The sequence below is a fragment of the Staurois parvus genome, unplaced genomic scaffold (genome assembly GCF_062004578.1).
Source record: "Staurois parvus isolate SC_StPar_1 unplaced genomic scaffold, SC_StPar_1.0 ptg000594l, whole genome shotgun sequence".
Classification (NCBI taxonomy): Eukaryota; Metazoa; Chordata; class Amphibia; order Anura; family Ranidae; genus Staurois; species Staurois parvus.
Genome location: NW_028318390.1, coordinates 478325 through 550413, shown reverse-complemented (window position 1 = coordinate 550413; position 72089 = coordinate 478325). Strand labels below are relative to the sequence as shown.

Here is a 72089-nt window from a genome sequence, read left to right as displayed (position 1 = left end):
GACAGAGTTTACACTCAATAAGATATATAGGTCATATAGATCACAGAGGACCATATATCTAATGTCCTGTAACAGTCCACTCACCACCTGTGCTGTGGGTATTAGGAATGAAAGAGATGTCCTTCATGGGTACTGCCATACACGGCCACAGAGGCCTAGGAACCACCGCTGACATCCGCCGATATACCGCGGGTTCCAGCCCCTTCTTGGCGCTTGTGCTGCTCACACTTGCCTCATGGCATGTGAAGATGGCTTCCTCCTTATGGGTCAGCGTGCGTTCCACCTAATGCGCATGACCATTAGGAACAATTGCAGGTTAGCTTTTTTGCATAAGTGGGTGGATCTTTACCCACTATAAATAGGAAATTGAAATGCAGTTGTTTCATTGGTCCTGACGAAGCTGAGTGAGATACGCCCATCGGCGAAACGCGTTGACGTCATACGTCAGATACGTCACTTCCGGTCATGCGCATTAGGTGGAACGCACGCTGACCCATAAGGAGGAAGCCATCTTCACATGCCATGAGGCAAGTGTGAGCAGCACAAGCGCCAAGAAGGGGCTGGAACCCGCGGTATATCGGCGGATGTCAGCGGTGGTTCCTAGGCCTCTGTGGCCGTGTATGACAGTACCCATGAAGGACATCTCTTTCATTCCTAATACCCACAGCACAGGTGGTGAGTGGACTGTTACAGGACATTAGATATATGGTCCTCTGTGATCTATATGACCTATATATCTTATTGAGTGTAAACTCTGTCAGTGACTTCCCACATATTATTTGTCTCACTACAGGATGGGGACATCATGGTGCTTTGTATAGGATACAGGATATACCACATATATCTCAACAGGCAGAAGATCTTTTGGGATATGTCCTGTTTTTCCTACGAAAGGTGGTGTGTAGTCCACATATAGTGGTGAAGATACCATTTCAAGCAGAGTGCTGCTTTTTGCATCTTTTCTTCCACCCTGGGAACAAATGGGGCATATTTTCATTCAAGAGCTCTAGGATACAGCTGTTTATATTACAGATGAATGGGCCCCAACCACTTGTGCCGGCACAGGAATGTATTGCATCATATATTTGACATTTATGTCTCCCTCCATACAGGCCTGAGGCTTGTTGTTCTCCTTTTGACGCATATAGTGCTTGCTGCATTGCATACATGTGATATTTATATCCATAGTACAATTTTTGGATTCCCTGATTGGGATTCACCATAAGGGTATTGTTCTATTTATTATATTCAATATTATGGTATGCCTATGGTATAATTTTTGGATACACCTCCTTTGGGAAGTGTTTACCTATGTGTCTGTGCTACAGGGACATTAGACTCCTGCAGTCATTTTTTCTGTTGCACATGCATTTAGACCGGTCTTGGTGTCATTTTATATGGTTTTAGGTCTGTGTGTATTGTCTCATACTGAGGTGACGGTAAACCATGGCGAACGCCCATATGTCATATTTATATATGTGTAATAAAGCATAATTTTTGGAAATTTTTCTGAGTGTCACGTTCTGTTCATAATGTAGCCGCTTTTTCTGTGAATTTCTTTTCACAAATCCCCTTTTTTTGAACTTATTCAGCTGGATGGCCCTACTGTCATACACCTCTACAGGAAACCTTCTAAGGTGGGTGTTGAGGTGATGCAACCGATGGTAAATAAGTTACAGGAATTGAGACTCCTATCAGAAGTTCACAATAATGTTAAAAATTATTGTAGGCCCAAAATATCTATCAGACAGCATATGGTCTCATCTTTTACCATCTTAACTGTATCACCAGGTTGAAGATCTCAAGCCAATGTCAGTCAGTGAACCTCCTATGTCTAGGAAAGACTGCCAAAGTTGAATTTGTTTTTGAAACCAGATCTGGTTCATGCTTCTTTGAAAGGCAGGAATTTCCAGGGCAGAAGGTATTAGCAACAGAATGTGCAAGTGCTGAAAAAGGGCACTGCATGAAGCATGATTATGTCTCTCATTTAGCCATTTGGACTGTTGGTGGTAGGCTGAAGAAAACTGTAGGGAAACATCCTTGGACTTGCAGAAACTACTACATGATGATACATAATAGAACTGAGGATACCACGGGGTTTGCAAATCTCCCACATGAATTGGAACAGAAGTAGTATAAAATGTGCCATTTTAGAGAAAATATTTATTACCACCCAGACCATGAAATTGCCCTCACTGGGAGGCAAATTAGTAATAAAGTCCATGGCAGTATGGCACCAGGGTTCCTCAGGTACGGAGAGTGGAAGGTCCTGCGGGAGCTTCAGTGTGAGATTTAGGATGGGCACACATGGATTGAAATTCATCTAGTTCAGCAGGAACCAGATGAAATTTGATCTGTGTGTAGTTCTCTCTTAAACAGAATCAGATTGTTAGACTAGCTTCTGTTAAATCGTCCTGCTGGAAAACCACCATTCAAACAGCTGCTGCAGTGTTGAATAGTGTATTCTGACAGGGGAGGAGTCCCCACTGTTGGAATACAATAGTGCAGTGGAGGTGATCCCTGCAGCCACAACAATTGTGTGAATTGTGAAATCTGTGAGTTTTTTTCATTCAGCCCACTGGTTGAATGAGAAAAAAGTAGAGTATACTCAGCTGTAGTCTGGTCACAAATTTAACATGGTTTCACACACTCTTCCGCATCCTTACAGAGGCTTGGCCACCAATACTGACGAGAAAGAAAAACAAATGTTCTGCGGACCCTCAGGGTGGCGAAAACTTAAGAGTCATGGACCCAAAGGAGTAGCTTAGTATGTAGGTCTGTGGGCATAAAGGTTTTACCCAGAGGGGTGGCAGGGATCTTGAAGGGTAGTCAGAGCCAGAACTCAAGTAGGAAGGATGATATATTCTGGCTCTGCGGATATTTCAGAATCCTGGGATTTGAAGAATGGGAAGGGGCACCCACTCAAGAATTATTTGCTCAACTAATGACAAAATCAAATTCCGAGAAAACTAGGACCAGTGAGCCTGTATTGGATTCAATCTTTGAGCCGTCTGAAGGGAAAATGTTTTTGAAACAGTAACAAGGGTACCCAGGTCTACTTGGGGATTGAAAAAGAACTGCACCAACAACACATACTGCAGAGGCCTTTACCTCAATGGAAAATGGCTGTGACAAGTCTGACCTCAAGTGAGTATAGCCAGAGAGAAAAGCTCATTTTAGGGTGTGAAAGACTATAGCTGCTTCAGAATTCCATTTCTTGGGAATGACATTCTTCCTGGTCAGAGCTTTAATAGGGGTGACCAGCACAGAGTAATTCCTAATGAACTGTCCATAATAAATCATGAAACCAAAGAAGCGCTGGGTAGTCTTAGGGCTGCTGGGTAAAGGTCAGGTAGAGATGGCAGCTACCTTTTCTGGAACCATAGAGAGTGTGTTCTTAGAGATAACATAGCCCAAGAAGGGTAACATATTCATAGTGGATATCTCTGGTGTTTGACGGCATTTTCCACTCATCACCTTCCATTACATGAAATAGATTGTAGGAGCCACATAAGACCAGCTCAGTAAATACCTGTGCTGGTAAAAAAAAATTTTGATAATAAGTGGCAAGAGATGGTGGTCTTTCACCATGATGGCTTTCAGGGCACAATAGTCTATGCTGTGGCAAAGAGAATGGTCTTTTTTTCTTAATGATTAAAATAAACTCTGCAACAGCTGGACAAGACAGTTTACTAATAAACTCCTACTAGGGAGGGAGTGGTCATCCATGCAAGTTTCTTTACAAGGTAAACCGAGACAAATTTGACTGCGGTATCAGAATCAATTAAAACTTCTACCGTGGTCATGGAAATAGGTACGTGCAAATGCATTGAAATTAAAGGGCCCAAACATGAGAAGAAAGGCTGGTTGGAGTGTGTTCTCCTCTACAAACACTAGCCAGAGAGGTTTCTCGGGCCCTGTATTGTGCCTCAAGAAACATAATTTTTTTTTTTCTGCAGTGAGTCCCTGAGACAGGTGTCTAGTTCTTGCCTCTAGGGAAAGTAATGAGTGGCCCAATTGCATATGCTCCATGCAGAGAGGCAGTGTCAGGAATGGACTTGCCAATAGTGGTGGGACTCACCTGCCTTGTGGGCTGCAGTACCAGGGCTGGCCAGCGGGTGCTCTCAACAACCAGAGGTTCACTTTGGCAATTAGCCATCACCTGGGGCTGATTGCAGGTGTATTTAAGGGATGGCCAGACCTGCAGTCTGTGCCTTGGTGTGTGTTTTTCCATCGGCCCCTGTATCTTGTAACCTGCATTCCTGTTTCTGCCTGACTTGTTGCCGACCCTGCCTGATCCTGACCTCTGCTGACTTCTCCTGTTTGATCCCTGGCTTGTGACCCTGACCATTCTCTGCCTGACCCCCTGTACCTACCTGTCCGTTAGTTGCTGTACCCGGCTCGTGACCTGACTACTCTCCGCCTGCTCCTCCTGTACCTACCTGCCCGATAGTTATCGACCCGGCCTGCCTGACTACGTTGTGCTCTATATGTGTATGTACCTGTGTATCTATACCAGTTTAGGTTGGGGTTTGTTTCACCTTGTTGTATGTATTTGTGTTAGCTTGGGGTTTGGTGCACTGCGTTTTATATTTGTATTGTTAGTCCTAATAAATTGTCTTATTTATACCATATCTGAAGCCTGCGTTTCCCTGTGTCAGTACACACACCTCTGGTCATACCCAGAGCCCTGACAGGCAGGATGGAAGCCATAGGTGGTTCTAAGGGTAGCTGCAATTTTGGAGCCAAATGGAGCATGTAGTGTTTGGAGAGTTTGTGTTACAGGCCCACATTCTTTGAAGCAGACATCAAACTGGATGAGACAATTTACCCTTAATTTGCTCGTCTTGGCCTTGCCAGGAAGTTGCTATGAGCTTCATTGTTCCAGAATAACTTCAATTTTGGTTTGAACAGAAGTTTGACCTGAACCCATGATGTTTGCAGCCCAGGGGGAACAGACTAACAAATTGTCCATATTTGGCCAGTTTTCCCACCCACTCAAACCTTCAGGTGATATAGCTGTAAGTTTGTCATTTAGTGCTGAGTTACATCATTGATGAAACATAGTCATGGCCATATTTGGTCAATGATGTCTCCTGGGATGCCTGCTGCTTTGTTTACATTCAAGCAATGCTGGAAATGTGTCATTTCCAGGTTTAAGCACTCAAAAAGCAGATATCTCCGACTCAAGAGCAGAGGGAAACATGGTGGTGAAGGCAGACCAGATGCTGGCAGGAGTGCATTGGGTAATTGAAGAAAGATACAGACTGGGGTACACAAGTGTAGCGCTTACTCCCGAAGGTACCGCTGAGTATTGGGTCCCAATATATCCTGCACAGCCAAGCAACACACATCTTCGGATTTCCACTTAGAGTCAGTAACCACTCCAATAGCTTGTTTTTGTTGTTTTCGTTAGGGGATAAACAACTTGGGTAGGGTTGGGGATATATGGCATGCCCAACTTGAGTTGCAGCAATCACTCTGAGAACAAATTTCCTGATTATGTACAAAAAGGTAAATCCTGAACTTTCTACTCTAGCTGGAGTGCCATAGTCTCTTAATAAATCAATATTCATTCACCTCATCTCCTCTAAGTGAACCCCAGTGAACCCTCCTCCTAGTGACCCCAGCTAGGAAATGCCCATCAACCTGGCTGTCCTTGGAAGAGTACAATGGAGAAAGATTTTCTAAAACAGGCATGCAGCACTGTCCCAGGGAGAACTGGTTAAGTATTCCACCCAGCAGCCTTCTCTCCTATTGGCCCCAGCTGTGTAGATGTACTCACACTGTCCTTGTATCCTGTAGCTCTGGGTAAACTGCGTTCAGGCTTCTCACTGAGCCTGTTTCTGTCCTCACTTGCAGGCTGTTTTTCCCAGTGGATGGCAAGGCAGTGGAGCTCCCCCTGTAAGCTTCCTTCCCTTTCCTTTCCTGCAGCCTCCAGCTTGGAGGCAGACCCCGCCCCCTTGCTGGGGTTCTCTCTGAGGCTACACAGCAGCAGCTTCAGTAATCCATCTTCTACCTGACTGCAGATCCCTGCTGAGATGACTCCTTATACCTAGAGGCAGTCTATCAAACTTCCAGGGCCTCCAGTCTGGGATTGGTCAGACTACCATGAATATGCAGAGCTACTGTAGGTCTCCACCCCTCCGCCCACTTGCTTCTAGAAGTTTCCATGGTCCTCCAGAATCAGGTGGAGGTGATAGAGGCCCAACCTGCTGAGTCATCCAGCTTAACCTGGTCTGACCTGGACTTGACCCCCACTCAGACATGCTCACTCTAACTGTTGAGTGAAATTTAATTTACCTAATTCTCTAGCGCCACTAGAGGGTCCTACACAAAGGATCACAGGAGCCGGCTCAGGGTCAGAGGTACAATGTACAGACTGGAGTACACAGAGATCACAAAGGCTTCAAACAGGCTGGAATAACTTATGATACTGGGGTACCACTGTAAGTGGCCAGATTGGCTGCCTACAGAGGTGCAGGAACCTCTATTCCCCCATCTCCTCTCTGATGAATGAAGTCAGAAGCAACAAGGATTTTGTTAGTTCCTGTTTCAGGGATGTCTTTCCTTGGCCATTACACCCAGGCAAGCAGCTGATTACACAAATATCTTTTGTTCAGCTGCCTTGGAGGGCAGAGGATGCATCAGGAGACTAATAGATTCCTGATGTCTCCATAAAGAGTACTGTCTCTGCCCAAGGCTATCAAAAGGGGTCTTGTTTACCCCTTGTGATAACAATAAAGTTTAAGTGGTTGTACAGTAAAGGCTGAATGGTTTTTACCTTCATACATTCTATGCATGAAGGTAAATAAAACCTTCTGTGTGCAGCAGTGCTCCCACCCCCTTCAATACTAACCTGAACCTCATCGAGATCCAGCGATGTGAATGACAGCCTCAGCTGTTCTGAGTCCCTGCCTCCTCACTGGCTGAGACAGCCAGTGGGATCCATTGGCTCCCACTGCTGTAAATCACAGCCAGTCAGCCAATGAGGAGAGGGGGAGGGGCCAAGCCACAGCTCTGTGTGTGAATGGACACATGGAGTAGCGAGTACCCCAATAGCAAGCTTCTTGCTGTGGGGGCACCTAACAGACAGGAGGAGCCCGGAAAGCCTGCAGGGGACCCAAGAAGAGAAGGATCCAGGCTGCTCTGTGCAAAACCACTGCACACAACTGGAACGTATAGCATGTTTGTTATTTTTTTAAAAATTAACCTTTAGAATCGCTTTAAGTCAAAAGAACAATTTTAAATAAAAAGGGTAAAAAAACCTTAAAATGAAATAAATAATAATTATAACAATTTTAAATCACCCCGTTCCCCCCATGCTCATGCGCAAATACAAACACACATGTAGGTATAGTGTACATCTGTAAATGGTGACTGAACCACACATGTGAGGTATTGCCGCAAGTGTTGGAGTAAGAGCAATAGTTCTAGCACCATATAGTAGCTCACATTAAACTCTACACTAATAACCTGTAAACTCTTTTAAAGCATTGCCTATGCTTGCGCAAATTTAAATCTTGTTTGGTATCTACTTATTTGATACATCATCTTTTATACATTTTACAAAAAAAGGGTATTATATTGTGATTATGTGCACTAAAATTCAAGTGTTTTTTTCCTTTATCAAACACAAAATTTGTGTTTGATAAATGATTGTGCAAATATCATATATAATATTTGGGGTTTTCTAAACAATTTTATAGAAAAAAACATGCTGATTTTAAATGCATTTGAAAAATGTCAAAATTGCCCCTGGCAACAAGAGGTTAATATTAAATCTATGTTTATTTCATCTGGTCTAAATTTACTGCAACTCACATATAAATAACAAACTTGGTGTTACAATCAAAATGCTTATTAATAAGTCAGATTCCTATAGCTGATGACACATTTCTTAAAGGATAAAACATTTTTTTTCCCTTCCCCCCAACCTCTCTCTTTCTCTCTCTTTTTAACCTCCTTTTTTCACACCTGTTATTTACTTGTATCACTTAGGTGTCCGTTTATGACACAGAGAATAGCTGCGATTCAACAGATCTCAGCTATTCTCTGGTCATTCACAGTTTATGACACTCAGGAGATCATGTCAGCCCTTCTCTGGAGATTTGTGTTCTCCCTCCAGATTCTCCAGCCCAGAGCTGGAGAATCAGAGGGACCGAAAACTAAGCAGAGATAATTTACCTCTGCTTAGTAAACTGATCTTTTACTGTAATCTCTTGAGATTATAGTAAAATGAGCCGTTTTCCAGAGTTTGTAGACCATTCTCCAACGTTTGGAGACCGTTCTCCCTTCGTTCGAAGAACTGCTTCATAAACTGCATTCACAGGAGAACTGTGTTCTCCGAGAATGCCGGAGAACTGAGCAGCGATCTATTACCGCTGGTCCATAAACGGACACCTTAGTCTCTACCAGCCAAATAGAGCATTCACCTGCACACAGTTATGCCTAACTTCAACCATAGCATATACTCTAGATATGAATATGTAAACAATGAACATCACAATATCCAACGCATTCCCCACCCCTATCTTCACGCTACTTCACCATTAAAAAGTTGACGAGAGTCAAGACGAGATAACACTCACCAACACTACTTCACCCATTTGCCTCTTGTTATCCACCATTTTGCATTGTATGATTGATGTAATTTCTTACACCACTTCGTCTTGTACGACTGTTTACAATTTGCCCCGTCTGCGAAACGGGAAGCAACATGTTATGTCGATGTTTTGACTGTGATCTATGGCTGTACATGCTCTAAATGCTTTTTTTGTCTTCTCTTATAACAATAAAGTATTTTTGGAACAAAAAAAAGGATAAAACAAACAGCTACAATTAGATCTTCAGCTTTTGTTACTACCTTTTACAATGTTTTTAATGTGTTTTCTATCTCTGTTCACAAAGATCAGAAGTCACGCTGGCATACATAATTCCACAGCTGAACCAAAAAAAATAAGGAGCTCTCCAAGAGAATCCAACATCTCCTCCATGCTAAAACACACTGGTCAGTGCTTGCAGCCAATAGCTGAGAGCGCTGATCGAATGCCAATCACCTGCTGGTTTTCCAGCAAGCTTGCTCAGCAGAAGTCAGCCTGAAAGATCGGTATCTGTCAAACAAGGTCCCATCCAAATGGACCAAATGTCGGCCTGTATCTACTGTGCAGACAATTTTGGCCAGTACTTAGCCAGTATGTACAGGGCTTTAACTTGCAGGGTTCTGCTGTTACCTGTTATCCCACAAGACCTGTGTTCAAGATTCCTAGTGTATGCCTGTGTGCAAAATCATAACTTGGGCCCTTCTGCTAGAGATAAAGTGCGCACAGCAGCAAAAATTGGATGTGGTTTTCTGCAGCTTTCAGTGGCTTTAGGTAGTACCTGCTGGTTACATAGTAAAGTAAACATGACCAGCAGCTCTGCTGTTAATTGCCTTGTGTGGCTGATTGGCTCCACCCGCCACCTTCCCGACTGGTTTGCCACACCCCCACAACTTTTTGCACTGGAAAAATGTGGAAAATTTACTATCAGTGTATTTTTTTACTAACAACCTGAAATTTGACAGGAACTTATATTAACTATTTCTATTATCTAACTAAGAGAATTGAAATTTAAAAAATATAAACAATATGTAAAAATTAAAGAAGTATATATAATATGGTGCTAAAAAACCCTCCCCCTTAAAACCCAATGCACTGCTACTGTTATAACTCTAGTATACAATATATAAAAAAAAAACTATATGAAAAAAACCTAGGTAATACTCTGTGTACTATAAGACACCTCCCTCCTTTGGAGGGGTAAAAAATCCAATATTATCAAATAAATATATACTTTCCCTCTTTTCAATAAACCATATATCATAAATAGTGTTAACCTCCTTGGCGGTATTCCCGAGTGTAGCTCGGGGTAACATTTCAGTACCAAGAGCGGTAACCCCGAGCTACATTCGGGAATACCATGCGGCACTGCTCCGGCATTTGTTCTTCACTTACCTTACCCTGCGCTCCCACGATGTGTCCCCTGCAGCGTCCCCGGCCATCTCCTCCGGCCGATGCCGGCATCCGGCTTCTGTGTCCTGTCCCTGTGACGTCGGGACATACGGGCGCCACCGGCGGCGGGAAATTTAAAAATTTTAAAAAATGTCATTTTTTTTTTTTTACATTTTACATAGTAAAACCTTGCTGTCTCAACCCATTTCACATACATATTGTCCCTAGTGCTTTGTCCTGCGCCCCGCCTGCATTTTGTCTGTTCTTTCTGCCTGGAAACTGAGAAACGTCCATGGCGTCCAAAAAGCGTCCCTTTAGGTCAAAAGCGGTTTAGATCAGCTAGAGAACAGCGATAGTAAATCAGAACCACTTGCAGAATTGAGTGATAATGATTTGTGGGGAAATTCTTCATCAGACACTGAAAACGATTTTGCGACTTTGCTCAGCAATGTGCGAACTTATTATGGCGCTATATTTCAAATTTCAGTGTTTTTGGTTTGATTACATTATTGAATTAAATGTATTATTATTATATTATTATTTTTTATGATTATTTATTAAATTATAATTTATGATTTTGTGTTTCAAATTTTATCCTACCCGGGATGTTTACTAGACTCTTGTTCAGACAGATTTCAGTGAGTTATTCCTAAATATTACAGCCTACAATAAAAAAACTATATATTTCCATGCAAAATAATGGTACCGCTTTCAGCACCGAAAATCTGAAATAATCATACCGCCAGGGAGGTTAAATACAGAAATATACAAAATATATAACTATCCCCTTGTGCAAATTATACAGTGGGGATCGTAAGTTTGGGCACCCCAGCTAAAAATTTTTTATTAATGTGCATAAAGAAGCCAAGGAAAGGTGGAAAAATCTCCAAAAGGCATCAAATTACAGATTAGACATTCTTATAATATGTCAACAAAAGTTAGATTTTATTTCCATCATTTACACTTTCAAAATAACAGAAAACAAAAAAATGGCGTCTGCAAAAGTGTGGGCACCCTGCAGAGTTAATATCTTGTACTGCCCCCTTTGGCAAGTATCACAGCTTGTAAACACTTTTTGTAGCCAGCCAAGAGTCTTTCAATTCTTGTTTGAGGTATCTTTGCCCATTCTTCCTTACAAAAGTCTTCCAGTTCTTTGAGATTTCTGGGCTGTCTGTCACGCACTGCTCTTTTAAGGTCTATCCATAGATTTTCAATTATGTTGAGGTCAGGAGATTGTGAAGGCCATGGCAAAACCTTCAGTTTACGCCTCTTGATGTAATCCCCCATGGATTTCGAGGTATGTTTAGGATCATTATCCATTTCTAGAAGCCATTCTCTCTTTAACTTCAGGTTTTTCACAGATGGCATCAAGTTACCATCCAAAATTTGCTGAAATTTTATTGAATCCATTTTTCCTTCTAGTCCTGAGATGTTCCCTGTGCCACTGGCTGCAATACAACCCCAAAGCATGATTGATCCAACCCCATGCTTAACAGTTGGACAGAGGTTCTTTTCATTAAATTCTGTGCCCCTTCTTCTCCAAACGTACCTTTGCTCATTCCGGCCAAAAAGTTCAATTTTAACCTCATCGGTCCACAGAACTTGTTTCCAGAATGCATCAGGCTTGTCTATATGTTCATTTGCAAAGTTCAAATGATGATTTTTGTGGTGAGGACGTAGAAGAGGTTTTCTTCTGATGACTCTTCCATGAAGACCATATTTGTACAAGTATCTCTTTATAGTGGAATAGTGTACCACAACTCCAGTGTCTGCCAGATCTTTCTGGAGGGATCGTGCAGTCAAAGGTGGGTTTTGAATTGTTTTTCTCACAATCCTGTGAGCTGTTCTGTCTGATATTTTTCTTGGTCTTCCAGATCTTGCTTTAACTTCCACTGTTCTTGATGACTGCCATTTCTTAATTACATTCCGAACAGAGGATATTTACATCCGAAAACGCTTTGCTATCTTCTTATAGCCTTCTCTAGCTTTGTGAGCGTCAACTATTTTCAGTTTCAGTTTTCTAGACAACTGCTTAGAAGAACCCATGGTGCTGATTGTTGGGGCAAGGTCAGATGAGTCTGGGCATTTAAAACTTTTGAGATTGACATCACCTGGTCTTCCCAGACGATGATTGAGAACAATCCATGACACTGGAAGGTCTCAGCTTGGCAAAGGGGGCAGTGCATGCTATAAATTCTGCAGGGTGCCCAAACTTTTGCAGACGCCATTTTTTTGTTTTCTGTTATTTTGAAAGTGTAAATGATGGAAATAAAATCTAACTTTTGTTGACATATTATAAGAATGTCTAATCTGTAATTTGATGCCTTTTGGAGATTTTTCCATCTTTCCTTGGCTTCTTTATGCACATTAATACAAATTTTTAGCTGGGGTGCCCAAACTTTCGATCCCCACTGTACATATAGTGCAATTCCAATCTGCAGGTCCTTGCTAAAAGTGCTTAAAAAGTGCAGTCCACATAAAGTGCTCTTCAATCAGGGGCAGACTGACCATTTGGAAACTCGGGCCCCATGAGATGTCCCTGGTACCTTTTTCATAGGCTTTTTTGAGTTTGGGCAAGGACACAGGGGCCCCATGATCCTCTATTGCCCGGGGGCCCCATGAGTTGTAAGTCCGCCCCTGTCTTCAACCAATACAAATGGTGCTGTGTTCTTCCATGTGACACTCAAGCTCCCCCTTTTAGGTCCGCACTCACCAGAGTCCAAGGAGCCCCTCTTACAGGTGGGTCATATGCACGTTATGCAGTATCCACTACATTCCTTAAACCATCTGCGTCATCTCTTAAGATTGTTTCCTGGGCTCTCATATCTCCTTCCACCTCCACTCCACCAGCATTCCCAAGGAAACTAAAAAGCAGAACTCCAATAGTGTAATACTGTTTAATAAAACTTCCACAAATTCACAGAAATGCACTTACATTAAAAGCAGCCAATATCAATTCATTTTGTGGTTTCAGGATGCTCCTGCATTCCACGGGCCAGAAGTAAGCACCTGGAAGTGACACAAAAAGTTCCGCCCAACTAGTTTCATTGACATGATGTCATCAAGAGCAGTGCCACCTTGCTCCACTTGCCGCATTATATACCCTCCCACACATCCAAGCTTTCTTAACCCTTCCCACACTACTGGTGCCTCACTTTAATCAGCTCATGATAACAACATGTATCCTCCACTATACTGTAAATAGTACTAATAGTATAAACTATTAGTACTATTTATAGTGGAGCATACATGTTATCAAACCCTTAGACCTTACTATATGTTAATAAATCTGACGGTATATGAATAAAATTAAAATATTGTAAATAAAATTAAAATTACAACCTATGTATTCTGTAGATGCTCCGGACATGGATTCTGAGGACTGGGAGGACATCTGGGAATATCCTATGCAACAATTGGTATCTGAAAGCGATAGGTTGATTCAATTAAAAATACTACATAGAATCTATATTACTCCACAGAAGTTGCATAGAATCTACCCTACCCTCCCAGCCTCATGCTGGCTTTGCTCAAAAGACTTGACAAGCTTCATACACGTCTTCTGGGAATATCCAAGGGCCCAGTCCTTTTGGAATGATGTAGCAGAGTGTATTCTTAAATGTACACAGATATCTGTACCACTGACGGTTGACGCATTCATTTTGGGTCTTCTCCATTTATTAGCCATGTCCAGAGCGATGAGAACATTGATAGGCTTATGATTATTCTACACTCGCAAAGCCATATTGCTCAAGTGGAAGGCTCCAAGAGCTCCCACACTTGACTGGTCAATTCCGGCATCCCATTGTACAAATATGAGAGAAGGAGAGAAGCGCCTCTAAGTGCAATATGTCTCTTTATTAAAGTATATATGTGTAGGAACACTCACATAGGTAAGGTAATTGTAAGCATAAAAACCGTGGTTAACAGTAAAGCGGTATCCAGGGTGAAGAGCGGTATCCAGGGTGAAAAGCGGTATCCAGGGTGAAGAGCCGTCATCTATTGCGGTATGGAGAGGTCAGCTTGCCGCTGGAGCAGCGTGGTGGCTGGAGGGGAACAGCGGTGAGGCCGGCGTGCATGTCCTCCCTCAGAGCCAGGTGGAACACACGCTGGAACGCAGCGGCGGTGTGGCGGTGATGAAGTCACTGCAACGCGTTTCGGAGCATGCGCTGGCCATGGAAGGCGAAAGTGTGCTCCTTTTTCAAGCAGGGGGAGGTGGAGGTGCAAGGATGAATTTATAAGGAGCAAGGGGCCAATTAAACAATTAACCAATGGAGAGAACACATCAATAAAAGAAAAGAAGTAATTTGCCACTGTCACAAGGTAAAAAGGTGGAAAAATCACGGGTATACAGAAGTGTCAGAAGGGAAAAGAAAATACAAAAGGGAAAAAAAGAACACAGAATGTGTAAGAATGAAAAAAGGTAAATAAAAATAACAATAAAAAAATGGAAAATGGAAAATTAGAAATGTGGAAAAATATGTTGGTAAAAATAAAAAAAAGGATGCAAATCGAAAAATAAAAAATAAAAAATTGAAAAATTAAAATTTTAAAAATGATAAAAAAATTATAAAAAATTGGATGTAAAAATAAAAATAATAAAATAAGGATGCAAATCAAAAAATAAAAAATTGAAAAATTAAAATTTTAGGAATTATAAAAAAATTAAAAAATTGGATGATGGATGTAAAAATAAAAATAATAAAAATAATAATAAAAGTAATTTAAAAAAAAAATATATATATATATATATATATATATATATATATATATATATATAAAATATAATAATTAAAAATAATGGAGAGTAGTGTGAGATATGGGGATCACCTTGCAACATTAGCACATCAAATAGGTAACAGTGGTGAACAGATGATACATACAGTGGTATGGCAGCGTAGTTGCAACAGGTGAGATGTGGTTTGGCCCTAGTGGGGCTTCATAATAGTAGTATCATAGTATGAAGGATAATAATGAACAGATTGATGGTGACAAACATATTGGTAATAATAATGATATTATGGTACATGCAAATGATAAATACAAAATATAAAAATTAATAATATATATGTGTATATATATATATATATATATACACACATGTACAGTACATACATATACACACATATACATAAACAATAAATAATTAATTAGAAATACGAGAAGAATAATATTAATATAAAATAATAATAAAAATTATATCAAATTGATATAAAAATAAAATTTAAAAAAAATTAAAAATAAAATAAAGATAATAAAAAATAACAATATTGCGTTATGAGAAAAAAAATTATATAATAATCATAGGAAAAAATGAAGAAAAAAAAAATGAATCAGTGTAGGTCTAGGAATCAAATGGTGATTGACTATGGATTAGAAAATGGTGGTGTTTATATTATAGTGTACATAGATGACATCATCATCATTTGGGATGGCCCTATGACACACATAGACCAGTTCGTAACCCATTGCAATTCCAATCCCTTTGGTCTATCCTTCACCTCCACTCACCATAAACACACTCTTGTATTCCTTGATCTCGAACTATACCACGACAATCTCAAAATACAAACAAAGAATCACTTCAAACCCATATCTGGCAACTCATACCTCCACTTCAACAGCTGTCACCATCCTAATTGGATCCGAAATATACCCAAAGGACAATTCTGTCGTCTCAGACAAAACTGCACCACAGACTCAGATTACAACCTCCAGAGTAACATTCTAATAAAGAAATTCCAAGACAAAGGTTACCCACACAAGCTGGTAGATGATGCCCACTCCTTCTACCGAGAGGGCAGACCCCCAACACACAACAGTACAGATCCTTCCAACCAGGTCAGATTTATAACTAAATTCGACAAAATGGAGTCCATCATCAACAGACATTGGCCGATACTTCTACAGGACCCTCATTTACTAGACATTTTAGACAAAAAACCCAAATACACTTACCGCAGAGCCACCAACCTTAAAAAGAGGATGCCCCTAGCAAATACAACCCACCAACCAACACATCCAACACACTTTGCCTCATACCCATTGTCGGCATGTACAGATGCAATAAAGCTCTATGTAAAACTTGTCAATTTGTTAAACATGGCCAAAAACCATCACCACAAAAGGAAAAACCTACACATTCAAAGAATTTTATAACTGCTCCACTGATCATGTTATCTATTGTTTATTCTGTCCCTGTGGCCTCCTATATGTGGGGTGCACCATCAGACCCCTCCGCGCCAGATTTGGCAAGCACAGACATCTCATTGAAGATGGTAAAGACAAACACAGCGTCCCCCCGCCACTTTCTGGATTATCACCATAAATCCACTGACGGCCTACAAGTCTGGATTTTAGAATCTATCCCCAAGAATATTTCAGAGTCTGAACGCTTCAATAAATTCTGTTCACAAGAAACCTATTGGATATTTATATTGGGCACATTGTCCCCAGGTGGACTCAACGAGGAATTAGACATTAACACTATAATATAAACACCACAATTTTCTAATCCATAGTCAATCACCATTTGATTCCTGGACCTGCACTGATTCATTTTTTTTTCTTCATTTTTTCATATGATTATTATATAATTTTTTTTCTCATAACTCAATATTTTTATTTTTTTATTATCTTTATTTTATTTTTTATTTTAATTTTATTTTTTATCAATTTGATATCATTTTTATTATTTTTTATTAATATTCTTCTTCTCTTATTTCTAATTAATTATTTATTTTTTTATGTATATGTATGTACATGTATATATATATACACATATATATTATTCATTTTTATATTTTTTTGTATTCATCATTTGCATATACCTAAATATCATTATTATTACCAATATGTTTGTCACCATCAATCTTCATACTACGATACTACTATTATGAAGCCACTCTAAGGCCAAACCACATCTCACCTGTTGCAACTACGCTGCCATACCACTGTATGTTTCATCTGTTCACCACTGTTACCTATTTGATGTGCTAATGTTGCAAGGTGATCCCCGTATCCCACACTACTCTCCTTTATTTTAAATTATTATATTTTATAATTTTTTTATACTTTTATTTACTTTTATTTTTATTTTTACATCCATCATCCAATTTTTAAAATCTTTTATAATTTCTAAAATTTTAATTTTTAAATTTTTTATTTTTCGATTTGCATCCTTATTTTATTTTTTATTTTTACATCCATCATCCAATTTTTATAATTTTTTTATCATTTTTAAAATTTAAATTTTTTAATTTTTTATTTTTCGATTTGCATCCTTATTTTATTTTTACCAACATATTTTTCCACATTTCTAATTTTCCATTTTTTTATTGTTATTTTTATTTACCTTTTTTCATTCTTACACATTTTTCGGTTACATTCTGTATTTTTTTTCCCTTTTGTATTCCCTTTTGTATTTTCTTTTTTTCTTGTATTTTCTTTTAAAATCCATTATAAATGCCACTTCCCCATTTGTACTAGAACCTCTGAACCTCTGTTTTTTTCCTTCAATAAAATATCTCTACTCATATTCTTAACCATCCTGGTAAGTTTATTCAAGTTTATTCAATTGTTCGCATTGTACCCTTTTTCTTTGTACCTCTCCACTAATACATTCGCTTGTTCTTCATAATCCTTGGACTGGCAATTCCTGCAGATCCTCATTAATTGTCCCTTTGGGATATTACCAGTCCATTTAGGATGGTGACAGCTGGAGGTGGATATGTACCCATTTCTGTCTGTCTGCTTCAAGAATGTTTCAGTGCATAACTTTCCATTTAATTTAAAAATGACCAAATCTAATTACTTGATTCTATCCACACTCCATTCTCCTGAGAAGGATACTGTATACTATACTTGTTATTGTTAATATCAGAGAAAAAAATCCCTAATGGCTGTTCTGTCCCATCCCATAAAATAATAATAGCATCAATAAACCTCTTATAAAATTTCATTTGGGGTCTATCTTTACCGTAAATCTCTTCCTCCTCCCATTTGCTCATACAAAGGTTAGAAACACTGGGAGCATACTTTGCCTCCATGGCTACTCCCTTTGGTTTTGAGGTAATATTCTTTGTGATACCAAAAATAATTGCTTTCCATTGCCATTTGTAATCCTTCCAAAATATATTCCATTTGTTCCTGTTTTAAATCAGATTGATTACATAGTGCCCATTTGACTGACTCCAAGCCATCCATCTGTACGATTTTCATGTACAAAGAGTTCACATCAATAGTAACTAATAGACAATTCTCTATGTCTTTTTGCTGTTGTAATTTTAATTACAATTTTATTTTAATTTTATTCATATACTGTCAGATTTATTAACATATAACAAGGTCTAAGGGTTTGATCCTCCACTATAAATAGTACTAATAATGCAGTGGATATTGCATAACGCGAATATGACCCACCTGTAAGAGGGGGTCCGGGGTCACGGTGAGTGCGGACCTAAAAGGGGGGAGCACGAGTGTCACATGGAAGAACACAGCACCATTTGTATTGGTTGAAGGGCACTCGATGTGGACTGCACTTTTTACGCACTTTCAGCAAGGACCTGCAGATTGGAATTGCACTTAGTTATATATTTTGTATATTTCCGTATTTGACACTATTTATGATATATGGTTTATTTAAAAGAGGGAAGGTGTATATTTGTTTGACAATTTTGGAATGTGTACCTTTCCAAAGGAGGGAGGTGTCTTATAGTACACAGATAACCCAGGTTTTTTCATATTTTTTTTTATATATTGTATACCAGAGTTATAACAGCACTAGTAGAGGTTTTGGGCTGCTACTTTTTAATTTTGGGTATTTGTCCATAAGCACGGACATTGCATTTGTAATATGTAAAAATTGACAATGCCAATAAAACCCTATCCATGCTGGAGCTTTGAAAAAGCCCCTCTGAACACTGACAACTTTTGGCAGGAAAATGCGGCTGAAAAAACCCCACAATTTTAGCCATGTTCAAACACTTTTAAGCATGTTGGCATTTACAAGCATTTTTTCCAGAATACAACCCTCTGCTCATTTTTCATTCCCAAATCTCCACAATACATTGTCAAATAATTATTACTTATGGGTGTCATTTTGTGAAAGCAGAGAGAGCACTGTGTTTAGCAGGGAGCCTTCTATCTTATCTGGCTTCTTTCATTATGGGTCCAGGCATCAACATACTCCTGCTTTCTCTGTTTCAGAGGGCGAGAAGACAGAGAGAACTGGATGAGAAGAACAGATGTGTTACTGAACTCATCCTTTAATGTCACAGCGTTTATCATGGGGATGTTTCGCTAACATGTACGTAGAGCTATGGAATATTCCCAACAAATTCTTCAATTTCACAAGAATGTCTGTTGGCACATCAGTGATCTTCTGGAGAGGCTTTGAACCCCTAATACGCATAGACACCCTGAGAAGAATGGGTGTCATCTGAGGAACATCTCAGGAATGTGATTATGCAAAAGTCCTAGTGTTTGTGTGAATATATTTGTTTCAATAATTTTTTATAATCTTTTTCTGCTATTCAATTGTTTATATTTTTTGTTTTTTTTTTTAATTTTTTTAGTAATATGTCTCCCTTTTTTCAAATGGTAATTTTTTTCTATTCTAGGTTTCTGGCAACAGGACAAACCTTTGCATCCCTACACCATTATTTCCTTATGGGTGTGAGAACGCTGGCAAAAGTGATGCAAGAAACCTGCTTGGCACTGTGTGAGGGGTTACATAATGTCAATGTGCCTCAACCAGTGACAAATATCAAATAATGTCCATATAATGTATAAATATCTTCTCAATCACCGTGCCTTTAACTGACAGTGGAAAGTTTATTCTTCTTTAATCCCAGCAAAGTAATCCACCACGAGTAGTAAAATATTCACTCACCAGGCATTTTTGGCCATAAAAAGCCTGCCAAGCTTTAGAAATAAAACCAAAGGTGGAGAGGAGATGGATCCAATATCACCATAAACTCCAATGCAAATTCTCTTTCATAAATGACAGAAGCCATAATCCCAATAAAATAACAGATTCATAGTGTAGTAGATTTATTGATTAAAACGAATTACATAAAAAAAGATGTATGCACTCACATGTAATGGTGCCTTAAAGGCACCAACATAAACATAAACACAGAGTCGGCCTGCACTCAACTGACCCAGATGTGACACCAAGGGTAACCCAGAAGTAATGGCAGTGGCTATAAATAAACTACAAATAAACAAAACTCATTGCATCACCAGCGTTTTTCAGCGACAGCTACGAAGCAAGAGCCAGCGTTGGGTGGACCTTTTTTTTTATGCGGGTCGGTGGAACGGCGTTCATCATGATTGAGGATGAATCTACAATTTTTTTTATAGGACTTGTCAAAAACTGGCTCTTTATTTGCACTACTCTTTTTTTGTGAATGAATAGGGGTGCTATGTACCCCATTGTTGGAATTTAAGAGTTGTGAAAAAACTCTATTAGTATTCCTGTACTTGTAGATGGTTGTGGGAAGAAATCCTCTTCAAAGCCAGTTAGGAAAAAGCAGTGTGACTTTATTTGATCACACACCAAAAGATACAATGTCAATATAAATGTAGCAAATTCAAAAAGATATGTAGCTTAAAATAAAATAAAAATAAAGAATATTAGTTGCTTGTTCCTTGGATATAAGAAGAAAGATGTAGTTCTTTTGTGTAGCTTAGAAAGGAGCTTGGCCTAGACATGTGCTCTTAAGAAATGGCCATGTGCTTTCCTTTGTTCAAGCATGCCATGTGCTCCTTCTTTATGTAAGAGTGTGTGAAAGAATGTGTCTGTGTGTGTGTGAGTGTCCTTTGTAAGAAGTGAGCAAGTGACTCTGTTCCTTGAATGGGCTTACATACTTAAAATGCACAAGGAACTAAGTCCTTCCATTATCCTTTGTTTCAAATTTGCGGGCTCCTTAACCACTCCCCTAGTCACCTCCCAGTGTAGCAACACATGTGTTTCTTGTTCAATCAACTAAGCCAATTAACATGACTGAAAGGAACACTCTAGAAGGGAACTCTGAAGTTCTTATGTTACATATAGCTGTCTGAATACATGATTTATGAATACAATTTAAACTCTCAGACTCATTATATGAAATCATAATAAGATATACATTATATAGCTATTCTTAAAGAACACATAGACTCGGCTTTTCCTAATTATGTAACCCAGACACAAATAATTCACATCTGTTACTACTCAATTTCAAAACCTCGCATTCACATCCAATTAAGAGGGTATATTCTCTGTCAGGCATATTTCAGAACTTACTAGAGACCAAATTAAAATTTAGATATTAAAAATTAATATTACATTCCCCTCTGAAATATGAAAATTCATATTTTAATTTATATCTCGCATACTCCATTTATATCTCATTCACACAGGTTTTGATTTAGTAATTTCAAATGTATCATTATTTGTAACTGAGTCAGCAAAACCAGAAAGTATTTTTCTCTTAAGTATATTTTGTAATAAATCATCTCCTTTCCTAATTTCGCTTCTAATTCGCTTATAGAAACTTCTCATTCTACACAAACATAATTGAAATATAATACATAATATTAAAAAAAATAATTATTACAGGATGTAATAAAATATTTCCTGCTGCAGATGCAACTGAAGTTTTTCCCCACATTGATACAGTACGTTTAAATTTTGACCACCAAGAGTGACCTGAAAATTCAGACCATTCATGTTCTATTTCTTGCAAATTCCCTTGTTCATGTTTATATAATATTTCTGCCTTTTGGAGTTCATCTGATAAAGCTATCAGTAAACCTTCATCTTTTTGAAAAACATTTGCCCAATCTCCCCAAGGGAATTCATCCACCTGAGATATATTGTACTGTATGGGAAGAGCACTTATATTTTTCATAAGCATGTTTGTCAAATTCATTCTCATCCCATTAACACTTATTGCTAAAATATCTCCTTCTATACAGAACAAACCTCGACTTAAGTTTTCTGTATGTGTACAAGAAGAGAAGAAAGATTTAACCCTTTCTAAATTAGACATAACTTGGAAACAAACTTTCTTTTTATCTACAATTGAAATGAACTCAGAAGTGGTTTTAACCTTTTCTATCCTTGCTGAACATAGAGTATGTTTATGGTAACAAGAATGAAATATACCTTTGTCTTGATTAGGTAGACAAATAACTTTAGACTGAAATTGTAAACATGAAGACAGCGCTAATTGTTCTAACTCGAAATTATCATTAAATGCAAAATCTGTGTATTGCAGTTGATAATATATAAATTACATTCAAAGTTACTAGTTTTGTTATTGATAATATAAGATCCTTGCATTTTAACAAATTCTGATTTAGACTCTATTTTAGCTCTTACTTCAATATCATTACTATGAACGAAATACAATTCCATACAACAAGTTCTTCCATAACCTATGCACACATATCCTAACAAGTCTTCAGCTGTATTAATGTCACTGTCCTTAGGAAAAAATCTTTTATTCCTGATAAGTGTAAAGTCTTTCTTATGTAGGGCTTCAGTCTTGTTAACTTCTGCATTGCTGGAAATGTTTATGATGTAGATTACCAATAATGTCATTGTCACTAGGGAAAAGATCAATCCTGTTATGATAAGTCTTTCCATTCTACTGCTTTGATTTTCCTTATGTTCTTTTGTTGTAATTTTTACTTATTTCTGGAATCTGCGATTCTTTGTGTTTTCCAGATTTTTTAAATCCATTTCTGCAAAAGAAATGCAGTATCATTATCTCGGTATAAACAATTTACATTGGTCAGTGTGCACCCACATTTTTTGTTGTCTACGAGCATTTTTCACTGAATTTAAAGGTCTTTGAACTTGTACCATTACTCCTTGAACATCCAAAATATCAAATGGACCTTCCCAATTGCTTTGCCATGGTCCAGTTTTCCTGAAAGTTTTTATCATTACTTGTCCTCCTTTTTCGAACTTAGAAGAATGTGGAGGAACCATTTTTTGCATGCGAGTAGCTGCATGTGGTACAATAGTGTTCAGATTGTCTTGCAACATCTGTAACCACTAGCGGCATTTTTCTTCCTGTCATTAACTCAAAAGGAGAATACTGTGTTGCAGAAGATGTTGTACTTCTGACACTCATCAGAACCAATGGTACAACATCAACCCAAGTATTTCCTCTGTCCAATAACATTTTTGCAATTCTTGATTTGACAGTCCTATTCATTCTTTCCACAATACCTGCAGATTGTGGATGATATGGCACATGAAATCTCTGTTGTATACCTAAGATTTTACACATTGCCTGCATGATTTTACCTGTGACATGGGTTTCTCTGTCACTGCTGAGGTTTGTTGGTATACCCCAGACTGGAAAAACATGATTAATTAGCATTTTAGCAGTTGTTAATGCATCATCTTTGCGAACAGGCAAAATTTCAATCCATTTTGAGAAAACATCAACTACAACTAAAGCATATCTGTACCCATTTTTACCTGTAGGCAACGGTCCTATATAATCTAGTTGTAATGTGGACCATGGTCTGCTGGAGGAGTTCTTTGTAATGGAGGTTTTTGACCCTTTGGTCAAGGATTCACTTGAGCACAGATTAGACAAGATTGAACTACACTGTCTACTGTTTCGTCCATTTTGTCCCAGTAAAATTTTTCCTTGAGAATTTCAAGCAATCTTTGTTTACCTATGTGACCTAGGCTTTCATGATTGTATTTTGTAAATTCTACCTGTAGATGCTGCGGTATAACAGGACGCAGAAACCCGTTTAAGTCATGACACAATATTCCGTATTCACATACAAAGGGAAATTTTGGGTCAACCTGAGAAGCAGAAAGAGATGGATCCCTTTTCTATTCTTCTGCAAAGGAGGGAATCTGTGTGTCTGTCTTCCTAACAACATTAACTGGGACTGGTTCAGACTGAATCACTAGTTCTCCGTGTAAAGCTGCTTCTTTTGCTAAGAGATCAGCTGTTCTATTGCCTACACTAATCTCATCATTGTCCTTCCTATGAGATGGAATTTTAACAATTGCATAGGCAAAAGGATTTTCCTCTGCTAGTTCAAAAATTGATTCAAGTGTCTCTTTGTGCACTAGGACTGTATTGGATGCATCTACAAAACCTCTACGTTTCCAAATTGGTAGATAATCTGTCAGGGAACGTACAACATATGAACTGTCACTGTAGATCACTAAGGGACTTCTGTCCTCTTCCTTGTCTAATGTCATCACAGTTTTTACTGCTTCAAGTTCTGCCCTTTGAGCTGAAAAATGTCCTGGCAATTTGTGCTGTATGGAATAATTACGCTCTGGATACCAAATTGAATATCCACTGTAATAATTACCAGACATACAGTATCTCGAACCATCAACAAATACAGGTTCATCAATTTTCTCTGCCTCTCTACGAAAAAGAGGAGAGGAAGTCTCTTGGACTTCACATAAACATTCATGTTCTAACCCGTTGTATTCCATCAACTGAGGTAGGACATACTTGGCATTATGTTCAACCTGTATTTGCTTAGGTGATAGAGCTAGCAACCATTGAGAAAATCTTTGGTTGGAAACTCCAGGAACATTTTTTTTAAAAAGGAACTTCAATGTGCTATGTGGAGTTTGTAGAATAATTTTGTTGAGTCCTACAATATGCTCTGTTGCTTTTACTGCATAATGTACTCCCACAAGTTGTCTGACACAATCCTCAAAACCTCTCTCTTCTGGGGAAAGAAGACGTGAGAAATATCCAAGACTTCTCCAGACTCCTCCCTGTTTCTGAATCAAGACAACTGAGATTGCAGTTTCTGAAGCATGCACCTGCAAAGCAATTGGTGCTTGCCTATCCACAGTAGCCAAAGCTGGAGCTGTTTGTAAATCATTTTTCAACATTTCAAAAGCCTTTTGCTGAATTTCTATCCAGGGACCAAATACATTTTCCTCATTGTACTTCAACAAATCATACAGTGGTTTGGCTTTTTCTGCAAATGATTCGATAAAATCTCTAGAAAAATTTACCAAACCCAGAAACTGTCTCAGTGCTTTGAATGTTGTTGGTACAGGAAGTGACGCAATAGACTCAATTTGTTCCTGTAAAGGCTGTCTCTTTCCTGGACCAATCAGAACTCCAAGAAATGTTACTTAATTTTTCATGAGCTGAACTTTGCGTGTATTCAGCTTGAGACCTTCATCTTGCAGAAGTGTAAACAATTCTGCCAAGAGGATCCTGTGTTCAATCTCTGAATCCGTCATAAGCCAGATATTATCTACATATTGTATTAAACAATCTGGTCTAGAGAATTTAGACAAAACTTTTGCTAATGTCTGATGAAATATATACTTAGAAGAATGATATCCTTTTGGAAGACGTTTGAGACAATATTGCACATTTCTGTGGACAAATGACAATTTGTATTGGCAGCTCTCAGCCAATTTAATACTAAAAAATCCATTTGCAATGTCAAGTACAGAGAACACTTTCGCATTGGCATTTATTTGTGACATGATGTCTGGAGTTTCTGCCACAATGGGTGTACAACTTGGAGTGTATTTGTTTATTCTTAGATCTATCAATAATCTGTATGCACTAGGGTCATCACGCTTTGCCACTACCCACAAGGGATTATTTGTAACTGAATTACCTTTCCTGATGATACCCTGTTCCAAAAGTTCTTTTATGATTCCTGATACAGGTTCATCAGATTCTGGCAGCAACTTGTATTGTTTTAATGGGGGATGGTCTTTGCCTTGTATATTCACGTCAACATCTTTAAACAGTCCTGCTTTATTTTTACCTTGACTCCAAAGTGTTTTGTGTAATTGTACTAACTGTTTCAATTCCAAATTATCTCCTGTATCTGGCCATTTATAGTCAGCATCAATTGCTTCTGTCAAACAGATGCTGCCGACTTCACAATAATCTGCTGGGTCAATTATCATAGGCTTACGATTAACAGGGCCTTGCCAAACAATGCCATTGGCTAAATCAAGTATCCACCCTCTCTGAGACAAAACATCAGCACCAATAATGTTCACTGATCCTTGACAAAACCAAAAGTCTATTTCCGTTTGCAAACATCCTGGAATTTCAAAAGACACATTTTTACATTTTTTAGCTTGAACATCACCTTTCCCATCGAACCCTACAACTGTACAAACTGCTGCATTTGATTGAATAGGTCATTTCAAACCTGTGACGCTAATCTGAGCTCCGGTATCTAAAAGACATTTTGATTTCTGGCCGTTAATTTTGGCTTTTACATAGGGACGCCCACCCTTGTCTAAGAAAATTGGAGCTACATAATCCAGACAATGAGGCTCAACCTCCCTTTCCTTCACCAGTCATGGTGAAGATAATAGTGGCTGTCTTGAAGTATTGGATGAATGTGAGTTGTTCACATTTCCTCCATTACCAACTGACATTTCACTGAGCTCTCTTATCAGAGGAGCATAGGGTGAAGATGACTTAACTTCCTGTAAACGAGGTGGAGCAGACGGTTCAGGAGAAATAAGTCCATTTTCTTTTCCCAAATTTCTCATCTGAATGTCTTTCAAAAATTTCCTACACTGCCACTTAAAATGCCCTGGTTTTGTACAATAGTAGCAATTGAGTGGTCTTTGAGTCCCTTGTCTTGCTCTGTCATTCCTGCGGGGGGCAGCATTTCCTGTCTTGAATTTATTCTGATTTTCATATTTAGGATAACTATTCTGAATTAAGGCAATCTTTGGTCTTACATTACTTTGCTTTAATTGCCTTCTTACTTTGTCTATAACATAAGCTGCATCATCCAAATTATCCTTCCCATTAGCAATCAACAAAGATGCTGGATCAAGATACTTAAATTTTTTTACAAAATCCTTGATCATAGCAGGGGTCTCTTCTTGTAAATTAAATATCATCCTGTATGCTTTAGAAAATCGAATTCTAAAATCAAAAGGATGATCATTAATAGTAGCTCTTAAGAAGTCTAAAATTTCCAAACTAGGTGTCTCCTCTCCAGTAGTGAATAACAGTAACTGCCGCAATTGGTCAGTTGCATTGCTATGAATTTCCATATCATCTTCATCAATATATGGAGTTTTGATTAACCTGCGAGCCATAAAACTTTGGATCCATAATCCAAAAATACGATTTCTTTGCTCATCAGTTAATTGGAACCTATCGCAAAAATTCTCAAAAACATCTGAATTATGGAAAGAAATTTCTTTCATATCATATGCTGGTATATCCTTCAATATTTTCATTAACTGATCCTGAATCTGTAATTTAAGCTTGGACGCCCTAGCAAATAATTTTTGTCTCTGTACATTTGCCTCACTGCTTTCCTCATGTGCACCTCTGGGTGAATCTGGAATATATATGGCTTGAGCATTATCTGATTGCTTTTTTATAGACACCACAGCTATTTGCGTATTTCTTAATATTGCAATATTTTGAGATTCAATTTCTTGCTCAAGATGTTCAATATAGTTACAAAAAGTTTCACAGTTTGTACAATTGGATGCAATAGTATCATGCACTTTTGTACTCTAAGACATTTTCACCCTCTGTCTTATTAACAACACAAACCACATTTTTCTCTGGCAATTCAAACACCATAGAATTGAAAACTCTAACTAGCTTCATAATATTACGCAATTTTCTTTTCATCTTATTAAACAAAAATCTAGATCTATCAATATCAACATTAGCCTGCATACATTGCTCATACATAGATTTCCACAAACCAGTATCAGAAGCATGGCTAGCTAAACCTTGAAATTCCAACTTACTTTCATTAGCTAATGAATCAATAAATTCCATTTTTGCTACTCACCGAATTTAGCAAGTTTTCTCTTTTGTCCTGGCTTAGGAACTCGTCTTACCTCCACTTGGATACTCAGATCTCCACAACCAACGTTTTTTCCGTTCTAGGTTCTGCAATCTTTCCGAAGCTTAATCAATCAATAAATAGTTCATCTCAATCCCACCTGAATAAGTGAGGATAAAGGCAAAAAACTTGGAAAAAATTGAAAATGGCTGGCACTCGCCAATAATATTGGAATTTAAGAGTTGTGAAAAAACTCTATTAGTATTCCTGTACTTGTAGATGGTTGTGGGAAGAAATCCTTTTCAAAGCCAGTTAGGAAAAAGTAGTGTGACTTTATTTGATCACACACCAAAAGATACAAAGTCAATATAAATGTAGCAAATTCAAATACAAAAAGATATGTAGCTTAAAATAAAATAAAAATAAAGAATATTCGTTGCTTGTTCCTTGGATATAAGAAGAAAGATGTAGTTCCTTTGTGTAGTTTAGAAAGGAGCTTGGCCTAGACATGTGCTCTTAAGAAAAGGCCATGTGCTTTCCTTTGTTCAAGCATGCCATGTGCTCCTTCTTTATATAAGAGTGTGTGAAAGAATGTGTCTGTGTGTGTGTGAGTGTCCTTTGTAAGAAGTGAGCAAGTGACCCTGTTCCTTGAATGGGCTTACATACTTAAAATGCACAAGGAACTAAGTCCTGCCATTATCCTTTGTTTCAAATTCGCGGGCTCCTTAACCACTCCCCTAGTCACCTCCCAGTGTAGCAACACGTGTTTCTTGTTCAATCAACTAAGCCAATTAACGACTGAAAGGAACACTCTAGAAGGGAACTCTGAAGTTCTTATGTTACATATAGCTGTCTGAATACATGATTTATGAATACAATTTAAACTCTCAGACTCATTATATGAAATCATAATAAGATATACATTACATAGCTATTCTTAAAGAAAACATAGACTCGGCTTTTCCTAATTATGTAACCTAGACACAAATAATTCACATCTGTTAATACTCAATTTCAAAACGTCGCATTCACATCCAATTAAGAGGCCATTTGAGAACTTACTAGAGACCAAATTAAAATTTAGATATTAAAAATTAATATTACACCCATACTCATTCACATAGGGGACCAGGATCTAGGGGTCTCCTTGTTAAAGGGGACTTTCAGATTCTAAAAACTCCCCACCCGCAGACCTCTACTCAGTGGTGGCCCAGGGAAAGAGGCCCTTGTCCCCATCAACATGGGAACAAAGTGCTTTTGGAGGGAGTCTCATGTTGAGGGTATATGCCTGGTATGGTGCAGGGGGGGGCACTCACTCATCCCCTCCTTTCCTGGCCTTCCAGGCTGTATACTCGGATAAGCATCTGGTATGGGGTTTTGGGGTTGGACACCATGCCATTTTTTTTTTAAATTTGGCTTGGGGTTTCCCTTAAAATATGTACCAGATTCAAAGTTAAAAAAAAAAGTTTAATGCCGGTATTCTTTTGTTTACATTCAGCTGTCAGCTGATGAGTCATCGATAGTTAAGGCCACAGTGGCTGCCAGCTCCTTAACTACTTGCCCTCCTGAGGATTTACCCCCCTTCCTGACTAGGCCTCTTTTTGCTACTCGGCGCTGCACTAATTCAACTGATAATTGCGCAGTCATGCAATGCTGCACCCAAACGAAATTTACATCCTTTTTTTCACACAAATAGAGCTTTCTTTCGGTGGTATTTGATCACCTGTGCGCTTTTTACTTGTCACTGATTGCTATGTGTGAAAGTTATAGCGTCTACAAACTATGGTATAGATACAGCAATTTACGCCATTTTTTGCTATACAGCTGTCAGGAAAGAACTCATGGCTGCTGGTGCTGATGGGCTGCAGTACCAGTTCTTGCCAGCGGATGCTTTTCAGCAGCCAGGATCTCACCTCCTGCAATCAAGCCATCACCTGAGGCTGATTGCAGGAGGTGTATTTAAGCAGCAATCATGCCTGTAACCAGTGCCTTGGTGTTTTGTTCCCATGTGCCTGTGATAACCTGGTTTCCTGAACCTGCTCTCTGCTCCTGTGATCTGCTCTGTGTCCTGTCTACCTCTCCCTACCCCATGCTTGATCAACTGTGTATGACCCTGGCTAGCCCTGACTACTCTTTTGTTCTGTATATATTGGGTGAAGGTTTCTGATTATTTGGTTTTTACTTGCACAGTGCGTTTGTATATTGGTGTGTCGCAGAAATAAACTATATTATTATTACATTACTCCTGAAGTCTGCTATTCCCTGTGTCAGTCCACACATTTCTGGTCACAGTCGGATCCTTGACATAACACCAAGGCCAGTCCTGACCAGAAGTGGCTGCACAGGGAAGCCATCTTGGCTTGTTGTTTGTGAAGGATGCATCCTGAGGAGGTTGTGTACTTGTCTCTGCTAGTAATAGAAGACAGAGAATACTGCTATAAGATTCTGAAGGAGTGGGCCAGGGATCAGCTGCTAGAGTGCATGCGGGTTGCTCATTCTCTTGTAGATCAGGGTAGGGTGTTTTCTAAGGTGCAGCCATTGATTCAGGCTTGTGCTGAATTGGCTCTGACCAGTACCCCTGAAAGCAGGGATGACTTTTCTCCGCCATTCAGTACAGAACAAGTAGAGTCATTGCTATGGTTGTTGGAGGATGATCTGGATTGTTTCTTTGAACATTATTCTGCATGTTCACAACATGTGCTTGTTGATTGTATAAACACAGTGCAGTCTTTGGTCAGACAGTGCTCCAGTATCCAAACCCAAAAAGAAGCAAAAATTCTTTCCAACCAGTACCATCCAACCAGTATCCAAATTGGCCAACCTGGTGTCTGAGAACCCACCTTCTGTTATCCCGCCTGATGACCCGATGCCCGCTGTCCAGCCTGATGACCCGATGCCTGTTATCCAGCCTGATGCCCTGCTGTCCATTATCCAGCCTGATGACCCAATGTCTGCTATCCAGCCTGATGACCCGATGCCCGTTATCCAGCCTGATAACCCAATGCCTGTTATCCAGCCTGACGACCCGGTGCCCGCTGCCCAGCCTGACGACCCGGTGCCCGCTGCTCAGCCTGACGACCCGGTGCGCTCTATCCAGCCTGACGACCCGGTGCCGGCTGCCCAGCCTGACGACCCGGTGCCCGCTGCCCAGCCTGATGACCCGGTGCCCTCTATCCAGCCGGACAACCCGGTGCACACTGCCCAGCCTGACGACCCGGTGCCCGCTGCCCAGTCTGACGACCCGGTGCCCAGCCTGATGGCCCGCTACCCAGCCTGACGACCCGGTGCCCGCTGCTCAGCCTGACGACCCGGTGCCCGCTGCTGAGCCTGATGACCCGGTGCCCCCTATCCAGCCTGACGACCCGGTGCCCGCTGCCCAGCCTGACGACCCGGTGCCCGCTGCCCAGCCTGACGACCCGGTGCCCGCTGCCCAGCCTGATGACCCGGTGCCCGCTATTCAGCCTGAGGAACCGATACCTGCCATCCGGCCTGATGACCCGGTGCTCGCTGCCCAGCCTGATGACCTGGTGCCCACTGCCCAGCCTGATGACCCGGTGCCCGCTGTCCAGGCTGATGACCTGGTGCCCACTATCCAGCCTGATGAAACAGTACTCTCTATCCAGCCTGATGACCCGATGCCCGATGTCCAGCCTGATGACCCGGTGCCCACTGTTCAGCCTGATGACCCGGTGCCCGCTGCTCAGCCTGATGACCTGGTGTCCGCTGCTCAGCCTGATGACCCGGTGCTCTCTATCCAGCCTGATGGCCCGCTGTCCAGCCTGATGACCCAGTGCCTTCTATCCAGCCTGATGACCCGGTGCCTGCTGCCCAGCCTTATGACCCGATGCCCGCTGCCCAGTCTGATGACCCAGTGCCTGCTGCCCAGCCTGATGTGCCACTGCTTGCTGCCCAGCCTGATGTGCCTCTGCTCGCTGCCCAGCCTGATGTGCCTCTGCTCGCTGCCCAGCCTGATGACCTGGTGCCTGCTGCCCAGCCTGATGACCCGGTGCCTGCTGCCCAGCCTGATGTGCCTCCGCTCGCTGCCCAGCCTGATGTGCCTCCGCTCGCTGCCAAGCCTGATGTGCCTCTGCTCGCTGCCCAGCCTGATGTACCTCCGCCCGCTGCCGTCCAGCTAAACTGCCCGATACCTGATTCCCAGCCTGCTTCTGGAGATCCTGTGTCCAGCAACCTGCCTTCCTGTGTTCAGTGGGATATCCAGCCAGTTACCTGACCCGGGCGGTGGAACATTTTGCCCACTAAGGACTGTTTGGAGCATCCTGAGGCCGCTCCTTAAAGGGGGGGTACTGTCAGGAAAGGACTCATCGCTGCTGGTGCTGATGGGCTGCAGTACCAGTTCTTGCCAGCCGGTGCTTTTCAGCAGCCAGGATCTCACCTCCTGCAATCAAGCCATCACCTGAGGCTGATTGCAGGAGGTGTATGTAAGCAGCAATCATGCCTGTAACCAGTGCCTTGGTGTTTTGTTCCCATGTGCCTGTGATAACCTGGTTTCCTGAACCTGCATCCTGCTCCTGTTCCTGTGATCTGCTCCGTGTCCTATCTGCCTCTCCCTACCCCATGCTTGATCAACTGTGTAGGACCCCGGCTAGCCCTGACTACTCTTTTGTTCTGTATATATTGGGTGAAGGTTTCTGATTATTTGGTTTTTACTTGCACGGTGCGTTTGTATATTGGTGTGTTGCACAAATAAACTATATTATTATTACATTACTCCTGAAGCCTGCTATTCCCTGTGTCAGTCCACACATCTCTGGTCACATCCGGATCCTTGACAACAGCGCTGCGCTAGTTTAACGGACAATTGCGTGGTCATGCAATAAGGTACATAAATGAAATTTATGTCCTTTTTTTCACACAAATAGAGCTTTCTTTTGGTGGTATTTGATCACCTGTGCATTTTTTATTTTTGGCGCTATAACCAGAAAAACTTTTGAAGGAAAAAACATTTTTCTTGAAAAAACAATATTTTCTCAATTTGGTCATAAAAAATATCACAAAAAAACTAAAATTTCATCATAAATTTAGGCCAAAATGTATTTAGCTACATGTTTTTGGTTAAAAAAAATCCCAGTAAGTGTATATTGATTGCTTTTTGTGAAAGTTATAGCGTCTACAAACTATAGTATAGATAATGGAATTTACACAGCTTTTACTTTCTGACTGCCCATCACATTTCTTGAGGTGCTAAAATACCAGGATAGTACAAACACCCTAAAATGACCCCTTTTCGGAAAGTAGACACTCTAAGATATCTGCTGAAAGGCATATTGAGTCCATGGAAGATTTATTTTTTTTCCACAAGTTTCTGGAAAATTATTATTTTTTTTTTTACACAAAGTTGTCATTTAAATTATTTATTTCTGGGTATATGTGGAATTACACCCCAAAATACATTCTGCTACTTCTACCGAGTATGGGGATACCATGTGTGTGAGACTTTTTGGGAGCCTAGCCACATACAGGAGCCTGAAATCCAAAGACCACTTTCAAAGCCTGAAGGTGCGTAACTTCCTCACTACCTATCACAGTTTTGAAGGACCTGACATGCCAGGATAGCACCAAGCCCCCCCAAATGACCCCTTTCTGGAAAGTAGACACCCCAAGGAATTTAAAAAGAGATATGGTGAGTATTTTGCAGATCTCATTTTTTCTCACAAGGTTTTGAAATATAAAAAAAGAATAGAAAAAATATGTTTTTGTTTTTTTTCTTCATTTTCCAAAAACTTGTGGCAACAAATGAGATCTGCAAAATACTTACCATGCTTTTTATCAAATTCCTTTGGGTTTCTACTTTCCAAAAAGGGGTCATTTGGGGGGGGTTAGGTGCTATCCTGGCATGTCAGGGCCTCCGAAACTGTGATAGGTAGTCTGGAAGTGTAATGAGGAAATAAAGCCCTTTAAAAGCCTGAAGGTGCTTATTGGATTTTGGGGTCCTGTACTTGGCTAGACTGCCAAAACGTCTCTTACATGTGGTACCCCCATACTCGGGAGAAGTAGCAGAATGTATTTTGGGGAGTAATTCAACATATACCCATGGCATGTGTGAGCAGTAAATCATTTAAGTGACAATTTTGTGTAAAAAAAAATATATTTTTTTTTGTCATTTTCCAAAAACTTGTGGTAAAAAAATAAATTCTTCTATTGATTCAACATGCCTCTCAGCAAATAGTTTGGGGTGTTTACTTTCCAAAAAGGGGTTGTTTTGGGGGGGGTGGGGGCATTCTATGTCCAGCATTAGAAGTTTATGCCACACATCACTCACTCTTCTAACCACCTGAAGACCAAGCCTTTTCTGACACTTTTTGTTCACATGAAAAAAATCAGTATTTTTTGCTAGGAAATTAATTTAAAACCCCAAACATTATATATTTTTTTTAAAGCAGACACCCTAGTGAATAAAACGGTGGGTACTACAATTTTTGATGGAACATAGTACTCGCGCAGCGATTTTTCAAACGCAAATTTAAAAAAAAATACACTTTTTTTTGTTTTTAATGCACAAAAACACAACATATTGGCCAATTTTTGGTAAAATATAAAAGATAATGGTATGCCGAGTAAATAGATACCACACATGACATGCTTTAAAACTGCGCATGCCCCGTGCAATGGCGACAAACTGCAAACAAATATCCATAGGCAACGGTTTAAAAGCTACCATTTTAGATTTACAGAGGAGGTCTAGTGTTGGAATTACTGCCCTTGATCTGATGTTCACGGCAATACCTCACATGCATGGTGTAACTGCTGTTTACATACAGGCACAGGGTCAAGGCTTGTGCACACAGGTGTGTGTGCATGGGAGGGGCGATTTTTATTTTTTTTTATTATTATTTTTACATTGTACCTTTCATTTTTTTTTTATCACTTTTAATGCCATAACAGGGAATGCAAATATCCCCTATAACTTCAATGGGCATTGTCATATATTCTTTTTTGAGAAATCTGGGGTCTATCAGACTCTGGATATCTCCTCTGCTCTTACATTATTTAATCAAACCAAAATCAGTGTGATCAGATGCTTTCCCAATTTACAAATGGCGCTGTTTATATCCTGCGAAACTGAAGTGATGAAATGCTTGTTGCTTTAACATGAAAGCCGATCGCCGGCTGAAAAAAACGATACCAGGATGATGCCTGCAGCTGTAGGCATCATCCTGGTATAACCATTCAAAGTCCAGTGATGTACCAGTATGTCGCTGGTCCTTGTTGGGTATATATACTATGTTCTTTTTTTTGTATGCAGCCAGTGGACTGAATGAAAAAATGAGAAGAAAAAGTGTGTGGTATGCCCACCATTAGAATATACCGCCCTGCGTCCACCCACTTCTAATGGTGGGCACACATTAGGTCACACTTTGCCACAAGCTCCAGTTCCAAGATTGAACAAATGTCTAAATAGTGGCACGCTTGAATAACAATTGTCCATGTATAAGTGGTACCCCATATGGAAAAAGGATGACACCAAGTCCCAAACTATCTTGCCACTGCTCCGCATGTAGTCTGAGCATCCAGGGTGCTCCACGTGACTATCTTTTCCCTCATAAATGGAAAACTTATAAGTATAGCTTGTTGCCCTCTCACGGGTCTTCTACATCTTGACCCCATATCTGGTACGCTTGCAGGAGAGAAATTGTTTGAATGCAAGGAGGCCAGAAAAATTAATCAGGGACTCATCAACACAGATGTTTTGCTGGGGAGTATAGACATCTGCAAATTTTTGGTTAAGGTGATTTGCGAAGGGCTGAATTTTGTGGAGCCGGTCAAATTCAGGGTCACCCCGAGGATGACAGAGTGTATTGTCATTGAAATGCATAAAACACATTATACTCTCATATCTATGCCTGGCCATGGCAGCAGAGAACACGGCATATGATGAATCGGGTCTGCGGACCAATACAAATGCAATTCATTTCTTTTAGTAATGCCCATGTTGAGGGTTAGGCCCAAAACAAATGTAATTTCGAAAACCGTAATGAGTTTCCATGCGAATGGTCTGGTAAGGTTTGAATTTGGGTTGGCGGCTATAAATTGTTGTGCAAATAAATTGCTTTGATCCACAATCAACGCATACAGATATTCTTTGAAAAGCAGCTCCAAAAATCAAGGAGGTATGTGAAAGAGCAAGATGTACTAGACCGCTGGTACTCGCCAGTTCATCAAAAGGTAGCACGGCACTAGCACTGGCACTCTGCTGCATATCATCAAAATTTATCGGCACGTGCTAACAGAGATCAGGCCTGATTCAGCGAACACTGCGGTTTTGTGTGCAATGTATCAAGTGACAGTGACCTACTGACACTGCACTAGCTGGGGGAGAAGGGGGGGGGTAAGCTTAGGGGCTAAATGCAGGTGCTGGCAGGTGCCAGGGCTGATCCCGCTAACGCTGCATTCTTGGGGACGCTATACTAATGTGAACGCTGGTATAGTGCTTATCTGATCAAAGATATTGATCCGTTCAGACACTATACTAGCAATGGAGGTTTATTGTGTATGAGCGTGTTCCTGGCAATCAAGGGGGTAAATGTGATGACTGGTGAACTGATGCTATCTGGGAGGGGCGTGAAACCACGGGAGCGAGAATCACGTATATATATATATATATATATATATATATACAAACACATATACAGTTGCAAGAAAAAGTATGTGAACCCCTTGGGATTATGTGGAGTTTTGCATGAATTGGGCATAAAATGTGCTCTGAATGTCATCTAAGTCACAACAATAGAAGAACACAGTCTGCTGAACATAATACTACACAAACATTAGATGTTGCCATGGTTTAATTGCACATAACATGTAAACATTCACAGTGCAGGGAGGAAAAAGTATGTGAGGCCCAACTTAATGACTTCTCCCAGAGCTAATTGGAGCCAGGAGTAAGCCAACCTTGACACCAATCAGTGTGATGATATTGGATGTGTTGCTGACAGCTGTCCTGCCCTTAAAAAACACACACCTGTTTTGGGTTTACTGGTTTCAAGAAGCACTGTCTGATGTGAACCATGCCTCGCAGAAAAGAGCTCTCAGAAGACCTACGATCAAGAATTGTTGACTTGCATGAAGCTGGAAAGGGTTACAAAAGTATCTCCAAAAGCCTTGATGTTCATGTGTCCACGGTAGGACAGACTGTCTACAAATGGAGAAAGTTTAGCACTGTTGGTACTCTCCCTAGGCGTGGTCGTCCTGAAAAAATGACTGCAAGAGCACAGCGCAGAATGCTGCATGAGGTAAAGAAGAATCCCAGAGTGTCAGCTAAAGACCTACACAAATCTCTGGCACATGCTAACATTTTTGTTGACACATCTACAATAAGGAAAACATTAAAAAAGAATGGAGTACATGGGAGGACACCACGGAGGAAGCCATTGCTGTCCAAAAAGAATATTGCAGCATGTTTGAAGTTTTCAAAAGAGCACCTGGATGTTCCACAGCACTACTGGCAAAATATACTGTGGACAGATGAAACCAAGATTGAGTTGTTTGGGAAGAACACACAACACTCCACATGTGTGGAGAAAAAAAGGCACAGCACACAAACATCAATACCTCATCCCCACTGTAAAACATGGCGGAGGGAGCATAATGGTTTGGGGCTGCTTTGCTGCCTCAGGGCCTGGACGGATTGTTGTCATTGATGGGAAAATGAATTTCAGAGTTTATCAAGACATTTTGCAGGAAAACGTACGGCCATCTGTCCGCCAACTGAAGCTTCGCAGAAGATGGGTGATGCAACAGGACAATGACCCAAAGCATACAAGTAATTCAACAAAACAATGGCTGCAACAGCACAGAATACGCCTTGTGGAGTGGCCCAGTCAGAGTCCTGACCTCAACCCGATTGAAATTCTGTGGCATGACCTTAAGAGAGCGATTCACACCAGACATCCCAAGAATATTGCTACACTGAAACAGTTTTGTGAAGAGGAGTGGTCCAAAATTACTCCAGATCGTTGTGCAGGTCTGATCTGCAACTACAGGAAACGTTTGATTGAGGTTATTGCTGCCAAAGGAGGGTCAACCAGTTATTAAGTCCAAAGGTTCACATACTTTTTCCTCCCTGCACTGTGAATGTTTACATGTTATGTGCAATTAAACCATGGCAACATCTAATGTTTGTGTAGTATTATGTTCAGCAGACTGTGTTCTTCTATTGTTGTGACTTAGATGACGTTCAGAGCACATTTTATGCCCAATTCATGCAAAACTCCATGTAATTCCAAGGGGTTCACATACTTTTTCTTGCAACTGTACAGTTGTGGCCAAAATTATTCAACCCCCAATGCTGTAAAGGGGTTTAGGGACTATAGTGTACATTTGGAATTGTATTCAGAATCAAATCCTACAAGGACGTTGTAACTACCCAAATGCAACTAAAATGACATCAATTGTTTATGTAATACAGTAGTAAATGGTTCTTATGTGGTTTCTTCATTGCCACAATTATTCAACCCCTTAAAGACTACCACTCTGAAGAACAGAGGTTCATACAGGTGCTTTCCATCAGGTATTGAAAACACCTGTGGATGTCACCGAGCAGCAATCAAGCATAATAAGCACCAATTAGGCAGCTTTAAAATGACTGTGATACTCAGCTCCTTCTAGACATTTACTGGTGTGGTTACAAACATGGTGAAGGCAAGAGAATGGTCCAGGAAGACAAGAGAAGAGGTGATTTCTCTTCACAGGAAGGGCAATGGCTATAAGAAGATTGCAAAGATGTTAAACATACCAAGAGACACCTTAGGAAGCATCATTCGCAAATTCAAGGCAAAGGGCACTGTTGAAACGCTACCTGGTCGTGGCAGAAAGAAGATGCTGACTTCGACTGCTGTGCGCTACCTGAAGCGTAGAGTGGAGAGAAGTCCCCGTGTGACTGCTGAGGAACTGAGAAAAGATTTGTCAGATGTGGGTACAGAAGTTTCAGCCCAGACAATAAGACGCACACTGCGTAATGAAGGCCTCCGTGCCAGAACTCCCAGGCGTACCCCCTTGCTGTCTCCAAAGAATAAGAAGAGTCGACTGCAGTATGCCAAAAGCCATGTGGACAAACCACAAAAGTTGTGGGATAGTGTTCTGTGGACTGATGAAACAAAATTAGAACTGTTTGGGCCCATGGATCAACGCTATGTTTGGAGGAGGAAGAACAAGGCCTATGATGAAAAGAACACCTTGCCTACTGTGAAGCATGGTGGAGGGTCAATCATGCTTTGGGGCTGTTTTGCTTCTGCAGGTACAGGGAAGCTTCAGCGTGTGCAAGGTACCATGAATTCTCTTCAGTACCAGGAGATATTGGATGGAAACGTGATGCAGTCCGTCACACACCTGAGGCTTGGGAGACGTTGGACCTTTCAACAGGACAATGATCCCAAGCATACCTCCAAGTCCACTAGAGCATGGTTGCAGAGGAAAGGCTGGAACATTTTGGAGTGGCCATCGCAGTCACCAGACTTAAATCCGATTGAGAACCTCTGGTGGGACTTAAAGAAAGCAGTTGCAGTGCGCAAGCCTAAGAATGTGACTGAACTGGAGGCCTTTGCCCATGAAGAATGGGCGAAGATACCCGTAGATCGCTGCAAGACACTTGTGTCAAGCTATGCTTCACGTTTAAAAGCTGTTATAACTGTAAAAGGATGCTGTACTAAGTACTAAGATTGAATGTCACTTGGGGGTTGAATAAAACTGATAATGCTGTGAGCACAGAAAAGACATTTGTGGTTATTTCATTATAACTGTTATGTTATATTTGTCTGACCTACAAGTGCCTCTTTAATGTAAATGTAAGCAAGATGACTGAATGATCAAAAGCAATGTCAAACTGGCCAAAACACTCAATTTCAGTGGGGGTTGAATAATTTTGGCCACAACTGTATATATATATGTGATTTTGCGCACTCATGCCGCCCTTTGGTAGTATTTCTGCTATGGGGCGGTCAGGAAGCGGTTACAGAAGCGGTTTGTGTTACGTCGCTGCGTTACTTTAACTGACAATTGCGTGGTCATGCAACACTGCACCCAAATTAAATTTACATCCTTTTTTTCCCCACAAATTGAGCTTTCTTTCGGTGGTATTTGATCGCCTGTGCGTTTATTATTTTTTGCGCTATAAAAAAAAGGCTGACAATTTTGAACAATATTTTTTAACAATATTTTGGACTTTTTGATACAAAACATGTCCAGTAAAAAAAATTTAAAAATCTAATTTAGTCATAAATTTTTGCCAAAATGTATTCTGCGACATGTCTTTACTAAAAAAAATCCCAATACGTGTAAATTAATTGGTTTACGTGAAAGTTATAGCGTCTACAAATGGCGGGAAAGATACTGGGATTTTTTTTTTTATTATACTAATAATGGCAGCAATCAGCGACTTATGGCAGTGATCAGCGATTTATGACAGTGATCGGCGACTTATGGCGGGACTGCGGCGGACATTTTGACACTGGGGGGAACTGACTTGGGGTCACTGACATCCCCAGTGACACCAATACAGTGATCAGTGCAAAAAAAAAAAACACTGACACCGTACTAATGGCACTGGGGATGAAGGGGTTAACATTTTTAAGGTAATGAAAGGGTTAACTGTGTGAGGGGAGTGTTTTACTAGGGGGCGGGGGTGTGTACTTCACGGGAACACACTGATGCGGAGAGATAAATTCTGTCAGTTCAGAGCACGCTGAACCTGAGAGAAGAGAGCAGACTTGCAGTGTAAACACTGCAGCCATGCTCTCTGTCAGTGATTGCCGGTAATTGGTGGGACCCGGCGGGTAATGACCAGCCGGGACCCGGTGATGGACACCCACTGCCGCGATCGGCGGGATGGGTAGGACGGGCACGTGCCTCGCGCGCCCCCTACCTGTTTTGCAGAGCAATGTTAAAAAACGGTGCTCTGCGCACAGGTGCCACCCTGCCGCAGTAAAAACACTGTGGCTGGTCGCCAACCAGTTAACAACCCGCTATTCACTGCTAAATGCCAACATAAAAACACTAAATATTTGATTATCAATAATAATAAAGTGTTTTTTATCCACAGTTTTCTGTTGTTTTTTTAAGCTCCTAGTGTGCATGGAGCCTTAACCCTTTTGCTGCCAGGTCTGTATGGAGTACAGCACTGCTTGCAGCTGGCCAGGTCCTTACAACTTATGGACCTGACATTTCTCCTTCTGCCATATAGTAAGCTCATGGTCAGTGACCATGAGTTTATAGCAAAACTGTTTAGCAGATTCTGCTGAACAAACAAACAGCTCCGATTAGTGGCTAATAAGCCAATGATCAGAGCTTTGCACCTAAAAATTGACCACCACAACCCGTCCCCCCCTGCTGATAACTACCAATACCGGCGCCAGTGCATCTCCAGCCTTGTGTCTCCTCTTGATTCTCTTCACCCCCCGCTTCTGCTGTTTTGTGCCTTTCCCTTTCCTACATTCACCCCTGCGGCACCGAATCCAGCCCCCCCCCTCGCAACCTCCCTGTAGCAACTCTGCAGCTGTTGGCGTACTCCAAAAGCCCCCACTGGCTTCAGGTGCAGGGCATCCATAGAGGCTTTGCACCTGTTAATTCCGACCCTCGAAATGGCCCCCCTCCTCACCCGATCTGTCCCCCGTTCTGCTGCTGGCTGGCATTCCCTCCTCCCCCTCTGACTGGCTGCAGCTGTTGCTGGGGCGCACAGGAGAGCTGTCATCAGGATGGAGATAGTGGGGAGGGGGGAAGTTGGTAAGCATGAATGCCCATTCATTAATGGAGCATAGTAAACAGTGTTTACTATACTGCAGTTTTCATGTGCAGCGCACCTCAGGCTGAAGAAAAAGCAACTGGCTTCAGTCCTTTTCTCTGTCTCAAAAAAGAGACATCAGGGGGTCTGTTTAGCGACCTGATATCTCATGCAACCCCCCCCCCCTAAAAAAAACTAAATTACAAACTATAAAAAAATAACATTGTAAACAAAAAAAAAATCCATAAAATAAATAAAAAAAACATACTAAGGCCTTCCTCACACAGGGTATACTACATCGCATGCCCCTGCAAGGCCATGTTTAATTGCACAGGGATGCACAGGTGCATCTCTGTGCAGGCTGTCCCATTGATGTCATATGGGATGTAGCAACTACGCAAACACAGCCAAACTGCATTCAGGGTCATGCACTCATACCCCCACTCACACGAATGTCTGATTGGGAGTAGCAACTGTGCCTGTGCAGCCACTGCATCCTAATTTACATAAATAGGACTGCCTTCACAGGGATGCATGGAACACTTGTGCATCTCCGTGCGGGTAAACATAGCCCTCCACGGGCATACACTGTAATCCCCATGTGCACAACGTCTTAGTAGCAATTTTGCAGGAATTTTGCAAGTTATGTTGTGTTTGTGTGCACTAATATTGGTTCCAGTGTATTTTTAGTGAAAAGAGCGATTTGATGAACATTTGAGGGGCCTACAAATCAGTAGCACAAATTTTAATTCTACAGGTCTTGTGCTTTCAGAAAATGTATGGTTTGGGGGGTCTTTTACAAATTGTGAAGGCTGTAAGTGAAAAATGGTGCCTGCCAGATTTTTAGAGTAATTGTTTTTATTTACAGTTTTGTGCACCTTCCGTTTTCACCATTTCACAAAAATATGCAATTTAAAACATACAAATATTTTTTATTTATTAACTCTATACAGTTTTAACTTTAACTAGGAATTTAGCAGGCATTTTGTAAATTTTGCCATGTATGTATCCACTAATAAGGGTTTTAGTGAATTTTCAGTGAAATTATTGTTTTGATAAACATTTGCTTAGATATCACAGGGCCTAAAAAAAAAGTCAGTATCACCTTCCTTTTATTCTACTGGTTGTATGCTTTCAAACTCACAAACTTTGAAAGCTGTAAGGGAAACAAAAAAGCAATGCACAAATTGCAAAAATGGCCTGGCCACTTGAGTTTTAAAGTGGAGCACAGGGCCTGGAATGGTTAAACAATATTTTTGAGTAAGACCTTTAGCTCTATTATACGCTAATTTGCCAAACTTTTCAGGGTTCTGTCTAACAACTTTTTTTTTAACCACATGCCGCCCAGCCACCACATATAAATGGTGGCAGGGCGGCGCTCGTAGGCAAAAGCACGTTTTAAAACGTGTGCCTACAAAACAGGTAGGGGGCGCGCGCCTCGCCCTACCTGTCCCGCGGGTGTCAACAGCGGGTCTCCGCCGCCGGGTCACGGCCGGTTCTTACCGGCCATTTTCCCGCGATGAGCAGTGAACACTGACACAGAGCAGGGCTGCATTGTTTACACACAGCCTGCTCTGTGACAGTTCGCCGCCAAGCTGAAGAGGGAGAGAACAGTTTCTCTCCCTCGATCAGCTCCCCCCTCCCTCCCCCCTGTCCAGTACACACCCCCGCCCCCTAGTAAAACACTCCCCTTACACTGCAAATTCTAAAAATGTTAACCCCTTCCTACCCAGTGACATTAGTACAGTTTCAGTGGTTTTTTTTCACTGATCACTGTATTGGTGTCACTGGGGATGTCAGTGACCCCAAGTCAGCTCCCCCCCAGTGTCAAAATGTCCGCTGCAGTCCCGCAGTCCCGCCATAAGTCGCTGGTCGCCGTCATATGTCGCTGATTGCCGCCATATGTCGCTGATCGGCGCCATTATTAGTATAAATAAAAATTAAAAATCCCAGTATCTTTCCCGCCATTTGTAAACTTTCACGTAAACCAATTAATTTACACGTATTGGGTTTTTTTTTTAGCAAAGACATGTCGCGGAATGCATTTTGGCAGAAATTTATGACTAAATTTGATTTTTGCATTTTTTTTTTTACTGGACGTTTTATAGCAAAAAGTCCAAAATATTGTTTTTTTTTCCTCAAAATTGTCAGCCTTTTTTTATAGCGCAAAAAATAAAAACCGCACAGGCGATCAATTACCACCGAAAGAAAGCTCAATTTGTGGGGAAAAAAATGATGTAAATTTCATTTATGTACCTTATTGCATGACCGCGCAATTGTCCGTTAGCAGAAAAATGGCGTAAATTGCAGTATTTATACCATAGATTGTAGACGCTATAACTTCCACACAAAGCAATCAATATACACTTATTGGGATTTTTTTTACCAAAAACATGTAGCAGAATACATTTTGGCCTAAATTTATAACCAACTTTGAGTTTACTATATATTTTTTATAGCTGAAAGTAAAAAATATTGTTTTTCTTCAAAATTTTTGGCCTTTTTTTGTTTATAGCGTGAAAAATAAAAAGCGCACAGGTGATCAAATACCACCGAAAGAAAGCTCTATTTGTGTGAAAAAAAGGACGTAAATTTCATTTGGGCCTGGTCATTAAGGGGAGTAAATCCTCAGGAGGGCAAGTGGTTAATTATTTAAACCACTTTTGTAAATACTGAGTTTTCTGTATAATTTCGTCTGATTCTTTTAAATCATCTGAAAGATATGAGGCAATCAGGAAATGGTTAAAAAGGGTATTTACTCAAGGGATAAAACTTTAACTCTACACTTTACAATATCTGGTTAGACCACAGCTTGAGTATGCTGACCAGTTCTGGTCACCAGTCCCCAAGTAATCCACATAGAAGAAAAATATCTTTGAATTATATATTAAAAATATTCTTCCCAGGGGCGCGTGCACAGAGGCTGAAGATGGTGGTCGCACACTAATCCCACTCTGCTTCACCACTCTATTCCAGCTCCTCCGGAGCTCACAATAGCTAATTTCTGCAGAGGAGCATCAGTACCAGACTCAGCATCGTTTGCAGATCCCCATGGGTAAAATCGGGCATCAGAAGTACCCTCTATCACCCGCCAAGCAGTTGCAGCCTACACATATGGATAAGTACAGTATATATATATATATACACACACATATATATATATATATATATACACATATACACACACATATATATATATATATATATACATACATACATACTCATACACACACATATATACACACACACGTATGTATTTATATATACATACATACACACACACACACACACAGTGCTCAGCATAAATGAGTACACCCCTTTTGAAAAGTAAGGTTTTTATCAATATCGCAATGAACACAAGAACAGCTTCCAAAATTTTGACAAAATTGAGTTTTATAGAACATTTGTTTAGCTCATTACATGGAAGTAATTTGAATAATATAACTTAGATTACAAAATCTTCAGTTTTACTCAAATTAGTTGATGCAAAAATAAATACACCCCACAACAAAAACTACTACATTTAGTATTTTGTATGACCTCCATGATTTGCAAGGACAACACCAAGTCTTTTAGGCATGCAATGAACAAGTTGGCAACATCTTGTAACATCTTTTTCCATTCTTCAAGAACAACCTCTGTTAGTGCCTGGATGCTGGATGGGGAGTGATGCTCAACTTTTCTCTTCAGAATTCCCCATAGGTGTTCGAATGGATTCAGATCAGGAGACATACTTGGCCACTGAATCACTGTTCTTCTTCAGAAATGCAACAGTGGCCTTAGATGTGTATTTTGGATCAGTCATGTTGGAAAAGTGCACTGCGACCAAGGTCACAGAGTGATGGTAGCATCTGCTCTTTCAATATAAGCAGTACATCTGTGAATTCATGGTACCATCAGTGAAATGCAACTCCCCGACATCAGCAGCACTCATGTAGCCCCACAGAAGAACACTGCCACCACCATGTTTCACTGTAGGCACCATGCATTTTTCTTTGTACTCCTCACATTTCCAACACCATACAGTTTTAAAGCCATCAGGTCCAAAAACATTTATCCTGGTCTCTTCACTTAAGAGTACAGAGTCCCAGTAACTATTTCTTCTTTTTCAGCATGGGTCCTGGCATATTCTAGACGGTATTTTTTTGTGCATGGGTTTTAGAAGAGGCTTCCTTTATGGACGACACCCATGCATTCCATTCATCTGCAGTGTACGTCGAATTGTGTCACATGAAACAATCACCCCAGTTTGGCTTTCTACTTCTTTAGCTAACTACAATGCACTTGCAGTGATTTTCTTCAACCCTTCTCATCAGAAGATGCTCCTGTCGAGGTGTTAACCTCCATGGACAGCCTGGACGTCTCTGTGAGATGATTGCAGTTCCATCTTTGTTACATTTCTGTATCACTTTTGCTACAGTGTTCTGACTGATAAGTAAAGCTTTGCTGATCTTCTTGTTGCCCTCACCTTTCTTTTGTAAAGAAATTATTTTCTTTGTTCCTAAGCTTTTCATTGGGGTGTATTCATTTTTGCAACATGGTCTCATTACTTGTATTGTATTGCACTGTATTTCAAGAAAAGGATTTTATTTTTAAGTAAAAAACCTGTAATGCAGGACAGGACACAAGATCATTAGTCTTCACTATGGGACATCGAAAAGCAGTCCAACTAAGGGGTAAACAACAAACAACAGCTAACAGGCCCATATAAGAAATGGTTCACAAAAGGTTTATAGGTTTGCAAAGGGCTTTAAACACCTACAAATAAAGAGCCCAATCCCTTGAATTTGAACAAGAGCAATTTCCTTGCATGGGATGTGGAACATTTCTGCTTAAGAGATGACCAAGTCCACTTCCTTTTGAGCGCCGCAATCCCTGGTACCAAATTGATGGTTGATGCAAGTAAAGGCTGTGGCATTGATGGGATTCTCATAGGGTGCTCTTGCAATAAATCTTGAAGGGACAACTGAATCCATTTGAGTTTCAGAATGTTGATGGGAATGTTTTCCCTGATGACTAAGTCCCCTTATCCAAGAAGGCATCTAGGATTGCACCCCAGCCTAACAGGCTGGCATTTGTCATAAAAACTTTCCATGCCATTGGAGGACATGTCTTCCCTGATGCTAGTGCTGGACTGGAAGTCAACCACTCTAGGGGAAGTCTAGTCTTAAGGTTAGGTGTATGGGCCAATCCAAAGGCTGTTTGTTTGTCTATGCTGCCAGATTGTTGAGTTACAACAGTCTAAAGTGAAACTAGGAGTATGGAACAGGCTCAAAGGAGGCAATCATTACACCCAATGTCAGTCCAAATGAAAAGGCCAAAGGAAAAAGCAAAAAGTGGTAATGGCAATCACCCACTGCAAAACACAGATAGTGCTGATGAGCTTGAAAGATGGGAATGTGCAAGCATCCCCGACGTTTTCATAAAAGGAGAAAGGCAATGATTGACCTGGCAGTTTCCATGCAAAATTTGGGAACAAGTTGAAAAGTTTCAGATCCAGAATGGGCCAGATTCATCCATTTGGTTTGGGAACAGCAAAAAGGTTCAGATCCAGAATGGGCAAGATTCATCCATTTGGTTTGGGAACAGCAAAAAATGTTCAAATAGATACCTTGAAAACACTGTCAGACCTGTCTTCTGCTGTAACGGGGGAAAGTATGAAAGCTTGAAAAGCATAAAGAGGAGAGGTGAAATGTGAAGCTTGTTTTTAGTCCATGGAAATCGCACTGTGGACCCTGGTGTTGGAGAGTTTCTGGGACTGGAAAGCTGAAACATACCCCCATTCAGAGAATTGGGTGCACCCAATTAGTTGGAGCAACCCTTGGTACAAGCCTTGGCTGGTTTGGAGGACCATGTCTTCTTACAAAAGTGTATTCCTGCCTTAGATTTGGAACTGAAACACAAATGGATGAAGGGTACCCTGTCTAACCTAAGGAGTAGAAGAACTACTGGTGGAGGCATAAGCCTTTTTTTTGGGAATACTTTGCATACTCTTACTCTCTCCTTGATAGAAGGAAGTACCACACAGGTGTTCGTGTCTTCAAAGAATAACTGTTTATCCTCCCTAGTGGTCTGTATTATGTCCATATTTCTGTACTCAAAGAGGTAAATTTTTTGCATTATTTTTTTATTTATTTCAGGTACTTATATATCGCCGTCAATTTACGCAGCGCTTTACACATATATATTGTACATTCACATCAATCCCTAACCCTCAAGGGGTGTACAATCTACGGTCCCTAACTTACATTCATACATACACATATTAGGGCCAATTTAGACAGGAGCCAATTAACCTACCCACATGTCTTTGGAGTGTGGGAGGAAACCGGAGTACCCAGAGGAAACCCACACAGGCACAGGGAGAACATGCAAACTCCAGGCAGGTGGTGCCGTGGCTGGGATTTGAGCCAACGATCCTAGTACTGCCAGGCGGAAGTGCTAACCATGCTTTTGCATGGAAATATGTCGTTTTGTTATTGTAGGCCTATAATTTTTAATGCAGGCAGGGCACAGGACAAAGCACTAGGGACAAAATGTATGTGAAATGGTTTGATACAGTAATGTTTTACTATGTGATTTTAGTAAATTTAGTGAATGTCACTTTTAAAATTTTCAAATTTCCAGCCAGTTCCGTCCCCATACATCCGGACGTTGCAGGGAACAGAACCTGGAAGACATGTTTTTTGGAAAGGGTCGGGGACTTATTTAAACAAAAAAAGTTGTTTTTAGTTCTATAGACTTCAATGGAAATGCTGCAGAAAAGCATGTAGTGCGTTTTTTTTATGCTTTTTTGCTGTGTTTTTGATGACTGCATAGCTAAAAGAAAAAAAAAAAACGCAGAAAAAACGCATGTGCAAAAATGCAAAATGCAATGCAGAAATCGATCAAACGCAAACTGCATAGGTGAGAACCTAGTCTAAATGCCCAGTAGAACCCTGGCTGTGATACTCTCACTGAACAGAGCCCCAGGTCATTAGCAACCCTCTTCAGCAGGTTCCCAGCTTATTAGTACCCTTGTTCAGTAGATTCCGAGCTCAGCAGTACCCTGAGCTTTGCTTATCCCCTGCTTAGTAGTATCTCCCAGCTCTGCTGGTCCCCACTCAGTAGTACCCCCCCAGTTCCACTGATCAGTAGAAACCCCCAACTCTGCTGATTCCCCACTCAGCTGTAACCCCAGTTCTGCTGATCCTCCTCTCTCCAGTCACCACCCACCTCCTGCTATTTTGCTCCTATGCTGCGCACCACGTGTGACATCTGCTAATTTCTCCTGCTCTGTCGATCCCCCAGCTCTGCTGATCTACCACTCAGTCCTCTCTCTCCAGTCCCCAGTCACCTTATGATATAGCATTCCCATTTTGCACACCACGTGTGCCATCTGCTAGTTGCTCTGCTCCAGTCCAGAACAAGCTCACTTTTCTGCTGCTCCACGCTGCACACCAGATGTGTTGTCTGCACCAGAAACTCCCAGAGTATACACATGAACCAGAAGTGACTGCTGATGATGTCTTTCTGGTTCGCTTGTTGGTTTCTCATTGCATCCTGGAATATTTCAGAGCGGATTCATATAATTCTCAGGTTTCACAGCTAATTGATACAGTAGTTGTTCACTGGTTCATGTCAGGTTTACATCAGGTTCAGGACAGGATTATCCTGTTCACACATATGCAGTTTAGAAGTGGTTGCCATAGAAGTCAATAGCCTGTAATCGGCACCTAAACCGGACTGTACTGCTCATAAATCGTACATGACTCTTTTTCAAACAGCAATGAATCTGCACTGCCCGTGCGCCGGCCATATGGGAACAGGCACCATAGGAAGCAATTTTTGCTCACGTCATGCAGATTGGATGTGGCCCATACCGCATCCATATATATGTGAACCAGCACTTATACCTGCAATACCTCCAAAACAAAGCAAAGCTAACTCTCAATAAAAACCCCTCAAAAGCTGCAGGTGCTGTTAGCAAGAGTTGTCAGAGACTTCTATGGAGGCTTTGGAGAAGCAACAAGATAGCAACATGGGGTATAATTTTTGAAGCAAACACAACAGTGTGAACAGGACTAAAATTAAATATAGTGAGCGCTTCCTAATATACAGTCATGGCCGAAATTGTTGGCACCCTTGATATTTTTCCTGAAAATCAAGTATTTCACACAAAAAAGGTATTGCATTAACACATGTTTTGCTATACACATGTTTATTCCCTTTGTATGTATTGGAACAAATATAAAACAGAGGCAGAAAAGCAAATATGACATAATGTCACACAAAACCCCAAAAATGGGCTGGACAAAAGTATTGGCACCCTTAACTTAATATTTGGTTGCACACCCTTTGGAAAACATAACTGAAATCAGTCGCTTCCTATAACCATCAATAAGCTTCTGACACCTCTCACCCGGAATTTTGGACCACTCTTCCTTTGCAAACAGCTCCAGGTCTCTCTTATTGGAAGGACACCTTTTCCCAACAGCAATTTTAAGATCTCTCCACAGGTGTTCAATGGGATTTAGATCTGGGCTCATTGCTGGCCACTTCAGAACTCTCCAGCGCTTCTTTGCCATCCATTTCTGAGTGCTTTTTGACGTATGTTTGGGGTCATTGTCCTGCTGGAAGACCCAGGATCTTGGACGCAAACCCAGCTTTCTGACACTGGGCCCTACAGTGCGACCCAAAATCCTTTGGTAATCCTCAGATTTCATGATGCCTTGCACACAGTCAAGGCACCCAGTGCCAGAGGCAGCAAAACAACCCCAAAACATCATTGAACCTCCACCATATTTTACCGTAGGTACTGTGTTTTGTTCTTTGTAGGCCTCATTCCGTTTTCGGTAAACAGTAGAATGATGTGCTTTACCGAAAAGCTCTATCTTGGTCTCATCTGTCCACAAGACGTTTTCCCAGAAGGCTTTTGGCTTACTCAAGTACATTTTGGCAAACTGTAGTCTTGCTTTTTTATGTCTCTGTGTCAGCAGTGGGGTCCTCCTGGGTCTCCTGCCATAGCGTTTCATTTCATTTAAATGTCGACGGATAGTTCGCGCTGACACTGATGCTCCCTGAGCCTGCAGGACAGCTTGAATGTCTTTGGAACATGTTTGGGGCTGCTTATCCACCATCCGGACTATTCTGCGTTGCAATCTTTCATCAATTTTCCTCATCCGTCCACGACCAGGGAGATTAGCTACAGTGCCATGGGTTGCAAACTTCTTGATAATGTTGCGCACTGTGGACAAAGGCAAATCTAGTTCTCTGGAGATGGACTTGTAACCTTGAGATTGTTGATATTTTGCCACAATTTTGGTTCTCAGGTCCTCAGACAGTTCTCGTCTCCTCTTTCTGTTGTCCATGCTTAGTGTGGCACAGACAGACACACAATGCAAAGGTTAAGTGAACGTCTCTCCTTTTTATCTGCTTTCAGGTGTGATTTCTATATTGCCCACACCTGTTACTTGCCCCAGGTGAGTTTACAGGAGCATCACATGCTTGTAACATTCTTATTTATCCGCAGTTGTGAAAGGGTGCCAATACTTTTGTCCAGCCCATTTTTGGAGGTTTGTGTGACATTATGTCGAATTTGCTTTCTTTCCTCCCTTTTTTTGTTTTGTCCCAATACACACAAAGGGAATAAACATGTGTATAGCAAAACATGTGTTAATGCAATACGTTTCGTGAGAAATACATGATTTCCTGGAGAAATATCAAGGGTGCCAACAATTTCGGCCATGACTGTAGCAGCTGGCACATCAAGGTAACCAAGTGAAACCCAAAAGTACAATAAAATATAAAAAAGTGCAGTGCTGAATATTCAATAATAGGTTACAGTAAGGTGTAGATAAGTCCGTGGACATAGAAATCATAAACACTATATTAAATATTTATTAAAAAATAGACCCTCAGATCATCACCATAGCAGTGTTGATCCCCCTCCAAAGATGTGCTTTAGCACGAAAGACCTCAGGAGGCTCAACTCGCTGTGACGTCACGCCGCCGGAGCCACGAGTTGGTCCGACGGCCATCTTAATAAGGGTCAGTCTCTTCTGTATTTTACCCATCTTTATCTAAAATAAAGCTACTTGAATATACTACACTATGGGCACTTTTTCTATGGCTTCTTCATGGAGCTATTAAGTTGCAGAGCCAGTGGAGTTTTTTGCTGAATGACAGTACCCAGAGGAAGAGAATCCCTGTAAGCAGGTTGCAGACCCAGTCTACCCTAAAGGAGACCTCTGGATTTAGTCTTCACCAACGTAACACTGTGCTGCCCATTTCTTGAAGGAGGACCCCCACCTACCATAACTCTTCTTGGGGTGGATTTATTAATGTGCATACCCTATGCGCATCTGGTAAGTGTGCACTTTTACCACTGCTCCCGAGCACTACCACCCTGATCTTCTGGCTCACTCGGATGTTATTACCATATATGTCCACGAACTTATCTACACTAAAGACCTTACTGTAACCTATTACTGAATATTCAGCGCTGCACTTTATTATATTTTAGTGTGAACAGGACTGTAAGGTAACCATTTTATTTAGTGCAAGGTTCTTTGGCATTCAGAGTGCTTTAAAAAAGCGTGTCAGATGCCACATTTTGAAGCAAGTGTAAATGAGGCCTAAAGCTTCAAAAAAGCATTACCAAAGCATTGCAGAAGCATCAGAAAAGCACCTTGAAGTGGTAGGCACTTTAATGTGTTAAAGTTGAAGCAAGTGTAAAAGAGCCCTAAAGGTTAAGGTAACCTGTAAAGCTCACCATACACTATACAATCTGATTGTACAATCCTCTTTATATCTACCATCAACTATGTAGTGCAAGGGTCTACCTGGTTGGAAACAGTGACGGAATAGATGGTGTATCCTCTTATTATATAGTTTTGGTAAATCTAAAGGAGATTGTACAATCAGATTGTATAGTGTATAGCCACCTTTATACACCTAAAATTAGTCACACTTTTGGCCATTAATTGTTAATGGCACCCCAAACACAGAAGCAAACACATTTTGTCACAGGAAAAAACAAGCTACATACACTGCAAAATGCAGGGTAATAACCGTGCAAACTGCAACACACCAAAATGTCCCATGAACTACTTTGAAATCAATTGGCTGCCCTATGCATGTTGCGGGAAAATAAGCCAAGAAACGTGCTCCCACTACGCTAGGTGTGAATGGGGCCTGAAAGTTAAATTGGTGTGTTTACACAAGAACAATGAGGCTCCCATACGCATCTGTGCATTTCCAAACGCATGGCAAACTACACAGAAAACACACGCTTTGCCACGCATTTTGGAAATTAAATGTTAATGGAACCCCAAGTGCGGGTATCAGGTGCTCGTCTGCCATGCAACAAATGTACTGCAAGTGCACCAAAAAAGCACAGTAAAAACTGAGCCATGCTCTGCTCTATAAAACGTTTTGGAACTTCTTTGGGGCTTCATTTGTTGTGCATAGGGAAGAAATTTAAGTGTTATGCGTGACAAGCAAGAATGTTCCAAAACGCAACCTCCCCCCCCCAAAAAAAAAAACCACAAGCAGGAACATGAGTTCCTACTATGCAAACAGAGCCTGACAGCTGAGTGCCTCCATCCAACTTCCTCCTATGTACTTGTATAAAGATGGCCAGACATTACACAATCCAATTGCACAATTTCCTTTAGACTTACCAGAACTATGGAATAGGAGGACCTACCTGAAACAACTTTTCAATTTATTTGAAACTAGACAGGCCCTTGCCTACATAGCTGATGATAGATCTAAATGAGCTTATACATTCAGATTGTTGTTAAGTGTATGGTGACCTTAAGGGAAGAATTAGGAGAGTGGTTGGAAATAAAACAAAAGGTGGTATAGTAATGAGGGAGGTGTGGTCCAGACAGGTGAACATGCCCTATTTTGTGATGAAGCAAGGCAGTGCATGATGGGAGATGACCTGCATGAAGTAATGGAAGTAGAGAGAATTTTTCAAAGGCTCAATCAAAAATGTGAAAAAACTGGAAAAGGCTTCTTTTCATAATAAAAAGAAGCCTTTTCCAGTTTTAATTAGTCCTTTTAGACTAAGCTGGCCCAAACAAACTATTTACTTCATTAACTGTTGCAGCAGCTGTGAGTGCTGTAGAACTTCCTGCCCCGCTCCTGGAACAAATCGAGTCAAGATGGGGGGAGGTAGAGAAAAGTAGATCCTGGCAGGACAACACTGAGTACCTTAACTCTTTGACACCGTCACACAAATATGCGGCCTCACAGAATTGGGCTTTTTCTGTGGGGCCGCATATTTGCATACCGATCCTTGTGCTGGGAGCGTGCCACACAATGCGCTCCTAGCACAAAGACTGGGTTGTCACTGAGAGCGGGACCCAGGACTCCCGATTCTTGGTTACATAATTGCTGTGATAGCCTCTGATTGGCTATCCCAGTGATCCTTCACTATGAAGCCTGTCCCCTTTATGTTTCTCTTTGAATAGAGGAGAGAAATAACATGTATCTCTCTCTCTCCTTGCATAGAAAAAAAAACAACTGAGATTGATTAAATATTGATTGATTAAAGATTAAATAAATATTAAAATGTAAAATAAAAAATTAAGAAAAAAAATACTTAGATCAAGGTTTGATTTAGTTCAGTGCCCAGTGGGTCAAGGTCAAGATTTATTTAATTTTTAAATTGGTTTCAGTGTCAAGTTAATGTCAGTGTGTTTTAGATAAAAAGAAAAAAACCTAAAAAACAAAATGCGTACTATTGTTTCTGAGCTGTATTATTATTATACAGGATTTATATAGTGCCAACAGTTTGCGCATCGCTTTACAATATAAGGGAGACAGTACAATTATAATACATTTCAGTACAGAACGAATAGGAGGGCCCTGCTCATGGAGCTTACAATCTAAAGGAAGAGGGAGGTGGTACAAAAGGGAATAGCTGTAGGTGATGTTCTGATGGAGGTGGCTCAAGTACAGTTCTTAGGTGGAGGTGGGGTAGGCTTCCCTGAATAAGTGAGTTTTCAAAGATCGCCTAAAGGCTGACAGGGTGGGGGCTGACCAAACTGCTGTAGGGCGTTCCAGAGGATAGGAGAGGCTCTGGAGAAGTCCTGGAGGCGAGGAGCATGGGAGGAGGTGATGAGGGAGCTAGAAAGCAAGATGTCTTGGGAGGAGTGGAGTGGGTGATTTGGACGATATCTGCAGATGAGGTTGGTGATGTAGTTAGGGGCAGTGTTGTGGATGGCTTTGTATGCTGTGGTTAGTAATTTATATGCTGGGTTAGTGGAAGCCAGTGAAGGGATTGGCAGAGAGGGGAAGCAGTCACTGATTGGTTGGTAAGGTGCATGAGTCTAGCAGCAGCATTCATAATAGACTGAAGGGGGGATAACCTGTGTAACGGTAGACCAGTGAGGAGGGAGTTGCAGTAATCAAGGCGGGATAAAACCAAGGCATGGATAAGATGTTTTGTGGTGTCATTGGTTAGAAAGGGGCGGATTTTGGAAATGTTCCGGAGGTTGAGGCGGCAGGATTTAGCCATGATTGCATGTGGGACCCAAAAGGAGAAAGCGGAGTCTAGGATTACACCTAGCATCCTGGCATCCTGGCATGAGGGGAAGGACCAATGCTTGTGCTGTTGATCTTAATGGTAAAGTCATGAGTGGGGGATCGGGGAGGAGGAAATATTAAAAGCTCGGTTTTGGAAAGATTGAGTTTAAGGTAGTGGTTTGATATCCATGCTGATATGTCGCTTAGTAGATTTGTGATACGTGAGGAGATTGAGGGGGTGAACTGGGGAATGGAGAGATAGATCTGGGTGTCATCAACATAGAGGTGGTATTGGAAGCCATGGGAGGCTATCAATTGGCCCAGGGGGGAGGTGTAAGAGACAGAGCCTTGGGGTACCCCAACGGAAGGAGGGAGAGAAGCTGTGACGCTGAAAGTGACCTCAGAAAGGTAAGAGGAGAACCAGCAACCGGCAGAGTCATGGAGGCCAATGGAGTGGAGTTCACGGAGGAGTATGAGTATGGAGTAATGGAAATTGGTTTTAGCAGTTCCGTCGTTAGCGAGTTTTAGTAGGGCAGTTTAAGTGGAATGTTGTGGGCAGAAGCCAGACTGTAAGGAATCAAGAAGGTTGTTGTCGGTGAGGTAGCAGTTCATATAGTTGTGAACAAGGCGCTCAAGAAGCTTGGGAGGCAAACGGGAGCAGGGAGGTGGGTCTTAATTTATTCAAACAGGTAGGGTCCAGCAAGGGTTTTTTAAGTATGGGGGTAACCAGTGCATGTTTGAGCAGGGAAGGAAAGGTGCCCATAGAGAGTGAGAGGTTGAAGATGTAGGTTAAAGAGTTTAGGATAGAGCAGGAAGGAGGATGCAACTTTCTCGGTTTCTTCTTGGCCTTCATGATGCTGTTTGTTCACTAATGTTGTCCAACAAACCTCTGAGGACTTCACTGAACAGCTGTATTTATACTGAGATGAAATTACACACATGTGGACTCTATTTACTAAGTAGGTGACAGACAATTGCTTCCACTAGATTTTAGTTAGGGGTATCAGAGTACTGCAGGCTGAATACAAATGCACGCCACTTTTCAAATATTTATTTGTAAAAAATGTTGAAAACCATTTATCACTTTCCTTCCACTTCACAATTATGTGCCACTTTGTGTTGGTCTATCACATAAAATCCCAATAAAATACATTTACATTTTTGGTTGTAACATGACAAAATGTGGAAAATCTCAAGGGGTATGAATACTTTCTCAAAGAACTGTAGTTTGTATGAAAGTTATACAGTCTACAAATGATGATATACTTTATATATACTGTATATAGTAAAAATGTAGTGCAGCACTAAAAATGACAAATTGAAAAAACGTATAAAATTACCAATATAAATGCATAGCCTGCATAAGGTTAGAGTGCAGTACTAAAAAGAAAGTAAATGCCAAAATGTATAAATTGTATAAATCCAATAACCATACAGAACCCTTGGAACAGGGGTGGCCAACCTGCGGCTCTCCAGCTGCTGCAGGACTACAAGTTCCATCATGCCTCTGCAAGTCAGTAACTTCCCATCTTTGCAATGCCTCATGGGAAATGTAGTTCCACAACAGCTGGAGAGCCACAGGTTAGCCACCCCTGCCTTGGAACTATAAGGTGTTCATACATTGAATATGCGCAATTAATCAGACAGCCAGAGGTCCCCTCTTAGGGTAGGATAAGACACAGCCTGGTATGTGTAAACCTCCTCCTTATGGGTCTGGGAGATAGGATGTCAGTCAGAGGTCCCCTTAAAGGTAAGCTGTGGTGGGGTCTGATGTAGGTCTCTCTCCTCTGGGCCCTGGGATGGGCACCTGGGGGTCCTTGCTGTGATTTTAGGACCTCTAGACAGACCTAACATCCTATCGCCCAGACCCATAAGGAGGAGGTTTACACATACCAGGCTGTGTCTTATCCTACCCTAAGAGGGAACCTCTGGCTGTCTGATTAATTGCACATATTTAATGCGCCTCTGGTGAGTGTGCATTTCTATCATTATTTCGCACATCACTGGATTATCTGCTACCACTGGGAAAATAAGAGTCACCTATTTTGTAGCTGCACCATTATCAAACTTTCAATTTATCATCTTAATTCTTGTATGAGTACCTTATTATAGCTCCAAGGGTTCTGTATGGTTATTGTTTGGATATAATTATCTGCATTCTCGCATTGGACACTATTTAATTATCCTTAATATTGACATTACTATGCAGATTATGTATTCATTTTATAAAATTTATACATTTTGGCATTTACTTTGTTTTTAGTACTGCACTCTAACCTTATGCAGGCTATGCATTTATATTGGTAATTTTATAAGTTTTTGCCATTTGTCATTTTTAGCGCTGCACTACATTTTTACTATTTGGTTTTGTGGTTTCCTTTTAGTGTATCAGCTGCTATGTAGAAGCGCTCGCTGAGTCCCATTTTTAATATACTTTATATATAGATTTAAATTTAGCAACCCGAATGTTATGATTGTCTATCTCAACTCTTGAGGCCCTAAAATGCCAGGACAGTACAAATACCCCTCAAAATGACCCATTTTTGGAAAGTAGGCAGTCCACGGTAATTGGTAAAAGGAATGGTCAGTTTTTTTTTAAAAAGAAGTAAAAAATTTGTTTTTTTCACAAAGTTCTCATTTTAACAAATTATTTCTTGCACACAGAATAGGCATTCTTACAATTACACCTATAACCACAAAACATATTTTACAATATGTATGAGTATACCATGCGTGAGACTTTTTTTTGCTGCCAAGTTCCATAATGGGGCCCAAAATCCAAGAAGCACCTTCAGGATTTCAAGAACACATTTTGTATCTGATTTCCTGACCACCTATAATATTTCTTGAGGCCCTGAAATGCCAAGACAGAAGAAACACCCCCCCCCACCCAAAAAACCAAAAGATAATATTTTGCAAAGTAGACCCTCCAACATATTTAATTTGTTTGGTGACTCTTTTGAAGATCACTTTTTTTGCCAAAGGTTTTTGAATAATGAAGAAAGAAAATGGAAATGCATTTTTTACATACATCATTTAATAAGCATTCTTATAATTACTCCCCAAAACCCCTATTATTCCTCCTGAGTGTGAGACGTATCTGCAGCCCAACTGCATAATGGGGCCCAAAATCCAAGGAGCACCTTCAACATTTCCAAGGTCATAAATTACACATCCAATTTCCTGATAATACCGTTATTGGACTGTCCTGGAGCACCAGGACAGTAGAAACACCCACAAAATGACCACAATTTTAGAAAGCAAACACCATAAGGTATTTTCTAAAAGGCACCAGGAGTCTTTCAATTATTTTTTTTTTGCCACAAGTTTCGGGAAAATGCGGGAAAAAATTAAAAAGTTATTTACAAAACGTTATAACAAAAAATGAACGGTGTACCCTTTAAATAATTCCCCAATTGCACCTAAACACTTTTCACCCCAAAAAGTGTATCATCCAAATATATATATATATATATATATATATAAAGTGCTAATATACTAAATGATACTAATAAATAAATACTACTGTCCAAAAATTATATTGTGCACAATAAAAAATAAAATATAATCAAATAAAATAAACAGAATAGACAAAAATCCTCCAGAAAGACAGTCCGCAAAAAGGCTTCCAGCAGAATGTAGATCCAGTGATTATGGAGATCAAACCTCAAAAAAAGAGAGAACTCACATAGTGTGATACCATAAAAACGCATAAGGTAATATCAACATCACTGCAAAACGCATGTGAATCACACTAAACCACACGTGGTGACTCATGCAGGTGAGTATAATGTGAGCTGTGCAAACCGCTATAAACACTCTCATACAGTGTGCAAACCATGTAAACACGTGTCCACTTCTAAGTGTAAGGATAAAACACCCTTACCAGAACATGGATATAACAAGCATGTAAGTCCCAATCCAAAAATAGCTATTCAAACTTAGCAAGTGGGAAATTCCTCCTCTATTACCATATAGATTCCCTCCAAAGGTGAGCAGATTATACTGATAAAGTTCATGTAAGAACTCATCCGGTCATGTTCTCAATGACTCCGGATAATGCCACCACAAACAGCAATAGGAAGTTCTTCAATACCACATAAATTTTATTGCATAAATGTCACATCATATTAAAATTACGAACAGACCCTCCATAGATCCTCAGGAACACTCCTCCTGTGTCTCTGAATGGAATTTCCAGGATCCAAGATGGCCGACCGGCAACTTCCTGTTACTCAACACGTCTTGTTACTTTAAAGAGACTGATAAAAATGGGTATATTCCCACCAGCAGCTGTCATCACCCTTCTTGGATCAATGGTATCCCTAAGGGACAGTTTATCAAAATCTTGAGAAACTGTTCCAGACTGGTGGAATTCATAGAGCAAACAGAAATTATTAAGAATAGGTTCGTTGAAAAGGGATATGATCCTGATGTTTTGGAACAAACAAGGTTTCAAGTCAGTAAAAATTATATAGGAGATTAGAAAATTAGAAGGGTAACAAAAAGAAAAGACAAATTGAATAAAGCACAATATGCCTTCATTTCGGATTTCAAGTGCCAATATAGAGAAATAGAATCAGTTTTTTACAAATATTGGCCCATACTAAAGAAGGATCCGGTATTGGGCCCTAGCCTACCAGTAAAACCTCCCTTCATTTATAGAAAGAATATGAACTTGAGGAATATTTTAGTTAAAAGTATTATTTCTCCCCCAAAACGCAGCAAAACACACGTTTGATTTTAAAGGATTTTATCCCTGTAAGAAATGTACTATTTGTAAGGCCACTAATATGACAAAGAGATCTGTATTAGAGTTCACATCCAATAATACAGGGGCTAATTTTAAAATTAAGAAATGTATTACATGTTCGACCAAGTATGTGACGTATGTATTGGAGTGTTCTTGCAAACTTCAGTATGTAGGAAGAACGTCCAGGTCCCTACAGGTCAGATTAGGGGAACATATAACTAATATAAAGAAAGGGAAAAAGGACCACTGTCTTTCGAGGCATTTTAGGGATCACCATAACTGCGACCCGAGTAAGCTGAAGTTTTGTGGAATAGATAGGATGGATACACATTGGAGGGGCGGTGACAGATTAAAAGCCCTTTCCCAGAATGAGACCTTCTGGATTTTTGAATTTAAGACCTTGAGACCCTATGGGTTAAATGTGGATTTGGATCTGAATGCTTTTATTTCTAATTTTTAATAAGCCTTTGCGGATTTGAATATGGATTTTATATGTTCTTGAGAGAATATATACGCTATTAGTCATAATTTTATTAATTATTATAGGGCTATATTTGGGAATATTTTAGGATTTTAGTATTATTAATCAGGTTTTAGAAGAGGAATTATAGGCTTTATATTTGGTATGATTTATTGTAATATAATATATGATTATTAGATCATGGAATTGCACACTGTCCTGCTCTATATATATGTAGTATGCTCATCTAGGTAAACCATTTTATTGGTAGTTTACATTTTGCCCTCTAAGGGAAGCTAGTAGACCGTTTTTATCATATTGTATATGTTTTTAATTTTGAATAATTTTTGTTATAAGAATATTGTTTTATCAGTTCATGATGTAATATATATGTTTCAATGAAGTTTTATAGATAGTGCGCTTAGTATGAGATGTACTCGCCGCTGGTATTGGGTTATAATAGCGATGTGCTGTATGGGCGGTGATACCTTTAGCAAAATGGCGGGCTTGATTTCATTGCCAATTTCAGAGAGCAATATAAGGAAGACCTTCTTTCTAGACGTCCTTACCCTTTATGAATAAGTCAGGTGACGAAACATGTCAAAGGGAAGTGACGTCAAGACGTGTTGAGTAACAGGAAGTTGCCGGTCGGCCATCTTGGATCCTGGAAATTCCATTCAGAGACACAGGGGGAGTGTTCCTGAGGATCTACGGAGGGTCTGTTCGTAATTTTAATATGATGTGACATTTATGCAATAAAATTTATGTGGTATTGAAGAACTTCCTATTGCTGTTTGTGGTGGCATTATCCGGAGTCATTGAGAACATGACCGGATGAGTTCTTACATGAACTTTATCAGTATAATCTACTCAGCTTTGGAGGGAATCTATATGGTAATGGAGGAGGAATTTCCCACTTGCTAAGTTTGAATAGCTATTTTTGGATTGGGACTTACATGCTTGTTATATCCATGTTCTGGTAAGGGTGTTTTATCCTTACACTTAGAAGTGGACACGTGTTTACATGGTTTGCACACTGCATGAGAGTGTTTATAGCGGTTTGCACAGCTCACATTATACTCACCTGCATGAGTCACCACGTGTGGTTTAGTGTGATTCACATGCGTTTTGCAGTGATGTTGATATTACTTTATGCGTTTTTATGGTATCACACTATGTGAGTTCTCTCTTTTTTTGAGGTTCGATCTCCATATACACTGGATCTACATTCAGCTGGAAGCCTTTTTGCGGACTGTCTTTTTGTCTATTCTGTTTATTTTATTTGATTATATTTTATTTTTTATTGTGGACAATATAATTTTTGGACAGTAGTATTTATTTATTAGTGTCATTTAGTAAATTAGCACTTTATATATATATATATATATATATATTTACAAAACGTTGTAATAATAAAATATTTCACAGAATGGACAGACTTAGAATTTGACCCCAAAACACATTCTGCTATTCCTCCCAAATATGAGGATATCACATGTGTGTAACTTTTTCAATGTTAGGACTGATTATGTACTTTACATTGTATCTTGCGTATCACAAAAATCAACCAACACTGGAACAAAAACAGTGTACTGCAATGCTTACCCCTATACAAGAGGTCAGGGAATATAGCTTAGTGTAGAGCAGTCTCCATTCCTATAAGTAGGGATACAGTGAAATATCGGCGACCGAAATGTATCGGCTAATAAGTGTTTGCCGATAGAAAAAAAGGTGCAGATAGTGGCCACTGAAAACGCACGATTTTGCTTTCCATTTTACCACGTTTAGGGTGCTTTTTTTCATAGTTAGGTCCATATATATTTGGACACAAGCACACTTTCAGTTTTTTTCAGGTATTTACCAAAACATATTCAAGCTATAGTTATATAATGGATATGAGCTGCAAGTGCACAATCAAGTTTGAGGGTATGTACATCCAAATTGGAGGAAGGGTTTAGGAATTACAGCTCTTAAGAGTAGCCATCCCCCCCTTTTTCAGGGGACCAAAAGTAATTGGACAAATGAATATAATCATAAATAAAATGTTCATTTTTCATATTTTGTTGAGAATCCTTTACTGGCAATGACTGCCTGAAGTCTAGAACCCATGGACATTGCCAAAGACTGGGTTTCCTTCTTTCTGATGCTTTGCCAAGTCTTTCTGCCTTTAGTTTTGCCTTAGAAATGCATGCTACATTGGGTTGAGATCAGGTGATTGACTCGGCCATTGCAGAATATTCCACTTATTTTCCTTTTATAGCTCCTGGGTTGCTTTAGCAGTGTGTTTTGGATCATTGTCCATCTGTACTGTGAAGCGCCATCAAATCAACTTTGCTGCATTTGGCTGAATCTGGGCTATACCTCTAAACACTGCAGAATTCATCCGGCTGCTTTTGTCACATCATCAATAAACACCAATGACCCAGTGCCACTGCAAGCCATGCATGCCCATGCCATCACATTGCCTCCACCATGTTTTACAGATGATGTTGTGTGCTTTGGATCATGAGCTGTTCCAAGCCTTCTCCACACTTTTCTTCCTTTCAGGCTGTACAGCATTTATCTTAGTTTTGTCCATCCAAAGAATGCTTTTCCAGAACTGTTTTTTTTAGATTTTTTTTTACAAAGTCTAATCCGACCCTTTCTATTCTTCAGGCTTATGAATGGTTTGCACCTTGGTGAACCCTCTGTATTTGCTCTCGTGCAGTTTTCTCTTGACTGTAGACTTTGACAATGATACGCCCATCTCCTTGAGAGTGTCCTTCACTTGTCTCGATGTTGTGAATGGGTTTCTCTTAACCATAGAGAGGATCTTGTAATCATCCACCACTGTTGTTTTCCATGGACGTCCATGCCTTTTTATGTTGCTGAGCTCACCAGTGCGTTCTTCTTTCCTCAGAATGTACCATGTACAATGTACTGTTGATTTGGCCACTCCTAATGTTGCTGCTATCTCTCTGATGTATTTAGTTTTTGAAGCCTTACAATGGCCTGTTTCACGTGCTTGACAGCTTCTTTGAACGCATGATGTAGGTTCACAGCAATAGATTCCAAATGCAAGTACCACACTTAGAATCAACTCCAGACCTTTAACCTGCTTAACTGAAGAAATAACGAAGGGGTAGCCCACACCTGGCCATGAAACAGCTTTTGATTCAATTGTCCAATTACTTTTGGTCCCTTGAAAAAGGGGGGATGGCTGCTCTTAAGAAGTACAATTCCTAAGCCCTTCCTCCAATTTGGATGTGCATACCCTCAAATTAAATCTGAGAGTGTGCACTTTAAGCCCATATCTATTATAGAACTATAGCTTGAATTTGTTTTGGGAAATACCTGAAAAAAACTAAAATTGTACCTGTGTCCAAATATATATGGACCTAAGTATAGGTCATGTGACTAAAGAAAACGTATCAAAACGCAACATATGTGCATTTTTTTATGGGTTTTCAATACACTTCAGGCCTGGTTCACAGCAATGCAGTTTGCATTTAGTCCATTTTGCAGTGAATTTTTGCACGCTTTTTTTTTTTTACTTTTTTTGATGCGTTTTTAAAACAATTTTTTGGATAACTTGTTGCTGGGCAGATTAAAAACTCATCAAAAATGCAATACGATCATTTTTTATGCATTTGCAATGCATTTCAGGCTTGGGTCGCACCAATGCAATTTGCAATGCATTTTGCATTTTTGCACACACATTTTTGACACTTTCTTCACATTTTTTTGTGGGGAGGAACCAATTTGTTGCTGGGCAGATTAAAAATACATCAAACACCCAATGTGTGAGATTTCAATGCATTTCAGGCCTGGTTCACCCCAATGCAGTTTTCTTAAATTTTCTTTTGGTTAACTTGTTACGGGGCAGATTAAAAATGCAAACAAAATGTAACGCGGGCATTTTTAATTCATTTCAAGCCTGGTTCACACCAATGCGGTTTTTGTTGTGTCCATTTTGCACGCACTCTTACGCGCTTTGAGCATAAAAATACACAATCATGTCAAAACACACTACATATGTTTTTTGCAGCGTCTCCATTGAAGTCTGTTGAACCAAAAACAACATTCTGCATTTAAAAAAAAGCAGCAGCTAAAAAAATCATAGATGTGAACGTGTCCCATAGGAAACCATGCTAAATAGATTGTAGTGTGTTTCTGCAAAAAGCCCTACAAATCGCACTGGTGTCAACTGGGTATCAATGGGGAGGTGCTTTTTTTGTTTTTTTTAACTTGCCAAATATGCACCAAAAATGCAACAAGCAGCATTTTTAATAACAAAAAGAAAATGCAGCGGACCAGTGTGAAAACACATTGAATTTAAAGGGATGCATTTTTCTTGAGCTATTCTTGTGCCTTTTTTTTAAAAGAGCTTCAAAAACTGCTTAGAGTGAAAGCAGCCTATTGGCTGAAAGGTGCTGAAAATAAAGTCATATTCATTTAAATTCATGATATTACTTAAAAAGTCAAATATAATACAAGTATGTATAAAAATATATATTTTTTTTAAAAACATACATTTCAGTTTCCATTTTCAGCCAAATGCATCATGAATTTTCGATTTCTGTCCAAGAATTTTCATTTCAGTGCACCACTATCTATAAGCCCAACAAGCTTAGTCTACTGGTATGTGGCTGCCTCCAGGAATACTATGTTTACTGGCCAGAAGAGCTCCTGTGGTTCATGGAGTGCAGTTGTCCACAGATGACTGAGACTGGTGTCTTGCAGGCATGTAGTCAGTGGGATGTGCAGATGGCCAGTTCAGGCAGCAGGCAGAGGGAGTCCTCAAACAGACAACAGATCGGTCAAGGCAGCTAACAAAAACATGGTCAATAAACAGGCCAAACTTAGTACAGTTGGCAGGCAGAGGCAGTGATCGGGAACACTATTGCTGCCATACACTAGGAGAGGTGAGGCTGTGATCAGGAACACTGTTGCTGACTGCACTGGTCTGGTGTTGGTGATTAGGACCACTGTTACTGGCTTACACTGGTCTAGTGACACTGTACTTGTAAGACAGCAATCAGGAACAGCTGATGGCTACATTGGGTCTTAGGTGATCAGAGACACACTGGCATACAGTGTAAACAGAGCAGCAGCTTGTGTATTTGATCACTAGCCAGTCATACAATATCACCATAGTGACACTACACTGCTCTGATTTTTTTTTTTTTTTTTTTTTTAACTCTGTCAATCACAGTAGTAAACACTGTTTCCTCTAAAAAGATCAAAGGCTGCTTACATGTGTGATCACTGATTGATCACAGCGAATACGGTTTAATATGCTCTCCTGAATTCAGGAAGTGGGGAGATGGCAAGTAGTTGAGCGTGCATGAAGTCTCTGCCACATCAGATCCTCAGGAAAGGGATCATCCTCAACTATCACCTCCTCTTCAATTAACATATCTGCCTCAAGGGCAAATTCAAAAACTAATTTAGGAGGGGAGGTCAAAAGGGACACTATTATGGCCCCTGCTATTCCCAGCTTCAGTAAAGACTTGAAAATCTGCCTACTAAACCTGACATTGTGGACGAAAGAGAAAGCTTAAGTTGCAGATGGGCCAACAGAATGGCTGAAGGAAGGCAGTGAATCAGAATGGGGGGCAACCATCAGCATAAAGGCTACTAGGACTCTTAGTGCTAACATTAGCGGTAGTTTATCTACTAAGTGTTGAAGCTGAACAAATAACTCTTCCCTTGTGAAAAATGCTTCCTAAACGTGTATACATTTCAGCCGCCAATATATCGGTGCATCCCTAGTACAAAAGTGCAGATTCTGCAGGGAAGAGAGAACACGTTGGGATCTTAAGGTAACACAGGGTGCTGTAATGGGAGCCTGATGTGAGATACACCTTGAATGCAGGTTTTGACAAGGAAAAAGTGAAGCCAGAGGCTTTGAAAGGCCAGGTCTCAGCCTTGTGCATTTTGTTTGCAGAGTACTCAAGGCCAAATGCTGGTAAAGAGCTGATTGTAGGAAGGCCAGAATGTGAAGCAAAGAGCAGTCTCTGGCACCAAGATGTTTTTTTTTCACAAGGGAAAAAAGGATTTCCAGGTACTATGGTGGATCTTTCTGATAGTGGCTTTTCATGCTTTTAGCAAGGTACAAATGACAGAAACCCCTCTGTCTCTTAAGACTTGGGCTCCATGATGATGGAATGAGAGCCCTGAAACAGCAGATCTTGCCCGTTAGGAAGAGGCCAAGTGTCACTGCATAAAGTTTGCCTATGTCTGGGTACAAGATCCTTCTGAGCTACTTTGGTGTAAATAAACCAGAAAACAAGGTAGCATTCAAACTGGAGGGAAGGCATAGATTACCCTGAACTGGGATCAGGGGATGATCAGGGCATTTGAGGACAAAAAACGCAAAGATCCTTGGTCCTGGCCACAAACTGAGGTAGTCTGTTGCTGAATCTGGCAGCCAGGATGTCTAAATCCGGTTGAATATGTCTGGGAGAAGGACCTATTCCCACTGATCAAGCAGGTGGCAGCCGGCGATATTTTATTTTCCAGTTGTCCACTCCTGGGATGTGGACTGCAGAGATCGCTGGACAGTTAGATTCCGTGCATGAGATGATCTGGCTTGCTTTCATGGGGGCTGAAAGACTCCTGGTGCCCCCTTGGTGGTTAACGTAGGCCACACCAGTGGCACTTCTGATTGCCTGACTGGATGTCCCTGCAGGATGGGGATCCAGAGCTGTATAACCATCTTTATTGCTCTGAGGGCCAAGTTGTTAAGAAGGAGCTTGGTTTCCGCAAGTAACCATATTCCCTGTACTATGAGGGACAGGAATACTCCTCCCCAGCGTGAAAGACTATCATCTGTTATCACTTCACAATGATAGCAAAGACAGAATTGCCGCATGTTTAAGGCTGGGCCGGAGAGGCACCAAGTCAAGGAATTCCTTGTTTGGCTGGATAGAAGCATAGGCAGGTTAAGAAGTATGCTTTTCTCATCGACAATCTCTTTGCAGGATGACTCTGAGTCTAATACTCAAGCGTGGGTTCTGAGAGATAGGATTTTCTTTTCTGGAAAGAAAACCTTTGCTTGGGATGTGTCCAGGACCAGACTTAAATATTCCAGCTACAGAGAAGGCTAGTGAGCAGATTTTTGAAAATGTATCACCCAAACAAAGGCCTGGAGCATCCAGATTGTCCTGTGGCCGTTTACAGATAGCTGGGCAAGGGAGGAGTCTTTCAGGAGATGGTCATTCAGAAAACCTGTGACCTGTATCCTCTGAGTTCTAAGAAGTGCAAGCAGAGGTGCAAAGACCTTAATGAATACTCTGGAGCAGGGCATAGGCTAAAAGGCAGTGTGACAAACCAAGAATGACTGTTTGCCACTACAAAATACTGGAAGAGCTAATCAGGATAAATAGGGATATGCAGATAGACATCTTGGATGTCTATAGACGCTAGGTATTCTAGAGAGGCAATAATGGGTACAGAACAGGACTAACATCCAGTTAGGCTTTGGTACCATGAGCAGGTTTCAGTAAAAACCATTAAACCTGTTTTGTGGAGGTACTGGCACAACTACTCTGAGTCAAGAGATGGTTCAAGGCACTCAATCAACCTAAATCGGTCCAAGCACAGTCAGATTTGCAGATGAAAACGGAGTGGGTACCCCTTTGAAACCACAGGTCTAGGACAACTGTGACCCAAAAAAAAGGCAAACTGTAACAGAACTCCCCCTTCTAGGAATGAGGGAACTCCTTCATTGGGATGAGGGCTTTGGGGAAGCCTTTATAAGCTTTGAGGTCCAAAGCCCTTGAAAAGAATCGCTGAATGTAGTTTTTAAAGCTGAACCATGGGTAGAACAAAAAGATGGCTTTTGGTTTGCTGAGGCAGAGGAGTTTTGTAATCTTCAACTTTGCAAGTAAAACATTCCCTCCTGTGACAAGTGTTGAGTCAAGTGCCTCCCCAAGCATTTTCCTTAAAAACAGCATACATGTGAGGCATTTTATAAGCTTCAGCTGTCTAGGCTTTTAGTCACATAATTATGCATGTTACAGGCCATCCGTACAGCTCCCAAGGTTTTAATGAGGCTGCATTGTTCTGAATGCAATGCTTCTAGCTGTGGCATTAGAAAGGAGTGAGGAGTTGATTGCCGATAAAATGAAACAAACTAGTTTAGTCAAGAGATATTTCTCCTTGAAGGATGAGTCATCACCTTTGGGCACGAACACAAGAAAGGAAAAAAACAAAACCCCCCCAAAAACTAAGGCATAATGGTGTTGGGTAAGGTTATAGGGGGAGGAACCCAGTGGGCATGTCCTCAAAAACTTGCTAGTGTCCAATCACCTCAAAGTGAGCCTATAAACCAAGGGTCCAATAATATTTTGCCTTTGTCCTGTACTGTACAATTAAGATTATAGGTATATGCTGTCAGCACCTGTGGTAGTGAGCTCTTAATCCACAGCTTGGGTTTCCCCAGGGTGCGGAGTCTAAGCCCCAGCCTGCTTATGCACCAGAGCCCCTGATGGTGGGGATGGACTTGCAGCAGGCTGGGACCAGGTCACGGCCCCCAGGTACACCCAGCGGAGGTAGAAGATACCACTAGCAGGAGCAGAGTACCATGGGAGTAGACTCAGGAGATCCAGTAGGCTAGCCGAGGTCAGGACAGGCGGAAGACAGGCAATGTCAGGAACGAAACTGAGGTCGGTACACAGATAGACAATATAGGAGGAATGTCAGGGACAAGCCGGGGTCAGTACACAGATATACTAGAACGGATTCTCAGAGGACCACAGGGGCACTCAGACAACAAATGTTGCTCAGGCAAAGTGAGACAGACTGAGCATGTCTTAAATAGACAGGCCAGCTAGGAGGCAGGCCAGGACGTAATGAAAGGAAAGCACATAAGACCCAGGGAATAGCAGACAACGCCCATAGGTAAGCACAGAGAAACACACATGTGAAAGAACAGCAAGAAGGTATGGCAAACAAGAGGCTGCAGGCTAACTTGTGACATATGCAAGTACACCGTTCTTAAAGTTCAAAGGTTAGAAAGCCTCCCTGATGGTGGGAGACTATGACAAACCTGGTTAATTTCATGCAAAATTTCTGGACTTGAATTAAAACATTTAAAGACTACAGATCCTAGAAGAGGGGTGCTTTTGGATGTGGAAAAACACAACACAAAAAAATCCCACAAAAAAAAAGTATAACCCGCGGGCTTATTTGGAAAAAAAAATATGACTTTTTGCTATAAAACATATCGAGGGAAAAAATAAAATAAAAATACACAGCAGCTTGTTACTGTTGGCAGGACAGAGACCTGTGTTGTTTACACACTGGTCTCCCCACTGTCAATGTTACTTGGCAATCTCTGGCTGGGACCTGGTGATTGACATCTGTAGCCGCCAATGGCGGCACGCATGCCCCCTACCCAGAAATGCAAAATATATATACACAAACACGTGATTTTGCACAGCCCTGCCACACTGTAGCAGTGTTTCCGTTATAAGGCAGCAAGGAAGCAGTTAAACTAAAATTTACAGGTATGGGAATGGGTATTAGTGTGTAAATCTTTTGGGAGACGTGAGGTTGATCAGTTTTCCAGGTCACTGTAGGCAGCAGCAGGAACTAACAGAGGTGGAACTGTGTGTCTCTTGCAATTAGAAGCAACGTTGGAAAGAAGTTACCTCACATTGACAAGGAAGGGCCAGAGTGTGGCATGTGCACGCCTTACCTTCAAACTAGTGATGCAGAACTTAATTGTCCAGCATGTTAGGATTTGCAATGAGGACTCCCAACAATGGCAATACATAGCAGCTTTCATTGTTCAGCCTATAAGGCACACTCAGAATCTTCACAGCTAATTTTATTTTTCTCTTAAAGAGCTTCTCTTTAAAAACAAGGGAAATGAGAGAAGCTACCACATCTAAGAACTGGTAATCTTGAAAGCTGCAATACAGTAAACTTTTGTTATGGGTTCAGGGCTCAGGTTTTAAGAGCTAGTATTCATAGGAGTTATTAAATGGGTTAATTCTGAATTCATTGGTCCGTGGCATCAGTCATCACAAAGACAGTAGTCCTACGATTAAAGTGGTTCTAAAGCCTAAACTTTTTTTTACCTTAATGCATTCGTTGCATTAAGGCAAGGTTCACATCTGTAGGGGTGGTGCCGCTGCAGATCCGCACAAAAATCCATGCAGCCGCACCACCCGCACAGAGAAATGCGGACCCACGGGCAGGTGAAATTAGTTCTACTGGCACGCCGCCCGCACTGGGACCCTCAACCGTATTGGGAACGGAGGTTCCCGTGCGGGCTGTGTTTTCAGAAGTGCAGATACGACGTGTCTGCATGTCACGGGGCACTGGAGTCCATTCAAATGAATGGGCTCTCGTGCCCAAGCAAAATGCAGCCTGCACGGCCGCATATATGTGAACCGGGGCTAAAGGAGATGTACAGCAAAAGCTCATTTGGCTGTACTCCTCCTGTGGATCATGGGAGTGCAGTCCCTTCTACCAGTCACTGCTCTCTGCTCAGAGAGGCAGGGAAAACTGAGCAATCAGCAGCGTTTGATCGCTCAGTTCTCACCCTTACAGCCAGCTTGGGATAGATGCTGCATTCACCTAGGCAAGTATGAGATAAATATATTTAGATATATATACACACACACACATTTCTTTTAAGCCAAGAAAAAGTTTAGGCATCAGTTTTGGACACACACACCCCCTTTTACTTATCTGAGCCCTCATTTGATTCAGCATTGTGCAAGTCTGCAGCCCTTTTCTCCCCTTACTTCCGTGTCTCACTGGCTTTGCTGGGGCACTGGGAGCAAATGGCTCCCACTGCTGTCAATCAAAGCCAGGGACAATTAAGCGGGAGGCAGGGCTGGGCTGGGTCCTGCCCTCTGTGTCAGTGGATACAGCAGCAGGCTGGGGAAGGAGCACACACAAATGCCACCATGGCAAGTGGCTTCCCACTGGCCAGAAAATTCCAAGAGAGCCAGCAGGTGGTTCGGAGCCCACTCTGTGCTATTCCATTGCACAGAGCAAGTATAGAGATGTTTGTAAAGGATAATTTTTTTTTCTATAAAGAAAATTCTCTTTAATGCAGGCTAATAGGAACCCAACACTGGTCTTTTAGAAGCAAGTCATCAAATCATGAAATTATCACAAGGGAATTCACACAAAAAAACAATAAGGCATAATGTGAAAGATTTTCAGAAAAGCAGAAAAACATACTTTGTATTTTATTTCCAATTTTTGATCACTAAATGGGGGTTACATAAAGAGCAATCCAAGTTGAAAGGCAAAAATGATTTAATTGCAAATGTCACTTTTAAATTCCAAAGATTGAACTGGTACACGATCAGCCACTATTTGGCAACAGGTTTGGTATTTAGTATTCTGCTCAGTGTTGTTTTGTGTAATATATATGTGTGTGTGTGTTTTTTATTTTGGATTTTGCATTACGTTTAGATAAGGAGCATCATTAAAAAAAAAAAAACAAAAAAAAAACCATAAGAGCAGATGAATTCTATTTTCCTCTCTTTGAGCTTTCAAAATTCAACCAAAGTTGTGCAGGGCTAGCCGGAACATGTCATTTGTACAGACCCAGACATCTTGAACATTCCTTAGTAAAAACATCTGATGAAATCCAATAACAGGGTCATCATCTGCCTAAAAAAAGAAAAAACACAAATACATGGAAATTAGTACAATTTTTTAAAGCCACTTACAATCTTGCAAAGATTTAAAAGTGCACCTATAATCAGGAACCGTAATCATTCATACAGTGAGATAGGTCTGTGTTGGATGATATAGCACTTAGGGCCTTTTCACATGGATCTATACACCCATGCAGAGGGCTGTGTTCATCTACCA

The 72089-nt window shown here is 40.7% G+C and overlaps 2 protein-coding genes across 2 annotated transcripts in view; both read right to left on the bottom strand.

The window, feature by feature from the left end:
- Positions 1–20028: 20028 nt before the first annotated feature.
- LOC149449935 (uncharacterized) lies at positions 20029–32604 on the bottom strand. Its single transcript, XM_089692550.1, has one exon. It carries the CDS (start codon positions 27229–27231, stop codon positions 26329–26331), a length of 903 nt encoding a protein of 300 aa, XP_089548676.1. The 5' UTR covers positions 27232–32604; the 3' UTR covers positions 20029–26328.
- Positions 32605–71415: 38811 nt separating this feature from the next.
- NUTF2 (nuclear transport factor 2) overlaps positions 71416–72089 on the bottom strand; it is a 125729-nt gene continuing 125055 nt past the window's right edge. Inside the window, exon 5 of the mRNA XM_089692554.1 lies at positions 71416–71885. Coding sequence (XP_089548680.1) covers positions 71772–71885 — 114 coding nt within the window. The 3' untranslated portion in view covers positions 71416–71771. The remainder of the gene's footprint in view (positions 71886–72089) is intronic.

What these genes read in the sequence shown, in the direction of transcription:
- LOC149449935 (XM_089692550.1), bottom strand. Translation starts at nt 27,231, where the DNA reads ATGAAAATATTGAAGGATATACCAGCATATGATATGAAAGAAATTTCT.